General features: G+C 34.4%; 2 protein-coding genes across 2 annotated transcripts; both read left to right on the forward strand.

The window, feature by feature from the left end:
* The first annotated feature begins 792 nt into the window (after positions 1-792).
* On the forward strand, positions 793-19,197 carry LOC129741148 (uncharacterized). Its single transcript, XM_055732856.1, has 7 exons — positions 793-2,061; positions 2,114-2,523; positions 5,709-5,822; positions 7,129-7,259; positions 11,665-11,793; positions 17,479-18,563; positions 18,628-19,197. Exons 1-7 carry the CDS (start codon positions 939-941, stop codon positions 19,047-19,049), a joined length of 3,414 nt encoding a protein of 1,137 aa, XP_055588831.1. The 5' UTR covers positions 793-938; the 3' UTR covers positions 19,050-19,197.
* A 7,356-nt stretch (positions 19,198-26,553) lies between these two features.
* Positions 26,554-46,852, forward strand: LOC129741149 (uncharacterized). The gene is given in 4 exon segments (XM_055732857.1): positions 26,554-27,702; positions 27,762-28,172; positions 45,074-46,204; positions 46,272-46,852. Coding segments are annotated over 4 exon segments (3,039 nt in total). The 5' UTR covers positions 26,554-26,621; the 3' UTR covers positions 46,688-46,852.
* The last annotated feature ends 25,237 nt before the right edge of the window (positions 46,853-72,089 follow it).

Genomic DNA, 72,089 nt, shown 5'->3' on the forward strand with positions numbered 1-72,089 from the left:
AAAATGACAAAAATGACAAAAATGACAAAAATGACAAAAATGACAAAAATGACAAAAATGACAAAAATGACAAAAATGACAAAAATGACAAAAATGACAAAAATGACAAAAATGACAAAAATGACAAAAATGACAAAAATGACAAAAATGACAAAAATGACAAAAATGACAAAAATGACAAAAATGACAAAAATGACAAAAATTACAAAAATTACAAAAATTACAAAAATTACAAAAATTACAAAAATGACAAAAATGACAAAAATGACAAAAATGACAACAATGACAAAAATGACAAAAAGGACTAAAATGACTAAAATGACAAAAATGATAAAAATGACAAAAATGACAAAAATGACAAATTCACAAAAAATGACAAAAATGACATAAAAGACATAAATGGCAAAATGGCAAAAATGACAAAAATGACTCAAACGACGGTTTATTCGATTGGTTTTGGGAGTTGTGATTTTTCAAATTTAATTTTTATTGATTTATTTTAGTTTGTTTTTTGTTCTAGCACGATGAACTTCAAAAAGAATTTTTGTAAATATTTTGCTAAATTTGGACTCTCCGTTCCTAAATAACGATCATTTTTATCTACTTTTAATCGGTTTCAGCTATTCCTCACAAGGTGTCACTGTTTTGTGAGCTGACATCTGTTAGAAAGCAATGAAACTATTCATTTTGACCTACTTTTTTCGAAACATTTCATCTAGTATTAGATAGAGTGAGCTGTTGGCTGATTTGACATCTAGCGGAATGTTGGTAAATTCATCTCGAAAACATTAACGAAATCATAATTCGTCGCGTTTATCAGTGCAGTTTTAAACTGTTGCGTCGATTTAATCGATTATCATCATATCCAGTGATAAAGCATGTGATAACCAGAGGTTAAGTATTTTTCAACCTATTTATTTGGGCTTAAGTCATTCAAAATGAGTGCCCTTGTGCTGTTATTTGTTGTTTTGGTGCTGCTAATTTTTAAATCAATCCATTCGCACTTTCTGCGACGATACACCTTCTGGAAGGAACGCGATGTACCTTTTCTGGAACCCCAATTTCCGGTGGGAAACGTTGGCGATACGTTGAAATCCACCATTCATTTTGCCCACATAACTGATAACCTATACCGGAGGTTGAAACACCACGGGGACTACGCAGGAATTTACTTCTTCCGGGATCCGGTTCTGATGGTTCTGTCCCCTGAGTTTGCGAAAACTGTGTTGGTTAAAGATTTCAACTATTTTGTCGATCGAGGCGTGTATAGCAATGAAAAAGATGATCCATTGTCGGCTAACTTGTTTTTCATGGAAGGTCACCGCTGGCGAAAATTGAGGGCATTGCTAACACCAACGTTCACTTCCGGTAGGCTCAAAGCTATGTTTCACACAATTCTTGCTGTAGGCGAACAGTTCGATCGATATCTGACGGATTATACTGCCGACAAGAGAGAGGTCGAGGTGAAAGACCTTCTAGCAAGGTTTACTACGGACATCATAGGGTCCTGTGCCTTCGGAATTGATTGCAACAGTTTGGAAAATCCTAAATCTCAGTTCCGTGAGATGGGTAAAAGGATGATTAATTTCCCTAAACTGAAAGCTTTGAGGATTTTCTTCGCAATGATGTTTCGGGATAAGGCCCGAAAGTTGGGAATCCGATTCAACGATGCGGACGTTTCCGAATTTTTCATGGGAGTCGTTCGAGATACGATCCGCTATCGGGAGGAGAACAACGTACAGCGCAAAGATTTCATGCAACTTTTAATCGATTTGAAAAACAAAGGTCACATGGAGGGTGACAAACCGGACGAGGAACAAAGTCCATCGGGTTCACCCAGACTAACTTTCGAGGAAATTGCAGCCCAGGCATTCGTGTTTTTCTTTGCCGGGTTTGAAACATCTGCTACGACGATGACTTTCGTGTTGCATCTTTTAGCCTCCCACCAGGATGTACAAGAGAAGGGTCGCAAATGTGTTCTGGAAACGTTGGCTAAACATAATGGCCAGTTTACGTACGATTCTCTGATGGAAATGAACTACATCGATTGTATCATTAACGGTAATTCTCTAGGTTTTTTTTTTATCTTTTAAGTAATTTTTCTTAATTTTAGAAACGTTGAGGATTTACCCACCAGTAGCAACTCTGCACCGCATGACTAACAAACCTTATAAACTTCCCAATGGGGCCATTATTCCGGAGAAAACCGGCATTGTCATACCGAACTTGGCTATCCAAAGAGATCCGGATTACTTTCCAGACCCGTTGGCTTTCCGACCGGAAAGATTCTTCGAAGAATCCAAAGAACAACGCCATCACTTTTGTCACTTGCCGTTTGGAGAGGGGCCTCGCATTTGCATCGGGATGCGCTTTGGATTGTTGCAAACTCGCATGGGCATTGCAATGCTGCTCAGAAGCTATCGGTTTAGCTTTTGTTCGAAATCAATCGATCCTGTTCCGATTGATCCCGTTAATCTGATCCACAGTCCAGCGGGAGAAATTTGGCTCGGGATTGAAAAGATAGCTTAGACAAACTTTGCCCAGTTTTTAAAATTCACCTAATCACCTAATTTCCTTGGTATTACTTTATGAGAAACAAAAATGACATCACCAAATAAAGAGTTTTATTAGACTTTATTATCAATTTTAACGGTTAACATGGACGACCCTTTCTGCCGACCCCTTACACAAATTTTCGCCCATAAAAACTCCTGTATGCCAATTTTCGTTTCAATCCAAAGCATAATAACGTAAATATCGCAAAACAGTAAAATATTAATATGGACGACCATTTCTGCAGAACTCTGAGACCCAGAATTTCATAACTCAAATCGAATTACACGTGTAAAATTTCATCTCAATCTTAAAAACTTACCTCGGCTTCGCCCATGTTTTCCAATGGTTTAACTCATGGTTAAAATTTGTTAAAAATGCGGGATACGCCTTGAGCCAACGTTCCGATTATGTTATTAATTTTGATTTTGTCAATTTGGACAATTTTGTCAGTTTCATAAATTTTGTCAATATTTTTGTCCATTTTGTCAATATGTTTTATCATTTTTGTATTATTATTTTTTTTTCATTTTGTTATTTTTGTAAATTTTGTCATTTGTGTAAATTTTTTTCATTTTGTCGTTTTTTGTAACTTTTATCCTTCTTGTTTGTAATTTTTTTTTTCATTGTCATTTTTTGTCATATATGTAAATTCAGTCAATCTTGTATATTCGTCAATTTTGTCAAATTTTGATATTTTTTCAATATTGACAATTTTGAGAATTTGATTATTTTTTTATAATTTTGTCAAATTTAAATTTTTTCTACTGTTAAAATTGTTATTTTTGTAAATTTTGTCGTTTTTTCCCATTATCACAATTTTGTCGTTTTTACCCATTATCACAATTTTGTCTATTCTCAATTTGAAGGTTTTATCTGGAATCAACGAAGTATGTGAGCTGTTTATTGAAGAGGAAAAAGATTCAAAAATATTTAGAATTTCTATTGATTTATTCGCGAGGCGTTTTCCATTTATGAAAACGTACTTCTGATATGTCTGCTCTTATGTAAGAACTGTTTGCTCATTTTTTAAACATCTTTTTCCGTCGGCTCCTGCTCATACCAGAATATTGCTCAATAATTTATTAAAAACTAATATCAGCAGCTAATTTGCTTTTAATTATATGCATGTTCCCAAATGCTCTAAACTCTACGACAGAGAACTCTACTACGGAGGACTTGGTGGTGGTACTGTTTGGTTATTATCTTTCATTTGTTTCAGCCAAGGTTCCGAAACACGTTCGTTTCACCTAATCGAGTAGCAAGAGATTTCTCCGGCGAAACTTAAGTTTCATTGCTCTTGTTTGCAACATTTCCGTGTGACTGTTTTTAGGCGAGCGGGAATGCCTTTGGCGAATCTTAACTGTTTGTAGCGCTTATGCCGACGAATGCAACAAATATCGGTCGACAAGCGATACATTCGTTGGCGAACTGCGACATTCAAAAAACAACGTGTTGCAGTTCGCTTTCAAACATGAGGGCTTTCGATGGTGTTTTGCGACATTCGAAATACAAGTTGTCGCTCATCCGTGGTGCGTACAATGCCAAGCAATCTTCTGTATTCTGTACTATGTTTTAGCCTCCGTTGAGGGGTGAAATTGTTTGTTGCATTGCAAGTTTCTCGCAACAGCAGAACAGCTATTAACCAATCGACATATAGAGGTAGGTACATATGTGACAAGGATAATACAAAATTATAAAAAAAAGATTTTGATTTTTGAATCTTGATTTTTTACATTGTATTGCGTTTCTTCAATTGACTTAAATTTAAAAAGTGTATAAGAGTTTTAGTTTGAATTAAAATGTATATGAACTTGCTAAATTATGCTGGGTTTGCTGCTCTAGCATTTCATGACAGGCTTTGGTAATCTTGGAATTCAGGAATTTTAGAAGTAAAGAAGTTTAGATAGATTTTTAGGAACTTAGGAAATTAGAATTTGAAATTCATGGATAAAAATGTTCGGAAAAGTTTTTTTTATGGCGTTTAAATAGCTCGGGGAGCTGACGCTGGAAATGAAAATTAGAATAGTTTGGAGAAGAAAATTTAAAGTTTAGAGAAGGCAACGTAGAATAGTAAGCGATCTTGAGACGTTGGTTAGACCATCAAGCACTTCATTATATCCATGGAGTATGTATAAAATGCAGTTCAAGATAATAAACCAACCCCTCCCGATACCAGTTGGAGGAAGGATATGGGCGGGTTCGAGACTGGCCTCTACATACTCCCCACGCATCTATCTACATTGTTTATGAGCGTATTGAAAATATTAAAAATAAACAGGAAGGATCTCACCAAGTTACAGGACACCATCTTCAGCAGCTGATTTATGGTTAGATCCTTGGGCTGGCAACCATGTCATGCGAAAGCCAACGTCTGGGTCCCATGATGTTAGGGGTGTTCGCAGGTCCTACAGTGGAATAGGGGTTTCGGAATCGGATCAGCAGCAGAACTAGAAACGCGTGTTTCTCTTCAGAAAGTCAAACTACAAGTGAAGCATATTTATTCAAGATACATATACAGTGAGCGTCAAATATAGAACTATTTCTCTACACGATGTTGTCTCCACACAGTGGGCCAACACTCCTCCTCAACATCGGGTTACTCCACCTCCTTGACCCCGATGGCTGTTCGAAGCTGTCGAAGTTTCACTGCGCCGAGTGGTTTAGTTAGCAAGTCGGCCTCCATTTGGTCAGTTGGGCAATATTGAATTCTAACCACTCCGCTGGTCACCAGGTCCTTCACGAAGCAGAACTTGGTGTCGATATGCTTCGACTTCCGGCTCGTCCTTTCAGTTGCTGTCAAAGCTATACAGCTCTGATTGTCTTCGTTCACTACCACGGGCAATTGTAATGGTTCGCCGAGGTCAGTCATGAGCATACGTAGCCATTGTAGCTCCTGTAGGCAATCAGCGAGCGCGATATATTCGGCTTCCGTACTCGAAAGTGCCACGCAAGACTGTTTACGACAGCACCAGCCGATTAGACCGCCGTTCAGTTTGAACACGTAGCCGGTATTCGATTTGCGATCAGCCACTTCGCCAGCCCAATCCGCGTCGACAAAACACTCCAGTTTAAGGCCTCCTCCTGAACCGAGATGCAGCTCACAGTTCAAAGTACCTTTCAAGTAACGAAGGATCTTTTTCGCCTCAATCCAGTCGGCCTTCGTTGGTGCGGATACACGTCTTCCCAATATGGATGTGGCGATCGATATATCAGGTCGGGTGTTAACGGCAATGTACAACAGTGCCCCAATCAAACTTTGGTACTGCGTACGATCCAACAGTGTGGCATCCTCCTCCTGCAGCTGTTGTATATAGCCACTAGCCATCGGCACTTTGGATGTATTGGCTTCATCCATGCCGAAACGAACAAGGGTCTTTTCAATATAGGATTTTTGGTTAAGGACTACAAGGACATACCTGTTATCCATACGTCGCACTTGGATCCCGAGAAAACACTTAAGATCTCCAAGTTCAACTGTCTTAAAATTCTTGTTCAGGACTCCCATCAGCGACTGGTATTCTTGTTCGTTGTTGAATAGCGCGATCATGTCATCGACATACAAAAGTACATAGATGCATGCACCTTCGGATTGCTTCGTGTATAAGCAAGGATCCGCTTTCGACCTTTGGAACCCGTCGTCCGCCAAAACACTATCGATCTTCTGGTTCCAAACTCTCGCAGCCTGTTTCAGGCCATAAAGACTGCGCTTAAGACGACATACAGCAGAGGGATCTCCACTCTCGAAACCCGGCGGCTGCCGCATGAAAATCTCTTCTTGCAGCTCGCCGTGGAGATAAGCAGTCTTAGGCTGATGTCATGCTGAAACAACTAGCAACGCAACGCAACGCAACGTTCCAATAAGATTGCGTTGCATTGCATTGGTATGTCATGCTGGCGCGACCTGTCACTTTGAAATTCCCTACAAATCATCACTTCTCTACGTCTGATAATGCTTTGAATCGTCTCCTTTCTTTCCGGAGCCATCAAAAACTCATCAAATCACGACCCGGATTGCAAGAATGCCGAAATTTGAACCGACAAAATTCCTTGTTTTTTTGCCGGAACTAAGAATTCATGAAAATTTTCTCGCCGATTAAGATAGTTTTTAGTTTATTATCACAAGTTCGGACAGATCTTCGTACTATTGTGCTTAAAACCCGGAATCACTGCTCAAAATCGAGAAAAAACAATGTTCCTATTGGATTTCCTACTAGTCGCGCTACTAAACACATTGGCATCAGATTGGTCGCGCTACACAAAGCGACCAGTATGACAGGTCTGCGCGATTTCCATGGAGATCAAATGAGAGCTGGTTAGTCGTGTGAACGTTGCGTTGTAGGTTGCGTTGCTAGTTGCTTCAGCATGACATCAGCCTTAATGTCCACATGTCTTGCCATCATCCGACGTTTCATTGCCACAGTCAGCGCTGCCCGAAATGTGGTTTGCTTTACAACCGGAGCAAATACTTGGTCGTAATCGCAACCGTATTTCTGCAGATAACCCTGCGCCACAAGCCTCGCTTTGAAGCGCACCACCTGACCAGTTTCATCCTCCTTACGTTTGAATACCCAGCGGGAACCAATTGCTTTCCGGCCGGGGGGTAACTGCGTCAGAACCCAGGTGTCGTTCTCTGCTAATGATGCCATTTCTTCAGCCATGGCTGCACGCCACTGCTTACTGTCGGGACTGGCAATCGCTTCTCCGTAAGTCTTCGGTTCCGTTGTCGAATTGGCCACTAATCCAACCAAATCATGGTAACGTTCCGGTGGCACACCTATGTTGGATCTAGTGGATCGTCGAACTTCGACCGGCTCCTCCTCAATGTCGACAAACTCCGAAGATTCGTCAAATCCGAAGAACTCCTGTGATGTTTCACTATCGTTATCACTTTCATTGCAAACGACCGATCGAGTAACACTTTTTTCATTTTCAATGTTCACTTTATCGTTTTGATTGTTCACTTCAACGATCGGACGTTTGATCATAGGCACTGATAGTTCATTTTCTTCATCACTTTTTATGTCCACTTTCTTTTTAAACACTGTTCCGCTTTGCGGGATTTCTTCAGCCTTTTTGGCTAACACTGTTTCCTCCTTCACCGCCTCCGGTTCAGCGTCATACTCTTCGTCGATCTCCATGAAACGCACGTCTCGGCTCAGCACAATTTTGCCGGTAGCAGGGTCGAGGAATCTGTAGGCCTTGTTCTCGGAAGAATATCCGACGAACATCATCTGCACAGATTTTGCTTGGAACTTCTTCCTCTTTTGGGGGGGAATCCACACGAAAGCACTGCAGCCGAACACTTTGAGATGCTTCATATCTGGTTTCAGGCCACTCCAGATTTCAAACGGGGTTTTATCGATGGCAACAGACGGTGTTCTGTTCTGGATGTATGCAGCTGTATTGATCGCTTCAGGCCAAAACTTTCGGGGTAACTTGGCATCCAGCAGCATACACAGGCCCATCTCGTTCAGCGTTCGATTTCTTCTTTCGGCCACTCCATTCTGCTGGGGGGCATAACCAGCAGTAAACTCGACCTTGATCCCCTCTTCGGCATAAAATTTGCGCAAGCTTTTACTTGAGTACTCGCCTCCTCTGTCGGAGCGAATCACTTTCGGCTTTCTTCCCAGCTGATTCTCAACGAATCGCACATACTCACGGATTTTCACTTCTACTTCCGATTTTTCTTTCAAGAAGTAAACGACGGTATATCCAGTGATACCACATTTAAATCGGTATTTTTGAACCCAAAAAAATCTTTTTTCGGTATGGAAATCCGAAAAATCGGTATAAAAATCGGTATTTTAAGATGATTGAAAATTTTTCGGTAGTGATTCTGAAGTCTGTTATTTAATACTTTTTCTAATAAATGCCTTAGGTGGAAGTCGTGACACCATGAAAATAAATTAAAAAGTAGCCTGATATGGTGTTAGAAATATGGTAATCCTATCTGAAAAAGTAAACCAATGATAGGCATTCAAAGCTTTTGCCTAGTAGTACGGAGAGGATCGCCTAAACTTTGCATTTGAATTGTGGTCAGTTTTCTCGACTTGTAAAATTTAAACTCCAGATGAACGACAGCGTCGATTGGTTATATTTCGGCTACAGTAGATATAAGATAAAGAAACGGAAGTTCAAACGAAATATTATGAAAATTAAAAAATATGCGATTTTTCTATGACCGGACACTAAATTGTTGTCTATGACCAGACAAAAAAAATATTCAAAATTATAGATGATTTTAACTTAAATCTTTCAATTTATGTCTATAGCACCCTCAAATGGTTAACAGAAAAGAAGGATTCAATAACGAAACTATGTCGGTCTTTTGAGAAACTTTAAATTTTGCTGTCCGGTCATAGACAATTTTTCTTTAGTTTTTTCAAACAAATGTTTCATTCTGGTTTGTCAAAAAAACTGTTATGACCGGCTTCATATAACGTTCATTATTGGAAAACACACATTCACAAGACCTGTGCAAGTGATTTCAGTCATTTTACTACGTTTTTGTGCCATTGGTGACAACTTTGGTGAAGTAATTCGTAGTGTCCGGTCATAGACAACACTTTTGGAAATGAGTGAAAACTAACATGAAATGATTTCTCTTACCACATGAATATATTGTAAATTTTTATAGTTAACTGATCATAGTATTAATACTCTTCAAATCAGTAGAAGAACCAATATTTACAAAAATCTATTTTTGAAGTTATAGCATAAAAACCTTAAGTGTCCGGTAGTAGACAATTTCCCCCTATAGTATTTTGTGAGCTCGGTTTTTTTTTTGTTTTGATACATTTTTATTCGTTTTTAAGAGTTCTTAGAAGGTTTTTACTGTTCTTCCCTTCTATTATAATTTTTATAATTACTGCATTGATGCCAAAAAAATGTATGAGTGCAAGTGCATAAAAGCGAATTTCGAGAAAAAACGCTTTTAAGCAGTTGTGTTTGGCAATTTTCCATTCGTTTTAAAACATTTTGTATTTTTCTTCCGAACATAAAGGTATGAAAATAAATTTCTAAAAATCTGAAGAAATCACGAAACATAGTTTGAAACATGTAAAATCGTTCTGCATTATTAACTCATGGATCATTTGCACTTATATTCTTTTGGCTCTGTGGACCCTAATAAAAAAATCGCATATTGAAAAGTTTTTGTGGAATTCTTTATCAAAAAAAATCCTGAAGCTTCCTTGTAATATTCTCAATCATAAAATAATTTTCATGTTTTCGATTAACACATGATTCCTTATAGGTGTAATCCTTGGGTGTACAATTTGTTTATGTTTTCAAAATTCTGAAAACTCATACATCTTCAACCTCATTAGATTAATTTCCGCTGGCTATCTTGGCGCAATTATAAATAACTATCATAGAACCTGTTATTGAAAACGACAGTTTCCCAAGATTTTCAATGGAAGAATTACCTCCAAATTCCAAAGGATAGTTAATACTTTCGACCATCAAAAACAAAATGCTTCTTTCCTTTAAAATTTGAGAGTTTTGACTGAAATATTGAAAAACGTGCACTTATCATAAAAGCTTCAAGTGTTTCTTACTTAGCTAACGCCAAATAGTATCATTTGGTCGTCTTCAAATTAACAGAAACCCAATATTTTCGATAGTCTTGCTTATACTGAAATAAATTTTACATTTTGTATCAAAATCTCAAAAATCGGTATGAAATCGGTATGTTTTGCCAAAAATCGGTATTCGGTATATACCGATTCTTGGATAAAAATTTGCCCAAAAATCGGTATGAATACCGAAAAATCGGTAGGTGTGGCATCTATGGGTATATCTACTATGATCATCGATCATGGTCATGTAGTACTTCGTTCCACCCGGCGACTGCACCATCGGACCGCAAACATCACTATGCACTAAGTCGAGTAATTCTCTAGACTTTTTCTCGGATTTGGAGGGGAACGGAGGGCGAGACATTTTTCCCTCAACACAGCACTGGCAAGTAACACGTATGCCGCACGATTTCACTTCCATGCCCGTAGCGAGATTCTTCCGCTGTATTTCACCGAGAACTTCCGGATCTCTGTGGCCTAGCCGCCGGTGCCATGTGTGCACACACTTCGATGTGTGTCGCTTCTCCTTCACGGCCAAGGAACACTCACTTATCAGATTCATTCGATAGAGGCCTCGAATCTTTTCAGCCGTGGCAACCGTTTTGTTGCTGCACACTAACTTGCATTTTCGGTCGTCAAACATTGCTTGGACCCCTTTACTAGCAAGTTTCCCGATAGAAATAAGGCTACTTTCCAACTCCGGAGCGAAAATAACATCCGTCAGGATGATAGGAACACTTTCCCCAAGTTCGTTTACACACACGATTCGGCAATCTCCGATGCCTTCTACACGGAGCGGTTTTCCGTCAGCTGACGCTATTCCCGGACGCACACTTGTGTCCAACTTCACGAACGCGCTCTTACTGTTCGAAACATGCGACGTTGCACCTGAATCTAGGAGCCACGCACCCGCACCGTAATCTCCACAACGAACCATAAACGTAATCGAACCACTTGGTTCGCTTTCGCGCACTGTTTTCGCTCTTTCTTTCCGATTCTTCTTCGCCTTATTTTCTTCGCCTCTATTTTCTGCAAGTTGGGCTTTGCAATTTTGCTTCTTGTGCCCCGGTGCACCACAAGAATAACACACAAGCGATCGGCGCTGCTGATTGGAGCGCACCTTCAGCGCTTGCTCATCCACCCCCGATTTCATCTGCTTTTCGGCCTCATCGATGAGTTTGAGCTTCACCAGCTCCATGGTCAACTCATCATCCTTGCGCGCTTCCAACGCTGTTGTTAGCGAGTTGAAAGATTCCGGCAAATTGCGCAAAATCAAAATCACTTTCAAAAGTTCTGGCAACTCCAGACCCGAACTCTCCAGACGAGCATACTGACGTTCGATGCCCGCGAGAAAACTCTCCATATTATCACCAACTTTATAGCTTTGGTTGGTAATTTGTTTTAGCAGTGCAGCCTTCTGCCCAAACGTCGCTTTGGTATGGTGCTACTTCAGCGCTTCCCATGTTGCTCGCGCCGTCTCTTTCTCGCGAATCAAACTGAACTGGCTCTCTTCCACTAACAACTGCAGAGTAGCCAACGCTCTCTCGTCACCTTCCCGCCAAGCGTCCGTTATGGGGGCTGGTGCTACGCCCGGTTCGATGAATTTCCAAAGTTGGTCTCGCCGAAGCAAAGCTTGTACCGAAAACGACCACGACGGGTAATTCGAATTATTTAGTCTTGCGACACGAGCCCACTCCATTTCGCCGAAAGTTCTCGAAAAACACTTCCGTTTTTAACACACGACTTTCGCGAAAAAATAACAATGCGAACCGACGCACAAAATGACTTCTGGTTTCCGAAAAAACGCAACTGATCCGTCCTCACTTTAACAGGGACCGCAACCTGGGCCCATAACCTGTTCGCAGGTCCTACAGTGGAATAGGGGTTTCGGAATCGGATCAGCAGCAGAACTAGAAACGCGTGTTTCTCTTCAGAAAGTCAAACTACAAGTGAAGCATATTTATTCAAGATACATATACAGTGAGCGTCAAATATAGAACTATTTCTCTACACGATGTTGTCTCCACACAGTGGGCCAACAAGGGGATGGCTTGAAGGTTCGCTCAACGTCATCATGAGACCAAATGATACATGAAAAGAAAACAGAAAAAAAAGAAAGAGAAAAAAAAGAGAAAAAAAAGAAAAAAAAAGAGTTTTAGTTCATATCATCTATCAATATGTAAGAAGAAGCCTAGCTTAAACTTATAATAAACCAAGATCAAATTAATAGTAGAAGTAAGCTACATTGTTCCTGTCATATCATAGAACCATACTATTTTATCAAAATATGGATGTGAGAGCCTGTTTTGCTTTTTGAAGCAAGCCTATTTAAAAACCAATAAAAATTCTAGCTCAAATTAATAGTAGAAGTAAACTACCTTATTCCTATCACAACATCTCAAAATCATGCGAATTCACCAAAATATGGATATAACAGCCTATCTTACCGTTTGAGCATCGCCCTACCCTACTTGCCTCACATAGTTGAATGCCTACTTTGGAATGAGATTTAAAAATTTCCAAGACTGTTTGCTTTGAACTATAATACTATCAAAATAACTCAGGAGGAAGATCCGTTTCACAAACCTTGAACCACAAAATATCATTTCCATTCAATTAGCCCCCAGTGATTGAAAAAAGCTAGATTTAAGAATAAGCCATCGTAATTCATAAACCGCAAATACACATCCACTGGAGCATTGGGGAGGAATATGGTATTTGAATATGTTAACCTACTCCTTTCTAACTTTCCAACTATTTGAATATATCTGAAGAAAAAAAAAATTAAAATAAAAAATAAAAAAATGTAAAAAAAAAATCCACCTCCGGATGATCTAAAAAATAGAAAAGAACATTAAAAAAAATAGAAAAGAACATTAAAATGACAAAGAAAGGTCAAACAATCATTTCTGATCGGACCAGATTGACCATGTGATTGAGCTTTAGTTAAAGCCGTGGGACCGGCATCTAGGGGTACCGTTTCACTTATGGTCGGAAGTGATCCGTTGATGCCTATAACAACGCTGAATTGTGATACTCTCACTATTCTATATTTAATGTTGTTATACGTCAAGGTATACCCATTTATATCAAAGTGATATAAATGAGCACTCAATCACGCCCACGGATGGATAAAAATGTTCGGAAAAGTTGGTTATAAATAATGGTTATAAATAATTTCTTGATTGATTTATAAACTGCACACTTACCTAAATGCCGGATTCTGATCTTCCCATCGTCTGAAATATACTGGGCATTGATTCCGAAAATGCTCCTTTCGTGACGGGTGGCAGAATCTATTTTTAAATGTATAGTTTGCTCCTTGAATTCTTCCCGCATAATAGTTCCGATGTGATCTGCTGCCTTCTTGAGGAATAATTTTACCGAATCCGGTGAAAATCTTAAATTTGCTGCTTCCCAGGTAGGTTTAATTAACAAGACCGTTGCTTCCCACTATACGAAATTAAACGGCATGTTATTTTCGGTAAAATATAACAAGGTTCCTTTGAGGACGTCGTATTTATCAAAATTCACCGAAAATTTAGCTGAAGGAGTTAATTTAACTTTTTTTGCAGTAGGTTGGCAATCGGCCGACTCCAAACCCAGCTCTTAAGCCACACATCTGTGACAGCTCAAAATATGCCGCTTAAAATTATTGGCCATATACTTAGTGGGTGCATATGCGCATAATTTGTCGCCCGATAACCCAACATCGCACAAACACTGGTAGGTACTTTTTTCCACCGTTTTCGTCCTCGATCTCCCGCACGACCCGGCGTATGCGATCCGTAAGCGAACGATTCATTTTGATCCTTCGGAGGCAAATATTTCACTGTCGATAAATGTGTCGATAGATTCGCAAGCGAACAACCCGCCCGAAAAATTGTCCAATGTCAGTTCGTCTAATAGGATGTGTATACAAAAGAGAGTTGTTGCGTAAGCATACCCACGTATTCTGTATGGTCGAGAGAGGCTCCTGCTCTTCCTTGAACAAGCCAATCCTCGGTTCTCTGTGATGATACATGTGATGAAATGTCGCGCAACATATTCTCGCTCACACAGTATTAGAAGGGATTCGTAATACTATCTGAGGGAGCTTTGAAAAAAGCGCATGGAGAGCAGCATTCATGAACGAGTTTCGGAACCTTGGTTTCAGCAAGTGACAGTTCGGATTGCATTCCTTCATCGTCTTTGCTAGACACAACAACCGAACCATCGCACAGGTTTTTCAATGCGAACAAAAAGCTTTTATCGAGAAAAGGGAACGAAAAAACCATCCCGAGAGCTTAAAACTCAAAGCTCGAGAGGATTGAGTAGTAGTTGTCTGGTTTGTTTCAATCAGACCCCTGCAATAAAACACGATTTGTCTATCTGTCGTGTGACCAACATCTATTTGCTAAGTGTTAGTGAATCTCGTTTTTAAGCTTTTTTTCCTCAAGTTTAAGCTTTTTCTGCCTTGATAGCATTGGAGATGAAAGCTTAAATCTGAGAAAAAAAAGCTTAAATCTGAGGAATAAAAGCTTAAATCTGACAAAAAAAAAAGCTTTTTCTCTCCTGTCGTTTCCTGAGCATGGACGCCATGTGAGATGATGAGCCTTTCTCAGAGCAATCTGTGCTTACGTTTCAAGCGTAGACGATGGATGGGATTTTCAATCGCTATCAAAGTATACGATGTGAGAATCAAGTCACCCTGATTGACACATTTAACTTCGGGCTTAGGGAAGAATGCCACAATGTGGTAAATTCCTGGCAAAAAAAAAAAAAAAAAAAAAAAAAAAAAAAAAAAAAAAAAAAAAAAAAAAAATTAACTTCGGGATTGTATCTCTTGATGCAATCCAATTCATTTTTCTATGAAACGGGGCTTTAGCCCCAAATTTTGAATCCGGTTCGGCGAAAAGCTGAACTGGAATACTAACCAAGCCAAACAAACCGTTTCAAAATTGTTCCATGTTAGTTGATTTTGGCAATAATGTATGTCGAAGGCTCTTCCCTCGTTTACTCACGGCATTACGCCTATCGTGCCTATGACGTCATGACAAATATGACGTCAAATTTTTGATTGTCTTGATTAGTGATATTGATATTTTAAAACTTTCTAATTACATTTTAAGAGAAATAAAAAAATGTCTAACTACAAACCAAACTAAGCCTATTTAAAACTCAATTTATAGGCTTCCAAACATAGAAAACAGTTTTCAGATATTTTAACTTCAGACTTAATGATGATTATCTGCAAAAATTTCATGTCGATCAAAGTTACCCCGATATTCAAAGTTCCCACTGTTTGCGAAGACAAAACCAGATGAAATAAAATGAAACAAAATAACACGATGATGACGACAATATGATCGGTACTGCACCGGTCATGAATAACGTTTTCGTTTGCTGTAATTATGTTTCTTAATTTATGTTCTCTTTACACTTTAATCTATTTGCTCGTAAACACCCGTTTCTGTACACGCCTACGTTTGTATAAAGTCTGCTTCATTTAATATTGGAACAAATTCTTTTGCTCATTGTGGCGCTCCTAGTGGACGAATTTCGAAACTTTTTTCACCCACGTGTCGGGAAATTCATTACCTTTCACCATGTATTTATGTCATAACACCAAACGATAGCATTTTGTAAACAACCGCCATGGAAGCCGAACGGAGAGATCAAATTGTGCACAGTTTTCTTGAAAATCCATTGTTGTCGGCATCGAAGCTAGCTAAACAACTTAAAATGCCCAGAAATACCGTATGGCGTGTTATCAAGCAGTAAAAGGAAACATTGACGACGGCTCGGAAGCCGCATTCGAAGCGTCGGAGTGGAACTGTCGACCGGAAACTGCGTGGGAAAGTCATCAAGGCCGTCAAGAGGAATCCCAATCTTTCAGACCGCGATTTGGCCAATAAGTTCCAGGCCGCTCACAGTACGGTGCGACGAATTCGTCTCCGGGAAGGAATAAGGTCATTCCGAGCCAGCAAACAGCCAAATCGGACGCTGAAGCAGAACAATGTGGCCAGAATCCGTGCTCGAAAGCTGTACGACCGAGTGCTGACCAAGTTCGACGGATGTAAAGTCTGCTTCATTTAATATTGGAACACAAACAATTGCGTGTAGTTCAGTCATTTATTAACGAATTCATAATTTGTTTTTCATACAAATGTAGCATTTTCTTTACTCTTTCATAAAAAAAATTAAAAAAATTATTCATTGCTGTTTCGAAGAAATTCTCGTACTCGTACTCGTAAGAAAACTGTGCACAATTTGATCTCTCCGTTGGGCTTCCATGGCGGTTGTTTACAAAATGCCATCGTTTGGTGTTATGACATAAATACATGGTGAAAGGTAATGAATTTCCCGACACGTGGGTGAAAAAAGTTTCCAAATCCGTCCACTAGGAGCGCCACAATGAGCAAAAGAATTTGTTCCAATATTAAATGAAGCAGACTTTATTATTAACTTTCACCTTACATAGCAGACGAAGCAGAGAGAGTACATCGATTCTTTTCGGTCCCCTTTTTTTTTAAATTTAAATAGAAAGTAACTTCAAACCGAACGCACGTCAATTATTTGACTTTTTTTACAAAATCATCTGAAATCGGGTCTAACGTTGGTGCAACACAAGAGCAATCGAATTGTACAATGAATATAGTTCTCATTAACATACACCGAAAATGGTGGGGTTCAGGCAACTAATCCGGCTCAAAGGACCATTTTTTTTAGTTCTGACTCTAAAGGAAGAGGAGCATAATTTTTCTTGTAAGAACTAAACTCACACCTCTATACTCATTAATTGTTTAAGCCGGTCACCACCCACCGGCTGGCTTTGTTGATAAACAAAACCGAAACCATGACCTTGACTGACTAAATGAATTCGCTCGCACACCATTCGCCGACGCGTGAATCTCGAACCGGCCCGATCTCGAAACGAGCACGTGACTGATCGGCTCAGCTTAGCAGCACTCGACCGACGTCGGGAAGCCGAACACAAACACGATCTCAATATATATGTTTGAGCTGCATTTGAACCGAACGCTACGGAAGTTGGTAGTGGTAACTGGACTGGACTGGAATCGTGATTTTTTTTATTGAATGACCCAATCGAGCTAGTTTTTATTGAATCATTATGAATGTAGGTATAGAGAAGCTAAACTCTCAGCCTGAGCTGAGCGTTAATAATGTGGATTCTTTTCAAGAGTCATTATTCGTCATTACCCGGTACTACAAACGGGTAGAAATCGTAGCAGCTTTATTCCGCACTATCAAACTCGGGTCGAAAGTGTAGTCGAGCGAAAAACTAAACTCTGATACCTAGTTAGGATATCATTTCTGGTTGTGATCTGTAACAACGCAGTAAGATGTGGATTTACTTGCTGATAACAGTTATCTCGCTGGCGGTTTGGTTTGTGCGGAATAAGTACGGCTTCTGGAAACGTCATGGAGTGCCCTACATCCAGCCGCGATTCCCGTTTGGAAACATCCAAGGCGTAGGCCGTCGGATGCATTCCTCACAGCTGATGACCAGGTATTACAATCAAATGAAAGGAAAGCACCCGTATGGAGGAATTTTCTTCTTCACTAATCCGGTGGCTCTGGCTTTGGATTTGGAGTTTGTCAAAGACGTTTTGGTACGGGATTTTCAGTACTTTCATGATCGTGGCGTTTACTACAACGAAAAGGACGATCCCATTTCTGGGCACCTGTTTAACATTGAAGGCACCAAGTGGACCAATCTCCGCAGGAAGTTGATTCCGACCTTCTCTTCCGGTAAAATGAAGATGATGTGTCCTACGATCGTGGAGGTGGGGGAACGTTTCGGTGAATGCGTAACCCGATGTATCGCTCAGGACGAGGAAATCGAAATGAAAGATCTGCTGGCCAGATTTACAACCGATGTGATCGGGTCCTGTGCCTTCGGAATCGATTGTAATAGTTTAAACGACCCGGATGTGGAGTTCCGGCGTGTGGGTAAAAAAGTGTTCGAACTTCCCCCGGGTCGTCTGCTGAAGTTTTTTTTCATGGGAACCTTCAAAGATTTCTCGCGACGAATCCACATCAAGGGAACTGCCGATGATGTTTCCGAGTTCTTCTTCAAGGTCGTTCGCGAAACGATCGAATATCGAGAGAAGAACAATGTGCAGCGTAATGATTTCATGAATCTGCTGATGCAGCTGAAGGACAAGGGTGAGCTGGACGACGACTCGGGGGAACTGGTGGGCACCCTCAGCTTCAATGAGGTCGTTGCGCAAGCGTTCGTGTTTTTCTTGGGTGGTTTTGAAACTTCCAGTACGACCATGTCTTACTGCTTGTACGAGCTATCGTTACATGAAGATATTCAAGAACGTGCCAGGCAGTGCGTGCGAGATGCCGTCAAGAAACATGGCGGCATGAACTACGACGCCGTGATGGATATGGATTATATCGAACAGTGTGTCAATGGTGAGTTTTCTTTCTGTGAAATTAAAAAAAAAACTTTTAATAATCCATTCATTTCATTCTACAGAATCCCTGCGCAAATACCCGCCGGGAGCGAATCTGATCCGAAGTGTAACGAAGGATTATCAGGTGCCCAACTCCAAAGTAATCTTCACCAAAGGTATGAGCGTTATGATACCGGTCTACGCCATCCACCACGATCCGGAATACTACCCAGAGCCGGAGAAGTTCGATCCGGACCGATTTTCCCAAGAAAATTGTGCCAATCGGAAGCCGTTCACATTTATGCCATTTGGCGAAGGGCCCAGGATCTGTATTGCGGCCCGGTTTGGACTGCTGGAGACCAAGATTGGGCTGGCAACGTTGCTGATGAATTTTAAGTTTTCGCGGTGCTCAAAATCTGTTGTGCCGCTGGTAATTTCTTCCAAACATGCGGTGCTAACACCTAGTGGAGGCTTGTGGTTGAAGGTGGAAAAGTTGGAACAATAAGTGATATAGTCTGTTTAGGAAGGTAGTTTGATTTATTAACACGAAAGAATGTGATTTTTAAATTATGCAGATATGTTCATACAAACACGGTGTATTTAACTGAAATTTTAAATGAATAAAAATGATTTATCTTCATATAAGAATTTTACATCTATGAGTCGTGGAATTTTTTTTCTGGCATAGGAATGATTTCGTAATTAATTTTGAACTGCGCAAGTAGATTCCTGGATGAGAAACACAGAAAGTAATTGTTTTTCTGAAGTTTGTGTTTCTTTGTATATTTAAAATATGTTGTTTTCTGGGGCCGCATATGAAAAAAAATGAATCATCGGGGCTCCCCGTGAAAAATTAGCCCGGAACCCCCCGCATGGTTTAATCCAGCCATATCTTTAAGATACTCTATGTTCTAACTGCTTCATGGACTCTTAACTTGATTTGTCATTTTCAAGCACTCCAGTTTGAATTTCTTAAATTTATACCATTTAAAAAAAATTTTCCTTAAAACGATTATAGAATTAAAAAATGTTATTTATTAAATTCTGTTTATGTTGTAACTTAAATAATGATTCAATATTATTCTATTTATGTCCTGTTTATCATTTTTTTAAAGTGATTAAATGTTAAAATCTCAATTTTGAAATACATTGTAGAAGCTGGGCTTTGTTTTTGTGTTCCATATTCTAAAACACTAATCTAGAAAAAAGAAATAAACTGTATTCACAATTCTGATTTTACGAATACTGCATTTCGTTCTCGATTTACATATTTTTGACTGTCTTGAATTGATGTTATGAAAGATATAAATTATCAAAAATCACTATACTCAGTACCTACACATTTTTATCATAATCACACTTCAAGTTTTCATTTTATGAACAAAATAAAGTAAAGTCCAATTATGTAACACCAAATTTTCTGATTTGTGTGGCATGTCAAAAACTAGTGAAAAATGTGTCCAAAAATGAAAATCATTAATCGAATAGAATCAGAAGAAGAATGTACATTTAAATCAAAGATTTAAAAGATTCGAGTTCGGAACGCCAAATTGCCTCGTGGAACAAATTTTTATTTTAATAATCATGAAATGATCTTTCTAAAGGACACAAATTTAACCGAGAAGGCTGATAAACTAAAATAAAATTGAATCTTAATTTTCGAATAAATTTACCAAATTGTATTAAATATATTCTTTTGAATTTCAATTAAATTAGAAGAATTTTATATTCGAACTGATAGAAATTCTTGAAATATTTATAATAAATTTGAATTTGTTTTTCAACTCTGAACTCTGTTGAAAAAACAAAATCTTCTTGGGAGCCTATAAATCTAAATTTTTACCAAAAAATACTTTGTTTTTGCTTTTGTCCTGTCCAGAGCCCAATAGCTCAATTGACGCCGAAATAAGGGCTTAAATACGCTTGAAAATTTTAAACGTTTTACTGTTTACAAATTATACATTTTTTTTTTAATCTATGAAAAGTTGACAAAATGATTCGAAGTTGCAACTTTAAAGCTCCATTCCAATGCGCAACTTTAATATAGGTAGGTATTTGCTTTTTGCTTTAAATATTGATATCAAAACTTGGATTTTTTTTTTAAATGTATCAGCTTCGAATCTGACCATTCAAGAGCCACCCATTTCCCAACCACTACTTTCTCGTTAATGACAAATTAAACATGTTTAGCTTCAAATATAAGAAGTTATTATTGTCAACTTAACTCAAAAATTACCTTTTATATTTAAAACTGAAAAAAGTAAATTTAGAAAAGAATTTTATCTCTGATTCTGGTCACTTGCACTGTTGAAATAAAATTAACTGTATTCTTTATTTTATCAAATAAAATTCAGTCATCATCTATGTATTTATTTTGGAAAAATTCTTTTAAAATTCAAACGAATTTTTTTTTTTCCTATCGATAATACACATTTCAAATCGTGAATAATTTTTTATTCAAATTTCAGATTCAACATATGAATTTTCATTCAACCCTGAAATTAAAAATTAAGAAAAGAAATGTCAACTTATGAGATTAATAATAATAACAATTTATATCATTTTGATGTAATCTTAATCTTAATCCTAATTTATTTTTTAATTCAGTTTAATTTTTTTTAAATGGAATTTTATATTTTATGTATTTTATTTCTGTGCACTGATTCTTATGTCCGAAGCTTTAAAATTTGGTTTTAATCGAAATTTTATTTGGCATTTGTTTTCCTGATGTTTTGAAAACATTGACTTTACATTTCTAGTTCAGAATAAAGATCATCAATTTCAATCATTTATTTAAAACATACCAGAAATAACATTGATTTGAAACTTTGATTCTAATTTATTTTTAATTTTATCAGTAATTTTTTTAATTTTTTCGAGTTTGTCTGATGGACATGAGTAAATTTGAATTTCGAAACACCACCCCCCCCCCCCCTCCCCCCTCCCCCAGTGCCGGTTTCTTCGCACGGACTTGCTGAACGTTAGATAAAAAGTATGAAAAACAGGAAATCAATGAAAATGAATCTCTTAACATGAAAATTCTAGTATTATTTAGTTTTTAGTCTTATCTTTTTCCAGATTCAATTTATTGATATTCCTTATCTGACTTTTTTCAATGAAAACTGATTCTGTGTTTTAAACGTTTAATCTTTATTCTGATTTTTTTTTTCAATCGATTTTTGTACTTATACCACTTTGAGAGACTGGAATGAAACATTTGTTACATTTAGATTAACAATTTGATAACAATTTATTCCAATGAGAATCATATTTATATACAGTTCAATTCAGAACTTTCATTTTCGAGCAATTTCTAAACTCTTCCGCAATATGTCTAGTTGAAGACAGTATACTGAACACATCTCCAGTTCTGTTAATTTAAAATGTTTAGCATGCTCTGGGATAGCATTTGAAAAAAAAAATCGAATCCTAGGTGCCCCCGGGGAAAATTGATCCGGGCTTTCCGATAGCTTAATCCCGCCCTGTTTATAACGGACATTATAAACAAAAAGCAATTCTAATTTGGCTTTACCGGTCTTGGATGTAGATCAAACAACGATTGTTTTTAAAAATTCCCGACGTTTCGACCAGTTTTTTTTCCAAGGGAATTTGCTGTCTGTTGGCTAAGTAATCACACCTTGCCGTTGGGCGAAGACAAAATCGACAAAAAATAGACAGCAAATTCCCTTGAAAAAGCCCATCAACGCTGGTTGAAACGTCGAGTGTTTCAAAAATAATCGTTGTTTGATCCAAATTCAAATTGCTATATTTTTTCCGGTCTCCCGCATTTTGCGGGTTGAGAAAATCAAGATCTTGGTCATGAATTTCAAAATTTTCAGCCCAAAATCTGAACAAAAATGGTGAGAACCGATTTCGAAAAAAAATTCGAAAGAAAATAAGAATATGAGACAAAACACCTCAATTTTCTTTTTTTTTAACGAAACAAATCAGTCAGCATATTCTGTAAAGGACAGGTTGAAAATAAGGAAAAACATCTTCTCATTTTCAATACATACAAATGCCTTGCATAAAAATAATGTTTATTATAACGTTAACATTCCAAGTAATGGTTACTGCACTGAAAGAGCAGCTTATTTAGCCAAAACTGGCTCAAAGTGCTAAGAGAGAACAGAGAAGCTTCAGAATTTTACCCGGGAAGTATTCGGGTTAAAACCGGGTATTATTATTACTTTTACTTTTCAATCATTATTATTGAAATTTCCGTTGGTTTATGAATTCTAAACCCTTCTCCTCCCTATTTTTGAAAATAAAATCTTGAAAAAAATTTAGTTGCTAAAATTGGACCAATCGACTGTACAGGATTTCTTTATAAATTTTCCATCCCAATTTCTGTCTTAGACTCGAAATTCGTATTGAAACATTTTCAACTGATTTTATCAAAATTTTATCATCTACTGAAGTAAATATCCTGAATTCAGCATATCATTTTCCAAATTATCATAAAAATCATTTCTCTAATTATCATTAAAATAATCTCAAAGTTGAGTTGCTAATATCATTGAGTGAACTCTTAACATGAATATTTCTAGTCTCATTTAGTTTTGATAACAATTTATCAATCGGATGAGAATCATATTTATCACTAAACATACCGACACTTTGTATATACCTATTCATACCGCGAGCGGTCAAATGACGGCAAACACCGTTTTCGCTAAAACTCCCTTGTTTCTCAACCGATTTCTACTAAATTTATAGTTTTGAAAAGCTTATAACTCGACTCAAATATGTTTCTCAGACAATTTTCAGCTACAATCAATAACTTTAAAGTTATTTACAGTACAAGAAAAAATTTATGAAAAAACATGCTTCAGGAAAAAGGTTGTAAATCAGTTATTAAGTGCTCGAAAAAAATTTCACTTAGTGCCTGAGAAAGCTGAAGTTAGAAGCTTTATGTTGCACATATGGAAAATTTTTTTTAAAATTTTCTAAGATCATGGCCACAAAAAATGTAAAAAAGTTGTGTAAAACCCGTACTTTTCAATCAATCAACTGCCAAAGCTGTTCCTGTTACAGTAGAAAATTTTGAAAAAGTGAATTGAAAAGTAGACGTAATTTGTCACATTTTGGCATCTTTAGATTTTTAAAATACTAAATACATAATTTTTGACGGCTTTTCAAAGGTAGTTATTTTGCGAACTTTTTATGAATCTGGATTTTCTGAGACAATCCCTACACCCAAATTCAGCTTTGCACTGGATTTTGAGTACGTTAATGTATAGTTTAGGCAATAAAACTATATGCAAAAGAAAGCAAATTTCATACCGGTTCTAGTGATGTAACTGCATTGGCGGTGCAATGCTTTACAAAAATATAATAAATATATTTCTGAAAGTAAAACTAGAAAATTTGAGCTAATGCTTGTTTGTTTTTTCGTTTCCTTTCACCCGTCTTCGTGTGCAAAATAGCTTTGAGATATTACCACCCACTGCGCCCGTCTGCCAAGCAAGATTTTGTTCTTTCTTCTCAAAATTCAGAAACTAGTTCACTGTTTTATTTATCATATTTTTGCCAAGCATTGTACCGCCAATGCAGTTACACCACTAGAACCGGTATGAAATAAGCTTTCTTTTGCATATAGTTTCATTGCCTAAACCTTACGTTAACGTACTCAAAATCCAGTGCAAAGCTGAGCTTAGGTGTAGGAATTGTCTTAGAAAATCCAAATTGATAAAAAGTTCGAAAAACAGCTACCTTTGAAAAGTCGTCATAAATTATGTACTTCGTATTTCAAAAAATCTAAAGATGCCAAAATATGAAAAATTACGTCTACTTTTCAATTCACTTTTTCAAAATTTTCTACTGTAACAGGAACAGCTTTGGCGGTTTATTGATTGAAAAGTACGGGTTTTACACAACTTTTTAACATTTTTTGTAGCCATGATCTTAGAAAATTTTCAAAAAAATTTTCCATATGTGTAACATATAGCTTCTAACTTCAGCTTTCTTAGGCACTAAGTGAAATTTTTTTCGAGCACTTAATAACTGATTTACAACCTTTTTCCTGAAGCATGTTTTTTCATAAAATTTTTCTTGTACTGTAAATAACTTTAAAGTTATTGATTGTAGCTGAAAATTGTCTGAGAAACATATTTGAGTCAAGTTATAAGCTTTTCAAAACTATAAATTTAGTAGAAATCGGTTGAGAAACAAGGGAGTTTTAGCGAAAACGGTGTTTGCCGTCATTTGACCGCTCGCGGTATGAATAGGTATACCACATACGTTATTCGAAAACCGTAACACTTAAAAAAAATTTAAAAACGCAAAAATACTTGCATTTCAAAAACAAAAAAAGTCCTGTCGTTAAATTTGCGAAAAAACAATTATATAAGGCGTAATCATCGTTTAAAGTTCAAAAACCGTCATTTGACCGCCTCCGGTACGTTTAGTGTTATATACAGTTCAATTCAGAGCATTCATTTTTGAAAAATTTCTAAACTCTTCCGCAATGTGTCTGTTTGAAGACAGTATACTGAACTTTTCTCCAGTTCCTTTAAACGTTTAAAATGTTTTGTATTCGCTGGGATAGCATTTGAAAAAAAAATCGAATCCTAGATGCCCCAGGGAAAAATTGCCCTGGGCCTCCCGATGGCTTAATCCCGCTCTGTTTATAACGCACATTATAAACAAAAAACAATTCTAATTTGGCTTTACCGGTCTTGTTTTTAAAACTTCCCGACGATTCGACCAGTTTTTTTTTGGTTTTTTTTTCAAGGGAATTTGCTGTCTGTTGGCTAGGTATTCACACCTAGCCGTTGGGCGAAGACAAAATCGACAAAAAATAGACAGCAAATTCCCTTGAAAAAGACCATCAAAACTGATTGAAACGTCGAGTGTTTCAAAAACAATCTTTGTTTGATCCAAATTCAAATTGCTATATCTTCCCCGGTCGAAAACATAGAAAAAGTGTTTAATTTATGTACAACATGATTAAAAATAATAAAAATAACCAAAAGTTGTTAAAATTGACTGACGCTAATGATAATAAAAGTGTTAATCTTATTAACATTAAAAAAGGTTTTAAATCAATCTGTTGATTTAACCTGTTGCTGTTTAGTTTTGATATGGTTTGCCCTTTTTTAACTTCGTCACGATTTCCAAAGCTTGAGGTTTTGAAATGTGAATTTTGAAATAAGTACGATTTTTGTTTCTATACTAATCAGATTGAGGGAGGAGGAGGGGGGCAAAAGCAAAATAACGAACTTAGGGCTGATATTTAGCAGATCAAGACTCATCGCATTTTTTTTACTTTTTGGAAGACCCAAGATCTGTTGATTCACAAAACATAGTAGAAATTCGACTTTTTTCGACCTTGGGAATGTTAAAAAATCAAAAGTAGGAAGTGACATTAACATGACTTCAGAAGTGAAATAAAAATAAGCGTTGTATGATTTTTACACGCTGCAGCAAACGCCCGAGACTTAAACTCGCTACCCCCTGCAAATGTTCCTTCTAGTCCATATTAATTTCCTTTTATGCAAGTCAGTGCTGAAAAGTGAACATTTCGACACTGAAAACAATATCGAAAAGTGTTTCTTTTCGGCACTGAATTCAGTAACGAAAAGTACATTCCACGACCTACTTGATAATAAATTTTCAGTCGTTAGCATGGTCGTCCACATGTTGTTATTTGTTGACATGCGCTTGTTGTAGGATAGTAAATTTTCGAGGAAATTTTTCGATTTTGCATAAAATTATGTATGCAACTCTTTACAAAACTCCATTTTTTCAGCACTCGACGATATTTACGTTAATTTATGACTCGTGTTGAAAAAATCAAGAGTTCTTATTTTTATAATATTGTTTGAATAAAAAAGCAATTCAAAACAGGCAAAAAAGAAGTTGAAAATCAATGACTTTGAGTTTATGCGAAAAATAAGCGATAAAATTATTTCAAGATTAATCTGTCTACCGAAATAATGTCCAGTCATTCAACTACGCGAGACATTTGCCGCCATCGAGTGATTTTAGTATCAATTGAACTACCGTCGTGATCAGACGTTCTAGTTGTAGGAATTATTGAAACAAGCACAACGATATCTCAGAAAATTTGCCGATGGTTTACTTGCTGCTGATAGCGGCGGTGACGCTGTTGTTGATTTTCGTGAAGCAACGCTACAACTACTGGAAGGTGCGTGGCATTTCCTATGCCGTTCCCCAATTTCCATTTGGCAATCTTTGGGGCGTTGGCCGTCGGCAGCATTTGGCCCAAAAGCTGAGAGATGAGTACGAAAAGCTGAAGGGAAGTGGGTTGATTGGGGGAATATTTTTCTTCATCCAACCCGTGGCGATTGTGTTGGATTTGAACCTGGCTAAGAACATTTTGGTGAAGGATTTCAACTACTTCTAAGATCGGGGTTTGTACTACAACGAGAAAGATGACCCGTTGACGGGACATTTGTTCCTATTGGATGGGGAAAAGTGGAAGAATTTACGTAACAAATTGACGCCAACGTTTACCTCCGGCAAGATGAAGATGATGTTTTCGATCGTGAATGAAGTTGGAGATGAGCTGAAAAAATGTATCGGGAGAGAGCTACCACAGAATGGGGAACTGAACATGAAGGAGTATCTGGCAAGGTATACTACGGACGTTATTGGAAACTGTGCCTTTGGGCTGGAATGCAATAGCTTACAAGACCCCAACGCTCTATTCAGAAGCATGGGTCGCAAAATTCTCGATACGAACCCATTCCTGTTTATCAAAATTCTGCTAGCTTCTCAGTTTCGACCTCAAGCTCGCGCTCTGGGAGTGACTGTTATCAATCCAAAAGTTTCAGATTTCTTCCTCAAGTCTGTGAAAGATAACGTCGAATATCGGGAGCGGAACAACATCGAAAGAAACGACTTTATGAGCTTGTTGATCAAGTTAAAAAATGATGAGCCCCTGGAACACGGAGCAATGAATACTTTAGGCAAATTGACTCTGGAAGAAATAGCTGCTCAAGCATTTGTGTTTTTCTTTGCCGGATTCGAAACGTCTTCCACAATGATGTCATTTTGTTTGTACGAACTTGCTCTGAACCAAGACCTTCAAGATCAAGCTAGGGCTGATGTTCGCGACGCCCTCAAACGACATGGATCATTTTCGTATGAAGCTGTTCATGACATGAAATACTTGGAAAATTGCTTAAACGGTTAGTGAAATGTTACAAATTTTCCAAAAAACTAATTAACAATGAACTTTTGCCCTTAGAATCACTCCGTAAGTACCCACCGGCTTCAAATGTGTTCCGGCAAGCCACCAGGGACTATAAAATACCCGGAACCCCAACGGTCATCGAAAAAGGAACCTCGGTTATGATCCCGACCTACGCCATCCAGCATGACCCGCAATACTATCCGGATCCGCAACGGTTCGATCCCGACCGATTTAATCCGGATCAGGTAGCAAAACGGCACCCCTTTGCTTTCCTTCCATTCGGTGAAGGTCCCCGGATATGCATCGGGATGCGGTTCGGGATGATGCAAAGTCGAGTAGCGATGGCCAAGCTGCTGGACAATTTCCGTTTCACACTGGGGCACACCTGCTCTGGGAAGGCGGAAATTGATCCCGCCAGTCCCATTTTCGCCATCAAAGGTGATATGTTGTTAAAAATCGAAAAAATCGGGAAATAAATAAAATTGAAGTTTATTCAAGGTTTTTCTGCTGCAAACTTTAATAACTTTAATTTAAATAATTCAATTTTTCTTTTAGCTGAGCACCCCTTTCCGTCGTCTGATCTGGCCCAAATTAGGCTAGGATTAATTTTAACCTGCAGCGCTTAAAATTTCACAGGTTTTTAATTTCTCATACCAATTTGGGGCACTTTCAACGCATTCAAAATTTTTTGACAGGCCGTTTTGCAGAAAACTTATTGCAGAGCAGTCTGGATTAAGGAAACAACATTCAACAGAAGCTGCTGTGAATTTTATACTTCGAAACTGGAAGATCAATATTGAAAATGGTAGCTACGCAATTGCTGTGTTTTTGGATTTTAAGAGAGCATTTGAAACGATTGATCGGTTATTGCTGATAGATGTACTAGTGAGAGTTGGTATCAATGATACGGTTCTTAACTGGTTTAAGAATTATTTAGATAACAGAATACAAAGAACAAAATTTGGTTCATCTTACTCGCGATACAGAGCAAATAACTTAGGTGTCCCACAAGGAATTGTCTTGGGTCTATCGTTATTTATACTGTACATCAACGACATGAAACAATGCCTACAGTACGGTCGTCTTAAGCTATTTGCTGATGATTCAGTCTCCTACTGGAGTGGAAATGACTTAGAGCTTGTTATTCAAAAAGCAAATGCTGATTTGAAAAATATTGCAGATTTTCTAAAACAGAGAAAGTTGTGTCTGAATCTCAATAAAACCAACTGGATGATCATTGGCAACCGCAAAATTGGAGAGTGTTCAAACTTGTTGATTGATGGTTGTGCAATCGGGGTAAATGTACCCAATCTTGGCCCCTAAGGCATGGTTGACTAGATTTCCCATGATTGTAGTCTTCCTGTAATGTGTACCTTCAAAAGTCCTTCGACAAATATCATTGCTTACTAGCCTGAAATGTAGTAAAAATATGTCCTTGCTTGAAAGCGGTTGATAATTTGAGATAAACCTGATCAAACTATTGATTAAAATGCTCCTTATTGTAGCCCCCGCGCCGAATTTTGGCCCTTTATGAGTACCTTAAATTGGCCGTCTCTGCCTCACTAATACAACAACAGCCCCACCAATTTATTGAAAATATCCCGGAAGGAAGCACAACACTGTTCTGTATTGTTTTCACCAAGTCGGAAGTACGAAATGTCATTCAACTTTGTGTGGGACGCCAATGGATGGATGAAAGCATAAGCACATTCTCTCTGGGTAGGCATAAGAATCTCCCTCATGAAGATACGAGAGTTTGCGCCCGAGCCGTAACACCGCCTCAGTCATGGATCAGCGACCGGTGGGTGATCTAGTGTGGCAATCGAAGTTGCACATTTGGCGACCGACAGGATAGTTTCACAAACTTTTTTCTGTGATATTAATTCTCTTTTTAATGGAAACAATCACAGTTCACGATTTAATTGTTGTATGTAACCGAACCTTCAACAGAGATCACCCACCAAAGCAATAAAGTGAGAAAAGTGATAAAACATAAACAAGAGGAACCAGTGTTGCTGAATTACCTTTTTTTGTTATAACAAAAATCATAGAGCGTTTGAAGAAATGTGAGTATTGTAAATTTGATAAGTTGTGAAAACAATTTAAATGCGAGTTGGGAGGACCGCATAGATGACAAAACAGCCCACGAGGACTGCTGTATTTAGGTAGTGTGTTGGGAGGACCACTATAAAAGCCTAAAACAATAGCGTGTCGGGAGGACAGCTGAAAGCTAAAGTGTGTTGGGAGGACCACAAGAATTGAATGAGATCAAGTAATGCGAGTTGGGAGGACCGCAATTATAGTTAAGAAAAGCGAGTTGGGAGGACCGCAAGAACAGTTTAAGGATTGCGAGTTGGGAGGATTGGAGAGTGTTCAAACTTGTTGATTGATGGTTGTGCAATCGGGGTAAATGTACCCAATCTTGGCCCCTAAGGCATGGTTGACTAGATTTCCCATGATTGTAGTCTTCCTGTAATGTGTACCTTCAAAAGTCCTTCGACAAATATCATTGCTTACTAGCCTGAAATGTAGTAAAAATATGTCCTTGCTTGAAAGCGGTTGATAATTTGAGATAAACCTGATCAAACTATTGATTAAAATGCTCCTTATTGTAGCCCCCGCGCCGAATTTTGGCCCTTTATGAGTACCTTAAATTGGCCGTCTCTGCCTCACTAATACAACAACAGCCCCACCAATTTATTGAAAATATCCCGGAAGGAAGCACAACACTGTTCTGTATTGTTTTCACCAAGTCGGAAGTACGAAATGTCATTCAACTTTGTGTGGGACGCCAATGGATGGATGAAAGCATAAGCACATTCTCTCTGGGTAGGCATAAGAATCTCCCTCATGAAGATACGAGAGTTTGCGCCCGAGCCGTAACACCGCCTCAGTCATGGATCAGCGACCGGTGGGTGATCTAGTGTGGCAATCGAAGTTGCACATTTGGCGACCGACAGGATAGTTTCACAAACTTTTTTCTGTGATATTAATTCTCTTTTTAATGGAAACAATCACAGTTCACGATTTAATTGTTGTATGTAACCGAACCTTCAACAGAGATCACCCACCAAAGCAATAAAGTGAGAAAAGTGATAAAACATAAACAAGAGGAACCAGTGTTGCTGAATTACCTTTTTTTGTTATAACAAAAATCATAGAGCGTTTGAAGAAATGTGAGTATTGTAAATTTGATAAGTTGTGAAAACAATTTAAATGCGAGTTGGGAGGACCGCATAGATGACAAAACAGCCCACGAGGACTGCTGTATTTAGGTAGTGTGTTGGGAGGACCACTATAAAAGCCTAAAACAATAGCGTGTCGGGAGGACAGCTGAAAGCTAAAGTGTGTTGGGAGGACCACAAGAATTGAATGAGATCAAGTAATGCGAGTTGGGAGGACCGCAATTATAGTTAAGAAAAGCGAGTTGGGAGGACCGCAAGAACAGTTTAAGGATTGCGAGTTGGGAGGACCGCAGAAACAAGTTAAGAATTGCGTGTTGGGAGGACCGCAATGCCAGTTGAAGAATTGCGATTTGGAAGAACCCCAAAGACAGTTGAAAGATTGCGAGTTGAGAGGACCGCTATGACAATTCGTGAAAGCTTATCAGTGGACCGAAATAAAATGCATTAACAGTCACGAGATGGTACGACTTCAATAACGAATTTGGAAGAGCTCAAACATGAATACATATAGAAAAAACGAATAATTAAGCTCGAGAAGCAAAAACAAAAAGAAAACTTAAAATCGTACAATTGTGCAAAAAAAAAAAAAAACATAATTATATACAAGAGACAATTAAGATATGATGACAATTAGGCCAAATATATATATTTCTAATGTGCCGAGAACAAATAGCTCAACTTGATAAAATCAAGAGTTCTTTAATAGAAAAAACATAGGATAATAAATAATGAAGCTAACTAGAAATAAAGAATTAACATACAGTGTAATTTCGAGGAAATCAAGGTTTACAATTTGAGAATATTCTGTTTTGGAAATTCCCTAGGAATAAAATGTGCTAAAAATTGTATCTCCAAGAAAAGATCTGCAAAATTCTATTGACATTAAAATAAAAGTTGCAGAGAAGAAAAGGTTGTAAACCTTTTTACTGAATCAAAAATTTGAATAAAAAAAGTGAAAGTGAGTAACAAACAGATGTGCCTAACGAAATGGAATAAAATCGAAAACTGAAGCACTATGGATTATATTTTGTGATGTGAATATTTGGAACTGGAAAATAAATCTAACATGTTTAGCAAAGAACAATAGGCAAAGCATAACCGGAAAAAAATTATCCCAACAGCGATTTTTTACAGATGAGGGTGAAAATGTGATTGGTGCAAAATTATAAGGGAAATATGATCTACAAGTTTAGAATAAAAAAATGGAGGATGTAAGATAGAACTCCCTTTGCCAAACATAAATTCTTCAGTATATAGCGGTAACTATTTAATAAGCAAGCGAAAATTTCAGGAGTTGAATACAGCAATGCCTTTGTTGCAAATTCTGAAATTTATTGAGCGTGAAATTCTTTTTTTGAAAGGATACGTTATCATTCAGGTACATTTATGTGGTACGTGTGTATCATTATTATGGATTGAACGATAGTTCATTCTATTACTATATTATACAATACTATTCTATTATTTATTTTAATGGTAGTCATACAAGGATATGAAGTCAGATATTTTTGATTCTATTGAAGCATCAATAATAAAAATGTGAAAAAAAAATTGAAGCAATTTCAAAAAATTGGTTATAGATTAAAACACGCATTAGAAAAAATAACTGGCAAGCCTGGTTTGTCACCCCGAGACTAGATCAACCTGAGAGCTCCTGAGAGTAAACGGAAAGGTTTTTAGAACGGCTCTTGAATGTGTGTGTGAGATTCATTGAATGCTTTCTTTAGCAAATTGACGCTTGTTGTTAAGAATTTGCCAATGCAGAAAAAACTTGTTGCTTAAAAGCTCAGAATTTATTTTAAGTCCAAATGATAAATGAAAAACAACGATAGCTATTGCGGTAAAGCAAACGACAAACTAAACATCGGTCAGGAAGGGAATAATTTCGAATCAACTTGAACTTGAAAGAATGTGGCTCAATCGGTTATTAAGTCCTACGTTGAATTGAGCAGGTGTTTTTATAAAAAAAAGTCCAGCCATTGAAATCAGACATTGGGGAGATTTAGCTAGCAAAAAACGGAAAGAGAATTAAATATGTTTAAATTATGTTTTGGCGCGGAAGAAAAGTTTTTCTCTATTACAGAGGCAATCTCATGAGAATCGGTATGCAATTCAAGTGTAGTTGTAGTTGTGTGCTATCTAGAGCGAGCCCATCACGAATACAATTATTCTTCTAAAATCATTAATGCTCACCTTGATAAGCACGGAACAAAGCAAAGTAAAAAAAGAGAAGAATGGGTGAAAATAACTCTCTCTACGAGCAAAGGTTGGATCGAGCTGTGAGATCAAGATGAACGAATATACATGGGCGTGGACGCGTTCACTAGCGGTGCACGTGGCTGTAAGGAAAATAACGTGCTGAAAAAAATATTAAAAATCTTAAATCAACAAGTCAATCAACTTTCTTAAAAAATTTGTATAAAGAAGGGACATTTGAGTAAGTCTTCCAAACCTTTCCGTCAACTGGAATGTGGGAAGCCTGAACTCATTGTATTGAGGAATAGAATGCTTGTTACTAGAAACTTAGGACTTCGCTAAAGACTTATTTTAAGTAAATTTGATTATTTGTTCGAATTAAGTTTTGCGCATGCAAGAAGGTGGAATTGAATGTGGAAAAAGGGATCATGCTAAGAGTTAAAATCAAATACAATTTTTTACCACTTTTTACGTATACATTGATAATGATCACACTGAACAGAACTTTTTGTAACTTTTTTTCTTCCGAGAAGAAGGGACATGTGTGGGACGCCAATGGATGGATGAAAGCATAAGCACATTCTCTCTGGGTAGGCATAAGAATCTCCCTCATGAAGATACGAGAGTTTGCGCCCGAGCCGTAACACCGCCTCAGTCATGGATCAGCGACCGGTGGGTGATCTAGTGTGGCAATCGAAGTTGCACAAACTTTTAGAATTGATATTTGCATACAGAAGTATAATCTTACGTAAAAAAGTTTTACTTGTTTATTTCAGTTTTTGTGTGTTTAAAATTTCTATTATAAGAATGATAATCTAAAACAAATAGGTTAGAAACTATTGCATTGGTTAACATAAATATATTTATAAATCAACCAAAAAAAAACCGTTCGCTTAATTTTTAACATGCAATCATGATAGATCTGTTTCAATTGAAGTTAACAGGTTAACATAAGATAGTAAATGTTCATATTTTTTTTTATTCCACTCCCATAAAAGGAGGACCGACATTTTAAAAACCATTATGACCGAGGCATGAAGCAAACTGAAGCTTAGACTAAAGTAAGCGAACGATTCTTTGAATCATAAATGTTTAAAATGTCGCCCTTAGGAATTTTATAGCAACCGTATGCGTACACTCGGATAGCAGAACAAGACAAACTTTTGCTCACTCCAACCAGCCTGATAGAAATAGATTGCATCTCACTCGTTCGTTTGGGAACTATAGGCAACGGAAGCGAAGAGCAAATTCAAAAGCTGTGTGAAAATAGGGCTGCATCTCACTCGCACTCATGCAAAATCATTACCCAAACTAGGCAGCGCTTCCATCGAATATTCCTTTCCTACAGAGAACAAACGTCATCACCTTCTGCTGATGCACAGTGATCTATAATAAAAAACAAACTTTGTCAAAATATTATTTTTGATTTTACATGAAATTGAAAACAATAAAAATTTAAGCTCGTTACAACATAGTGTTTCAACATTGCAGTGCAATTATTTTTATAAATAAATATAATATTTAGAGTGTCATAATGTGAACTTTATAACAATTCCTTTCAAAGTGACACATACGCAGCAAATTCTTCAATACAAATCAAAGATTTTTTTGGGTATGGATATAGTCACTTCAACATTGAGATCCAAGATATCAATTCGGATCCGGATCCGGTAAATTAATTTATTTTACCTCTATTTTATTGATAAGAAAAGTTCTCGCAATTTAGCTCAAATTGTAGCATTATAATTCCAACTAAGATTAAAATTCGTTTGAGTCGGCTTTAGAGATAAATAAATTGATTATAGTCCACAATACATTCATGATATTTTTAAGTTATGAAATCATTCATTTTACTTTCGACCAGCTTTTCAATTTCCAGACCACTGTGCACCATCGGCCGACGAACGGCCACCGGCTGCCGGCTGCCGACTGCCTGCTGATGTCGTTTTCACACATACATGCGTACTTCTATTTGTGGAATTGCATGCCAAGATTAGGCAAAAAAATGTTTATATTTTCTTGAATTCTAGATAGAAAATGTACGTTGTTTGGAATAAGTTATAATTTTATATTTTTTTCCATGTTTTGCTGTAACCAACGGTAATTTTAGTGATTTTTCCATAAGGAAGTATGTTTTAAAAATCAATCCGAAGATGGCAGATGCACTAGCAAGGTACGTTCATTTTAGATTTTTTCCGAAGATCATAATTTTCTTTGCAGTTTGTCATGCGAAAAAAAATTATTATGTAGTCATTTGGATTGAATTGTAGACAAATGCTATGCAGAATGTTGCCATATGCGATTTTCTTTTATGTTTGATTTTTTTTTTCATTTTAAGGCGTATGTTTGGAATGAAAATCACCAAAATGCATTTTGGCATGCCAAGATAAGGAGCATGCCAAAATAAGGCTCACTTACCTACATCAAGTTAAATACTTAGGAGTACAGATAGATGAAAAGTTAAATTTTATAGCCCACATTGACTACACTATTAAGAAGATTGCTATGAAATATGGAATACTTTGTCGGATAAGCAGATATATGACTTTCTGGTCAAAAACTATCTACGTGAAATCTGTTATTATGCCACACTTCGATTATTGCGCTACAATATTGCTTCATGCATCAGACACGCAGACAAAGCGGCTGCAAAGAATACAAAACAAGATAATGCGAGTGGTAATACGATGCAACCGATATACTCCTAGTGCCGGGCTTGTGATATAGCTCAGTTGGCAAGTCTGTTGTCTCCTGAGCCGATGTCCGCGAGTTCGAGCCCAAGAGCAAAACATCGAACACAGTTGTACATACCGGATAAGTTTTTCAATAACGATCCGCCAACTGCAACGTTGATAAAGTCGCGAATGCCATAAAGATGGTAAAACGACTATAATCGAAACAAAAAAAAAACTCCTAGTGCTCTTATGCTTGATATGTTGTAATGGATGTCAGTAAAGCAGAGGATTGCTTACAACAGTATGATTTTTATCTACAAAATGAAAAAAGGAATGTTACCATCCTATTTATTGGAAGGTCTGCAGTACGGAGTTGACATACACGGATACAATACAAGGAGAGCCCGAGATTTCAGACTACCAAATACAAAAAAAGAGATGACCAAACGATCTGTGTTCTACAATGGACTGAAAATGTATAACAGCATCAAAGACAGTTCAAACTTGAATATTTTTAAGAAGCTGACAATAAATTACATAAAACATACAATTTGAAACAAGGACTAATCCTAAAAAGGATCATACAATAGTGATGAAGATCTGACGGAACATTAGATAGAAATTTTTACGGTGATGGACATAGGCGGGAGTAAGATGAACAAGTCGTACAGGTATTGACAACATAAGTAAACAATACATATTATCCTAAGGATAAACTGTCCCTTCTTCTTCAAAAGATACGTATGGGGTGGAGGAAGGACCCAAATGGGCCTGTGGGACCATCACAAAAAAAACCGTTCGTTTTTTGTCCCAGAAAGTCGACTGTTGACCAACATTTTTTTCGTGATAACACCAGATCTCGATGTTTCATGTCATTCCTAGTCATTTGAATTTAAAATAAAAATTTCAATTTTCTTGGTTTCCTTTGGTCCCCCGATCAAAATTATAATTTTGATTTTTCCGAATTCCTTTGGTCCCCCCTTTGGTAATTTTTGAGAGTCAAAAAATTGAAACTTTGAACGCTTTGGGACCATTCAAATATTACGTAACGCTGCTTTTAGGGGGGGAGGGGATATAGCAGATTGTTACGCTTTGTGGATTTTGCTTAGAAATTTTGAGACGAATGTTTTACGTATGGGGGAAGAGGCGGGTTGGTGTTTAAAATGCTCGAAAATTGCGTTATGCAATATTTGAACGACCCCTTTGGGGCACTCCTGAAACAAATCCGATTGAGCTGAAGTTTAGTTCAGGTCAGTTTTTTTAAGCCAATCTTAAAATTGTATGTGGTCGGAATTTCGATCATGAAATTTTTCCCATACATCAATTTCTACCTTAGTAGGCCTAAGAGTTAGGAAAATTAGATCTTTTCAAAGAAACATTAAGTTTTTCTGAGATCCTTTATGCCCAAGGAAAACAATAAAACAAAAAAAAATGCAAAATGTGTTCGTGAAGTTCAAAAAGGTATCTTTTACCTTGTCGTGATGAAAATCACCTCACAACGATGTAAAGTTTACCTGAATCGAGCTGCCAAAAAAGTAAGAATTCACCCAAAAAAAATGGTAAATCTAAGAAAGGTAAAGCTTACGTAGCAAGGTGGAGTTTACCTGAATTGAGCAGAATACAAAGGTACAATTCACCGAGAAAAAAGGTAAATCCAAAAAGTTACTTTCTACCTCTACCACAGGGAAATTGCTGAATTAGTTCGAAATTCGTATGGGACCCCTCCCGAATCTCGGGACGCTTCATTTCTCCTGAAATTGTGGTCAAAATTTTCACGAAAGCACAAGTACCCGAACAATCGTCCTGTATCACGGGAAAACTTCAGCTCTCAACCATTCTCTGTCGCGTTTTTATAGTTCACCCTTTTCTATCTTATGCGCTATGTTTCGTATAGTTTCCGCTCGGGCGGTAAATCAAAGTTGGAAAAGCGGGAGCAGCTGCAAGCCTGGTGGGAGAAGGCGTTTGCGCCAAAGAATCCACGCAGTGATGTTTAAATGAAAATCCAGCAGGTCGCGGAACTGACTGTCGCGTCGCAGCATTCAAAAATCAACCGGATTGCTGGAGCAGAACACCGAGAGAATGACTCCAAATAACCTGAAGAACCAGCGGAACATCAAATTACTGCTGGAATAATTCAAAACGAACTGAAAAAATAGCATCCCATTTTTTTAGGCAAAATGTTGGGAAAATAAACACAAACATCAAACATGGGTGGCCAACATTTGCAGCCAGCGGGCCAAATTTTAGAAATGCGATTTGTCTGCGAGCCAAAAAAAAATTTTTGCATTTTTTTCGTTTCAATTTTATAATTATTTTTTAGTCATTTTTATTTCTTGAAAATTATAAAAACACATTAAAAAGTTGTAAAAATATCACAGATTTTAAAAGCACTAATGGTATTTCTTTTACATTATTCCAATGTATGCATGAGCTAGCAGAATAGATATGAAGAAAAATTAAAAAAAAAAAACAAAACAATTCCTTTTTTCCGAAAAGAAATTTTCTTGGAAAATTGTTATAATTTCTACAGATTTATTAATCTAATAATTAATAATTTAACAACATCTTCCAGCACTCAATGAATTATGTTTAGTTGAATTTTTTTTTCCAATAGTATAGAATCAAATTAGCAATTTCTTAAATGATGTTCCAACTTCAATGAGTTTCGAATTTGTTCATATCGATCCGATTTGAAAGTCGAATCTGATTTGAAAGTCGAAAGAGCATGCTGAAATTCTAGAGCTTTACATCGAAAACGATCGTTCAGTTGTGAAAAATGTGCGTGCTTACAATGAACATCATTGTCTCAAAAAATGGTGGTTTGAGCTGTCCTCCTAGTTCTCAGAATCAACGGTACCAAACTTTTTGAGCATATTTCAAAAGTAAAATTTATGCCAGCACACCAAAAACATTGACGAACTTAAGCCTACGATCTGAAATATCCATTATGAAGCCCGAAATTCTAGCCAATGGCATGCAGAATGCTCGCGAAAGAGCTGCTTTTTGCTTATCAATTGAGGGTGGTCATTTAATCGACGTTGCATTCTAAATCTGATTTGGAATAAATGGCATAAAATATCCTGACAAAAGTTTGATATTTTTATAGAAAACGACTGAAAATTTGCACACATCCTGATGACGCACTCTGTATGTTTTATATAACTCTTCCAGAGAAACCAGATGAGATTTTCCATCAACCCTCTTAAACTCTATCCCACCTTTAGAAGGGGTTGACTAAAATCGACATTAAACCAAACCCAATCATAATTTTAACTTGCGCAAAATATTTCAAAATATGCTATTCTAGCATATTAATGAAAATTTTTTAGCAAGCAGTTTTCAAATGATAAAGCTAAAAAAAAAACCTTTAAAACATGATAAAACTGGAAAAGGAAAAATTTTTCTAAAAATTATCATTTTGGTAGTCTTGGAAAATTTTGGTCCACGTATTTTTTATCTAAAAGAATGAATGGTAAAATGATTTTGATCTAAAAAAATATTGGCATTCTGGATTGGTTTCTCCAGAGAAAAGATTGATTCTAAGTTAGGAAGATAAAATGCAAAATATACCCCGTCTACATGCGGGGTTGGGAAAGAAAGACAAAAAATCGAAAAATATGTACAATATTTACTTTTTAAGTCGTTTAAGTTGAAATATCTCAGTAATTTGTGATATACTTTTCACGAAAATTTCTAAAAATAAAGCTATGAGTCAGTCGTAATATTTTTAAAAATTTATTGCGAACGAAAAAGCACTGATAGTAAAGTTTCTTGCCCCCTTTGGCTGGCTATGCACTTTGTCAAATAAGTCAAAAATGTCCCTCATGTTTGAACAAACAGAACAAAAGTTGTAATTTGTAAGCTGCTCTAAATTTTTCTGCCCAAACAATGTTCGTTTTGTGAATTGTGAAATGTGCTGTAACTGGGTATTACAGCACATTTCACAATGTTCCAATTGTAATGATCCTTCCAATAAGCTTACGTTAAGAGCAAGCTCACTGGTGTTGGGAAAAAGTGGTAGAAATTTTGACATTTTGAAAATTTTACTTTGCAAAAATGTTTCCAAGATCTTTGGGCGTTGTATTTTTTTACAGCACTGTTTCTATTTCAGCCATATGTGATAGAAATATTGCGATTTTTGCACCACAGCAACCGATACTACAACACGTGTTGTTAAAAAAATTGAAGGGCCACAGATCTTGAAAATGTTTTTGCTTGGCAAAATTTTCAAAATGTACAAAAAGTGACAAAATTTCTACCACTTCTTCCCAACACCAGTGAACTTGCTCTAACGGAAAATGGAGTAGTAAGTTATATAAAAAGCAGACGATGTTTCATAAAATCTTGAGAAAGTATTCAGAATTGGAATTCTAGATAGTAGAATTATTCAACCAAGTAGGCTCACAAGTCACAACACATGTTAGAAGCTGGGGGAGGAAGACTGAAATTAGCTGTATCGTTTTCTGTATCGTTTTTTTACTGTTCGGCAAAAAACCAGCAATTGTTGAAAAGATTTGTAATCGTTCAACTTTTAACTTTAGATGATCAGTTTTGTGTAGCGAGTCATGTAACTCAGTTGTTTAGATGCTACATTGAAGTCTTCTGAGTTAATTGCTGCAGATTCAAAAGTAAACATCGAAATCGAATACACCAGCTAGATAATCCAATACCAGTCTGTCAACTTTGTCGTAAATATAAACTTTAAACTATATAAAAATGTTGCTCGGTCCATGGGAAGTACCCAAAATCTAAATCTGTTATTTAAGCTATTTTTAAGAACAACCATTGATCAAACATTTTATTTATCAGCTTCAAAAACCTCAACGAAATTTTAGCGTCTTAATACGCCTGAACATGCAAGAATTTGCCAAAGTGAAACAAAACCTAATTAAATAATTGTAAAATGCAAAACAAGGGGTTTCCAGCATCTAAAAAGTTTTATTTAAAATCTTTAAATAAGAAAGTAAAATTTTGAACCTTCGCACTGGTTGGTAGATTGATGAGAGAAATTTGACGTTTGAAAGATTTTTTTCTTTTTTTATTCAGTCTTCCTCCCCCAGGTTAGAAGGAGTTCACAAATACCTTGCGCTATTTTTTAAGCAGGTATAATTCTCCTTTCATATCATTGTATTTAGCTGATCAAAGCTTCGCGTGCTCCAAATTAGCGTGTTTATCATCCAGAATATTGCTAAAATCACTGCTAAACACAAGTTACACGCACTGAATGATGTAAAAGTTATATTTTTGTATAATTTTTTCATTAACTTAATGAAATATTAGCCATAATTCAAAAAACATTCGAAAAAAGTTTTGGTCACAAATTGGTATGGTGTCGTTCCGAAGATTCCTGTGAAAACCCTGTGTCCTAACCTCAAACAAAACTATTAACCGAACTTCTAATCTTTTTCCTTTGCTTTTTAATATTGTGCAGTAATGTATAATCACAAAACTCATAGTTGCAACTCAACTAAAAGTTGTTTTCCAACTTCACGTTGATAGAGTTGCGTCTCTATAATTTTCAACTTTTAAAATTTAGAAAAAATAAAAAATACATTATAAAAATACACTTTTAGGTATCTCTGAAAAGTTTTAAGCAATTTTTTTTGTTATTAAAATGACTTATTTTGAAAACAAAACGAATAAGCATTGCCTGATATAAAATAATTTTAAAAATTTCAAATTTCTAAATTACCATATTTATATCCACTTGCTTTCAAGTGGCTATACTTATTGTTTAAACTTAAATAAACTGGAAGCTTTGCAATTTTAAAATTTGACTTAAATATCTTTATAATTAATCAACTTTTGAAAATATTTTGGAAGTAAGCATGTCCACGTGGACATGACCCAAACCCCTACCCTCCTATCTGGACAAGCGTGGACATTTACTCTACACCACCCTAAGTAGTCTACGTGGCCTCTAAGTTCAATAGATGTTGAAAATAGTGGATTAATCGTACCGACCACTGGCAAAAATTTTAAGCGGGTGCGGGAGTAGTTATTTTATACCCAGTGATGTCAACATTCCAGATTTTGTCGGGATCATCCAGTCTTTTTGAACTTCTGCCAGACATTTTTTCAGGTTTCCAGACTTTTTACATATCTTTCAGACAATTCCAGACTTTTAGGTCACGACATAAATTGTTCTAAGAAACTAAGAAAACTCAAAATGTTCTAGGTATAATATGACAGGAAATGATAAGAAATTAGGAATTATGAATTCAGAAGTGTTTGAAAGCCATTAATAACGGCAAACTATTTGCAACATTGAGATCTGGCGACCAAAAAAAAGAGGTCACCACTTTGAAAAGTAAGCTATCCAGAATTTCATTTAAATCTTCCAGACTATTTCGAAAAACAGTTGACAACCCTGCTTAAAAAGCGCCCCCTGGAGGAGGAGGAGCTCGAGGAGCTGGAGCAGCTGCATCGTTCCCAAGAAACACGAAAGTTCTATCAGAAACTCAACGCATCCCGCAAAGGCTTCGTGCCGCAAGCCGAAATGTGCTGGGATAAGGACGGGGGTATCCTGACGGACAATCGTGAGGTGATCAAAAGGTGGAAGCAGCACTTCGATGAACACCTGAACGGCGCACATGCAGGAGATCAAGACGGTGGGGGAAGGTACATCGCCGGCGTAGCCAACGACGAAGAGGAGCCACTCCCAATGATGAGTGAAGTTAAGGAAGCCATTCGCCAGTTGAATAGAAACAAGTCGGCTGGGAAGGATGGCATCGCAGCTGAACTCATCAAAATGGGCCCGGACAAGTTGGCCGATTGTCTACACCGGCTGATGATGCGGATCTGGGACATAGAACAGCTACCGGAGCAGTGGAAGGAGGGGGTAATATACCCATTCTACAAGAAGGGCGACAAATTGGACTGTGAGAACTACCGAGCGATCACTGTCCTCAATGCCGCCTACAAAGTGTTGTCCCGAATCCTACTCCGCCGCCTAACGCCGCAAGCAAACAGATTCGTGGGAAGTCATCAGGCCGGCTTCATGGAGGGACGGTCTACGACAGACCAGATATTCACATTACGGCAAATCCTCCAAAAATGCCGTGAACACCAAGTCCCTACGCACCATCTATTCATCGACTTCAAAGCCGCATACGACACGATCGACCGAAAACGAGCTATGGATAATCATGGACGAGAACGGCTTTTCCGGGAAGCTGATTAGACTGATCAAGGCGACGATGAATGGAACGCAGTGCTGTGTGCGGATTTCGGGTGAATTGTCGAGTTCATTCGAATCTCGCAGGGGGCTTCGACAAGGTGATGATCTATCCTGCATGATGTTCAACGTGGCGCTAGAAGGTGTTATTCGACGAGCGGTGGGCGAAATGCGGGACACGATTTTCAACAGATCCAGTCAATTTATCTGCTTTCCCGATGACATTGATATAGTCGGCAGATCATCTGCGGCGGTGGAGGAGATCTACCGCAAACTGAAACGCGAAGCAGGATGGATTGGGTTGATGATTAATACGTCCAAGACAAAGTACATGCTGGCCTGCGGATCCGAGACCGACCGAACCTGCTTGTCCAGTAATAACAAGGCCACGATCGACGGCGACGAGCTGGAGATAGTCGAAGACTTTGTCTATCTCGGCTCATTGGTGACCGCAGACAATGACACCAGCCGTGAGATCCGGAGGCGAATTATCAGCGGAAGTCGTGCCTACTATGGACTCCACAAGCAACTGCGGTCGAGAAGACTTAGCCCTCGCACGAAGTTTAACCTGTATACGACGCTCATAAGACCGGTTGTTCTCTACGGGCACGAGACATGGATATTGCTCGAGGAGGACCTGCGTACACTCGGAGTATTTGAGCGACGAGTGTTAAGAACCATCTTTGGCGGCGTACAGGAGAACGGAGTGTGGAGGCGAAGGATGAACCACGAGCTCGCGCGACTCTACGGCGAACCCAATATCCAGAAGGTGGTGAAAGCTGGCCGGATACGCTGGGCGGGACATGTTGCGAGAATGCCGGACGACTGTCCTGCAAAACAGGTGTTCGCTACGAATCCGGTAGGAACAAGACGAGCGGGGGCGCAACGAGCGAGATGGTTACACCAAGTGGAGCGTGATCTGGCGAACGTGGGATGCCCGAGAAATTGGAGAACGGTTGCCATGGACCGAGTGAATTTTAGGAATTATGTTCGTCAAGGTATGTCGTGAGACGGAATACTATGTAAATAAATAAAATAACCCTGCTTATACCGTCAACTGGGGCATCATGCAACATTTTTCAACTTCAATTGCTTCTAAAAACTTGATGTCCATAGATAATCATACTTAGCTTAGAAAAAGGGTAAGCTGCAACAAACTTTGTTTCAAATGGGAAATCAAATGAAAACGTATGAAAATTTTTAGTTTTTGATATGTTTTGTTGGAATTACATTTTACTTGTTTTCTGTCAAAAATGTTTTTAAAGAAAAGGCCGGAGGGTGCTACATACATTCAGGGGTAAAAAATACTACAAAAATTTCTACTAGCTGAACTGAAATCATAAAAATTAATGATTGGATGAATGAAAATTAGAAATTGACAAACGCGTGATCTACAACAATCATAATCCAGCCCATGGAAATGAATTTAAAAGGTGAATGATTTATTTGCATTTTGATGCTTTTTGCCCAGACTGGTAACTGAATTATAAAAATATTTATTTAATAAAATTTGAAGATTGTCCGAAAAATATTTTAACATCAACAGTTTTGGTATAAAATAATAAAAGGAATATAAAGTTTGTAGGTGATATCATTAAGCTAATCAGTCATACTGGGTAAAGTTTTTTACGGTATCGAAAAATGAAAAAAATTGTTCATCTATTGCTCGATTTTTTGCATTTTCTATGATAATCTACAACTTTAAAAAACTATCTCACTTTGTACGAAACTGTATCACAATCATTTGATTATCATTTGATGATAACTTTATTACATTATATGAAAATAAAAATTGAAAAATTGTTGTGGTACACAAATGTTGCATCTAACACTGCTTTCACACAAAAGTTTGAAATCTAGGAACTGCTTTTAGTTAATGAAACCTTGGACGTCGTCTTATTTATTTTCACTACCATGAAGAATATCATCACCTTACACTCAATATTCAAAACTCTAAATGAAGGCGCAGTTCACTACGAACAAAACTAGTACCAATCCAATCATGGACTTCATCTGCCGGCAACTATAATGATAGACGTTGAATCGCACCCGTCATCCATACACAATAATTACTCCAGGCACAATGGGCTCGGATGGGAAACTTAATTCACCTAACATTCAGTCACAGGTGAGGCGTCGTTCAGATAACGTTAATTCTTAAACCCAGCAAATTGTTAAAAATGTGGATATATTTACTTATCCTCACGCTCACCTTGGCTGCTTTATGGGTGCGCAAAAGATATTCCTACTGGAAGGATCGAGGAGTTCCTTATGTGAAACCGATGTTCCCCGCCGGAAATCTCCGTGGAATGGGACGGAAAGAGCACATTTCCGCACTAATGGAAAGATGCTATCGGCAGCTGAAACGCAGTGGGAAACCCTTTGGAGGAATATTCTTTTTCATTAATCCGGTGGCTTTGGCGCTCGATTTGGATTTTATAAAGCAGGTTCTAGTGAAGGATTTCGAGTACTTTCCTGATCGATCGGTGTATAATAATGTGAAAGACGATCCCCTTTCAGGGCATCTGTTTGCAATGACGGGACGCAAGTGGAAAAATCTCCGAGCGAAACTTACCCCAACATTTACCGGGGGCAAGATGAAGATGATGTTTCCGATCATAACTGGGGTGGCTGATGAGCTCGAAAAACTCATGTTTCAAGAAGTAGCTAGGGGAGAGGATATTGAAATAAAGGAAATTTTGGCACGATTCACCACTGATGTTATTGGCAGCTGCGCCTTTGGATTAGAATGTAACAGTTTGCATGATCCGGATGCTGAATTCAGGCGAATGGGAAAAAAGGTTTTCCAGTTCGGTACCTTGAAACTCTTAAAAATTGTAATAGCTCAGCAATTCCGAACAACTGCCCAAAAATTCCATGTCACGACGACCGATGAAGACGTGTCTCGGTTTTTCATTGGAGCTGTGAAAGACACTGTGGAATATCGGGAAAATAATAATATCCAGCGAAATGATTTCATGAGTTTACTGATCAAACTGAAAAATTCCGAACCAATGGAAGATGGTTCGTCCTATGCGGATCCTCTGTCTATAGAAGAAGTAGCTGCTCAAGCGTTTGTCTTTTTCCTAGCCGGATTTGAAACATCATCCACTACCATGACATTCTGTTTGTACGAGTTAGCACTCAATAGAAGTCTTCAAGACCGGGCTAGAAAGAGCGTTCTGGATTCTCTTCAAAAACACAACGGCTTGATGACTTATGAAGCTGTCCAGGATATGCACTACATCGATCAATGTATATATGGTAATTTTTTTTTCACTTAAAACATGAAGATCCTTAAATTATAATCGAAAATTCTCGAATCACGCAGAATCGCTTCGCAAATACCCACCAGTAACCGTCTTGAGTCGTTACGTGGCCCAGGACTACAGGGTACCGGAATGCAACGTAACGCTGAAGAAAGGTTCCACATTGATTGTTCCGGTGCACGCAATTCATCATGATCCAGAGCTCTATCCCGATCCGGAGAGGTTCGATCCGGAAAGATTCGCGGGACCCGAGTCCGCTCAACGTAATCCGTACAGCTTCCTGCCGTTTGGTCAGGGGCCCCGGATTTGCATCGGAATGCGCTTCGGAATGATGCAGGCACGCGTTGGTTTGGCCACGATACTCCGGGACTTCCGGTTCACTCTGTCCAGCAAAACTCCGGTACCGTTGAAAATGTCGCCGAACGTACCGGTGCTAAGCTCGGAAGGTGGCCTGTGGTTGCACGTGGAAAAGTTGTAAGCTTCACGTGCGCCAAGCGGTAGTTTTGACGCGACTACTCGGTCATTAAATTCTATGTGTGATTCAATGTGTTTGCTGGTTAAATTATCAGGCGCCTTCATATGGCGTTGATTTATGGAGTTGTGTAGAAGCAGAGGGTTAAACGGTAGTGAGTTAAAAAAAAAAACAAAACAAAAAAGATTTATTAAAACATATTTTTTTTATCTAAAACATATTGTTTTTTTATCTACACGCAAAGTAATCTGCACGTGGACTGTGGTAGGATGTGCTCGTTGCCATTTTTGTCATTTATGTCATTTATGACATTTTTGTCATTTTTGTCATTTTTAAAATTTGACATTTTTGTCATTTTTTCATTTTTTCATTTTTGTCATTTTTGTAATTTTTGTCATTTTTGTCAATTTTGTCATTTTTGACATTTTTGGCATTCTTGCCATTCTTGTCATTTTGGTCATTTTTGTCATTTTTGTCATTTTTGTCATTTTTGTCATTTTTGTCATTTTAGTAATTTTTGTCATTTTTGGCATTTTTGTCATTTTTGTTATTTATGTCATTTTTGTCATTTTTGTCATTTTTGTCATTTTTGTCATTTTTGTCATTTTTGTCATTTTTGTCATTTTTGTCATTTTTGTCATTTTTGTCATTTTTGTCATTTTTGTCATTTTTGTAATTTTTGTCATTTTTGTCATTTTTAACAGTTCTGCCATTTTTGATATTTTTGCATAATTTTTTTTTAATTTTTGTCAAATCTTTCAATTCTGGCAATTTTGTCATTTTGGTTATGTTTGTAATTTTTTCCCATTTTTTGTCTTTTTTGTTATTTTTATCTTTCTTTCACTTTTGTCATTTTTGTCATTTTTTTGTCATTTTTGTCATTTTTGTCATTTTTGTCATTTTTGTCATTTTTGTCCTTTTTTGTCATTTTTGTCATTTTTGTCATTTTTGTCATTTTTATCATTTTTGTCATTTTTGTCAGTTTTGTCATTTTTGTCATTTTTGTCATTTTTGTCATTTTTGTCATTTTTGTCATGTTTGCCTTTGATACATTTTTGTCATTTGTGTCATTTTCGTCATTTTCGTCATTTTTGTCATTTTTGTCACATTTGTAATTTCTATCATTTTTGTCACTTTTGTCATTTTTGTCATTTTTGTCATTTGTGTCATTTTTGTAATTTTTGTAATTTTTGTCATTTTTGTCATTTTTGATTTTTTTGTCATTTTTGTCATTTATGTCATTTTTGTCACTTTGGCATTTTTGTTATTTTTGTCATTTTTGTCATTTTTGTCATTTTTGTCATTTTTGTCATTTTTGTCATTTTTGTCATTTTTGTCATTTTTGTCATTTTTGTCATTTTTGTCATTTTTGTCATTTTTGTCATTTTTGTCATTTTTGTCATTTTTGTCATTTTTGTCATTTTTGTCATTTTTGTCATTTTTGTCATTTTTGTCATTTTTGTCATTTTTGTCATTTTTGTCATTTTTGTCATTTTTGTCATTTTTGTCATTTTTGTCATTTTTGTCATTTTTGTCATTTTTGTCATTTTTGTCATTTTTGTCATTTTTGTCATTTTTGTCATTTTTGTCATTTTTGTCATTTTTGTCATTTTTGTCATTTTTGTCATTTTTGTCATTTTTGTCATTTTTGTCATTTTTGTCATTTTTGTCATTTTTGTCATTTTTGTCATTTTTGTCATTTTTGTCATTTTTGTCATTTTTGTCATTTTTGTCATTTTTGTCATTTTTGTCATTTTTGTCATTTTTGTCATTTTTGTCATTTTTGTCATTTTTGTCATTTTTGTCATTTTTGTCATTTTTGTCATTTTTGTCATTTTTGTCATTTTTGTCATTTTTGTCATTTTTGTCATTTTTGTCATTTTTGTCATTTTTGTCATTTTTGTCATTTTTGTCATTTTTGTCATTTTTGTCATTTTTGTATTTTTGTAATTTTTGTCATTTTTGTCATTTTTGTCATTTTTGTCATTTTTGTCATTTTTGTCATTCTTGTCATTTTTGTCATTTTTGTCATTTTTGTCATTTTTGTCATTTTTGTCATTTTTGTCATTTTTGTCATTTTTGTCATTTTTGTCATTTTTGTCATTTTTGTCATTTTTGTCATTTTTGTCATTTTTGTCATGTCAATGACAAAATTTTGTCATTTTTGTCATTTTTGTCATTTTTGTCATTTTTGTCATTTTTGTCATTTTTGTCATTTTTGTCATTTTTGACAGTTCTGCCATTTTTGTCATTTATGACATTTTTGCGTTATTTTTTTTTTTAATTTTTGTCAAATCTTTCAAATCTGCCAATTTAGTCATTTTCGTTATGTTTGTCATTTTTCCCATTTTTGGTCATTTTTGTCGTTTTTGTCATTTTTGACATTTTTGTAATTTTTGTCATTTTCGCCATCTTTTTCATATTTGTCATTTTTGTCACTTTTGTAATTTTTGTCATTTTTGTCATTTTTGTCACTTTTGTCACTTTTGTCATTTTTGTCATTTTTGTCGTTTGTGTTTTTTTTTCATTTGTGTTATTTTTGTCATTTTTGTCATTCTTGTCATTTTTGTCATTTTTGTCATTTTTATCATTTTTGTCATTTTTGTCCTTTTTTCATTTTTGTCATTTTTGTCATTTTTGTCATTTTTGTCATTTTTGTCATTTTTGTCATTTTTGTCATTTTTGTCATTTTTGTCATTTTTGTAATTTTTGTAATTTTTGTCATTTTTGTCATTTTTGTCATTTTTGCCATTTTTGTCATTTTTGTCATTTTTGTCATTTTTGTCATTTTTGTAATTTTTGTAATTTTTGTCATTTTTGTCATTTTTGTCATTTTTGTCATTTTTGTCATTTTTGTCATTTTTGTCATTTTTGTCATTTTGTCATTTTTGTCATTTTTGTCATTTTTGTCATTTTTGTCATTTTTGTCATTTTTGTCATTTTTGTCATTTTTGTCATTTTTGTCATTTTTGTCATTTTTGTCATTTTTGTCATTTTTGTCATTTTTGTCATTTTTGTCATTTTTGTCATTTTTGTCATTTTTGTCATTTTTGTCATTTTTGTCATTTTTGTCATTTTTGTCATTTTTGTCATTTTTGTCATTTTTGTCATTTTTGTCATTTTTGTCATTTTTGTCATTTTTGTCATTTTTGTCATTTTTGTCATTTTTGTCATTTTTGTCATTTTTGTCATTTTTGTCATTTTTGTCATTTTTGTCATTTTTGTCATTTTTGTCATTTTTGTCATTTTTGTCATTTTTGTCATTTTTGTCATTTTTGTCATTTTTGTCATTTTTGTCATTTTTGTCATTTTTGTCATTTTTGTCATTTTTGTCATTTTTGTCATTTTTGTCATTTTTGTCATTTTTGTCATTTTTGTCATTTTTGTCATTTTTGTCATTTTTGTCATTTTTGTCATTTTTGTCATTTTTGTCATTTTTGTCATTTTTGTCATTTTTGTCATTTTTGTCATTTTTGTCATTTTTGTCATTTTTGTCATTTTTGTCATTTTTGTCATTTTTGTCATTTTTGTCATTTTTGTCATTTTTGTCATTTTTGTCATTTTTGTCATTTTTGTCATTTTTGTCATTTTTGTCATTTTTGTCATTTTTGTCATTTTTGTCATTTTTGTCATTTTTGTCATTTTTGTCATTTTTGTCATTTTTGTCATTTTGTTTGTCATTTTTGTCATTTTTGTCATTTTTGTCATTTTTGTCATTTTTGTCATTTTTGTCATTTTTGTCATTTTTGTCATTTTTGTCATTTTTGTCATTTTTGTCATTTTTGTCATTTTTGTCATTTATGTTACTTTTGTTATTTTCATCATTTTTGTCATTTTAGTCATTTTAGTCATTTTTGTCATTTTTGTCATTTTTGTCATTTTTGTCATTTTTGTCATTTTTGTCATTTTTGTCATTTTTGTCATTTTTGTCATTTTTGTCATTTTTGTCATTTTTGTCATTTTTGTCATTTTTGTCATTTTTGTCATTTTTATCATTTTTGTCATTTTTGTCATTTTTGTCATTTTTGTCATTTTTGTCATTTTTGTCATTTTTGTCATTTTTGTCATTTTTGTAATTTTTGTAATTTTTGTCATTTTTGTCATTTTTGTCATTTTTGTCATTTTTGTCATTTTTGTCATTTTTGTCATTTTTGTCATTTTTGTCATTTTTGTCATTTTTGTCATTTTTGTCATTTTTGTCATTTTGTCATTTTTGTCATTTTTGTCATTTTTGTCATTTTTGTCATTTTTGTCATTTTTGTCATTTTTGTCATTTTTGTCATTTTTGTCATTTTTGTCATTTTTGTCATTTTTGTCATTTTTGTCATTTTTGTCATTTTTGTCATTTTTGTCATTTTTGTCATTTTTGTCATTTTTGTCATTTTGTCATTTTTGTCATTTTTGTCATTTTTGTCATTTTTGTCATTTTTGTCATTTTTGTCATTTTTGTCATTTTTGTCATTTTTGTCATTTTTGTCATTTTTGTCATTTTTGTCATTTTTGTCATTTTTGTCATTTTTGTCATTTTTGTCATTTTTGTCATTTTTGTCATTTTTGTCATTTTTGTCATTTTTGTCATTTTTGTCATTTTTGTCATTTTTGTCATTTTTGTCATTTTTGTCATTTTTGTCATTTTTGTCATTTTTGTCATTTTTGTCATTTTTGTCATTTTTGTCATTTTTGTCATTTTTGTCATTTTTGTCATTTTTGTCATTTTTGTCATTTTTGTCATTTTTGTCATTTTTGTCATTTATGTTACTTTTGTTATTTTCATCATTTTTGTCATTTTAGTCATTTTAGTCATTTTTGTCATTTTTGTCATTTTTGTCATTTTTGTCATTTTTGTCATTTTTGTCATTTTTGTCATTTTTGTCATTTATGTCATTTTTGTCATTTTTGTCATTTTTGTCATTTTTGTCATTTTTGTCATTTTTGTCATTTTTGTCATTTTTGTCATTTTTGTCATTTTTGTCATTTTTGTCATTTTTGTCATTTTTGTCATTTTTGTCATTTTTGTCATTTTTGTCATTTTTGTCATTTTTGTCATTTTTGTCATTTTTGTCATTTTTGTCATTTTTGTCATTTTTGTCATTTTTGTCATTTTTGTCATTTTTGTCATTTTTGTCATTTTTGTCATTTTTGTCATTTTTGTCATTTTTGTCATTTTTGTCATTTTTGTCATTTTTGTCATTTTTGTCATTTTTGTCATTTTTGTCATTTTTGTCATTTTTGTCATTTTTGTCATTTTTGTCATTTTTGTCATTTTTGTCATTTTTGTCATTTTTGTCATTTTTGTCATTTTTGTCATTTTTGTCATTTTTGTCATTTTTGTCATTTTTGTCATTTTTGCCATTTTTGTCATTTTTGTCATTTTTGTCATTTTTGTCATTTTTGTCATTTTTGTCATTTTTGTCATTTTTGTCATTTTTGTCATTTTTGTCATTTTTGTCATTTTTGTCATTTTTGTCATTTTTGTCATTTTTGTCATTTTTGTCATTTTTGTCATTTTTGTCATTTTTGTCATTTTTGTCATTTTTGTCATTTTTGTCATTTTTGTCATTTTTGTCATTTTTGTCATTTTTGTCATTTTTGTCATTTTTGTCATTTTTGTCATTTTTGTCATTTTTGTCATTTTTGTCATTTTTGTCATTTTTGTCATTTTTGTCATTTTTGTCATTTTTGTCATTTTTGTCATTTTTGTCATTTTTGTCATTTTTGTCATTTTTGTCATTTTTGTCATTTTTGTCATTTTTGTCATTTTTGTCATTTTTGTCATTTTTGTCATTTTTGTCATTTTTGTCATTTTTGTCATTTTTGTCATTTTTGTCATTTTTGTCATTTTTGTCATTTTTGTCATTTTTGTCATTTTTGTCATTTTTGTCATTTTTGTCATTTTTGTCATTTTTGTCATATTTGTCATTTTTGTCATTTTTGTCATTTTTGTCATTTTTGTCATTTTTGTCATTTTTGTCATTTTTGTCATTTTTGTCATTTTTGTCATTTATGTCATTTTTGTCATTTTTGTCATTTTTGTCATTTTTGTCATTTTTGTCATTTTTGTCATTTTTGTCATTTTTGTCATTTTTGTCATTTTTGTCATTTTTGTCATTTTTGTCATTTTTGTCATTTTTGTCATTTTTGTCATTTTTGTCATTTTTGTCATTTTTGTCATTTTTGTCATTTTTGTCATTTTTGCCATTTTTGTCATTTTTGTCATTTTTGTCATTTTTGTCATTTTTGTCATTTTTGTCATTTTTGTCATTTTTGTCATTTTTGTCATTTTTGTCAATTTTGTCATTTTTGTCATTTTTGTCATTTTTGTCATTTTTGTCATTTTTGTCATATTTGTCATTTTTGTCATTTTTGTCATTTTTGTCATTTTTGTCATTTTTGTCATTTTTGTCATTTTTGTCATTTTTGTCATTTTTGTCATTTTTGTCATTTTTGTCATTTTTGTCATTTTTGTCATTTTTGTCATTTTTGTCATTTTTGTCACTTTTGTCATTTTTGTCATTTTTGTCATTTTTGTCATTTTTGTCATTTTTGTCATTTTTGTCATTTTTGTCATTTTTGTCATTTTTGTCATTTTTGTCATTTTTGTCATTTTTGTCATTTTTGTCATTTTTGTCATTTTTGTCATTTTTGTCATTTTTGTCATTTTTGTAATTTTTGTCATTTTTGTAATTTTTGTCATTTTTGCCATTTTTGCCATTTTTGTCATTTTTGTCATTTTTGTCATTTTTGTCATTTTTGTCATTTTTGTCATTTTTGTCATTTTTGTCATTTTTGTCATTTTTGTCATTTTTGTCATTTTTGTCATTTTTGTCATTTTTGTCATTTTTGACATTTTTGTCATTTTTGTCATTTTTGTCATTTTTGTCATTTTTGTCATTTTTGTCATTTTTGTCAATTTTGTCATTTTTGTCATTTTTGTCATTTTTGTCATTTTTGTCATTTTTGTCATTTTTGTCATTTTTGTCATTTTTGTCATTTTTGTCATTTTTGTCATTTTTGTCATTTTTGTCATTTTTGTCATTTTTGTCATTTTTGTCATTTTTGTCATTTTTGTCATTTTTGTCATTTTTGTCATTTTTGTCATTTTTGTCATTTTTGTCATTTTTGTCATTTTTGTCATTTTTGTCATTTTTGTCATTTTTGTCATTTTTGTCATTTTTGTCATTTTTGTCATTTTTGTCATTTTTGTCATTTTTGTCATTTTTGTCATTTTTGTCATTTTTGTCATTTTTGTCATTTTTGTCATTTTTGTCATTTTTGTCATTTTTGTCATTTTTGTCATTTTTGTCATTTTTGTCATTTTTGTAATTTTTGTAATTTTTGTCATTTTTGTCATTTTTGTCATTTTTGTCATTTTTGTCATTTTTGTCATTTTTGTCATTTTTGTCATTTTTGTCATTTTTGTCATTTTTGTCATTTTTGTCATTTTTGTCATTTTTGTCATTTTTGTCATTTTTGTCATTTTTGTCATTTTTGTCATTTTTGTCATTTTTGTCATTTTTGTCATTTTTGTCATTTTTGTCATTTTTGTCATTTTTGTCATTTTTGTCATTTTTGTCATTTTTGTCATTTTTGTCATTTTTGTCATTTTTGTCATTTTTGTCATTTTTGTCATTTTTGTCATTTTTGTCATTTTTGTCATTTTTGTCATTTTTGTCATTTTTGTCATTTTTGTCATTTTTGTCATTTTTGTCATTTTTGTCATTTTTGTCATTTTTGTCATTTTTGTCATTTTTGTCATTTTTGTCATTTTTGTCATTTTTGTCATTTTTGTCATTTTTGTCATTTTTGTCATTTTTGTCATTTTTGTCATTTTTGTCATTTTTGTCATTTTTGTCATTTTTGTCATTTTTGTCATTTTTGTCATTTTTGTAATTTTTTGTCATTTTTGTCATTTTTGTCATTTTTGTAATTTTTTGTCAATTTTGTCATTTTTGTCATTTTTGTCATTTTTGTCATTTTTGTCATTTTTGTCATTTTTGTCATTTTTGTCATTTTTGTCATTTTTGTCATTTTTGTCATTTTTGTCATTTTTGTCATTTTTGTCATTTTTGTAATTTTTGTAATTTTTGTCATTTTTGTCATTTTTGTCATTTTTGTCATTTTTGTCATTTTTGTCATTTTTGTCATTTTTGTCATTTTTGTCATTTTTGTCATTTTTGTCATTTTTGTCATTTTTGTCATTTTTGTCATTTTTGTCATTTTTGTCATTTTTGTCATTTTTGTCATTTTTGTCATTTTTGTCATTTTTGTCATTTTTGTCATTTTTGTCATTTTTGTCATTTTTGTCATTTTTGTCATTTTTGTCATTTTTGTCATTTTTGTCATTTTTTGTCATTTTTGTCATTTTTGTCATTTTTGTCATTTTTGTAATTTTTTGTCATTTTTGTCATTTTTGTCATTTTTGTCATTTTTGTCATTTTTGTCATTTTTGTCATTTTTGTCATTTTTGTCATTTTTGTCATTTTTGTCATTTTTGTCATTTTTGTCATTTTTGTCATTTTTGTCATTTTTGTCATTTTTGTCATTTTTGTCATTTTTGTAATTTTTTGTCATTTTTGTCATTTTTGTCATTTTTGTCATTTTTGTCATTTTTGTCATTTTTGTCATTTTTGTCATTTTTGTCATTTTTGTCATTTTTGTCATTTTTGTCATTTTTGTCATTTTTGTCATTTTTGTCATTTTTGTCATTTTTGTCATTTTTGTCATTTTTGTCATTTTTGTCATTTTGTCATTTTTGTCATTTTTGCCATTTTTGCCATTTTTGTCATTTTTGTCATTTTTGTCATTTTTGTCATTTTTGTCATTTTTGTCATTTTTGTCATTTTTGTCATTTTTGTCATTTTTGTCATTTTTGTCATTTTTGTCATTTTTGTCATTTTTGTCATTTTTGTCATTTTTGTCATTTTTGTCATTTTTGTCATTTTTGTCATTTTTGTCATTTTTGTCATTTTTGTCATTTTTGTCATTTTTGTCATTTTTGTCATTTTTGTCATTTTTGTCATTTTTGTCATTTTTGTCATTTTTGTCATTTTTGTCATTTTTGTCATTTTTGTCATTTTTGTCATTTTTGTCATTTTTGTCATTTTTGTCATTTTTGTCATTTTTGTCATTTTTGTCATTTTTGTCATTTTTGTCATTTTTGTCATTTTTGTCTTTTTTGTTACTTTTGTTTTTTTTATCATTTTTGTCATTTTTTTCATTTTTGTCATTTTTGCCATTTTCGCCATTTTTGTCATTTTTGTCATTTTTGTCATTTTTGTCATTTTTGTCATTTTTGTCATTTTTGTCATTTTTGTCATTTTTGTCATTTTTGTCATTTTTGTCATTTTTGTCATTTTTGTCATTTTTGTCATTTTTGTCATTTTTGTCATTTTTGTCATTTTTGTCATTTTTGTCATTTTTGTCATTTTTGTCATTTTTGTCATTTTTGTCATTTTTGTCATTTTGTCATTTTTGTCATTTTTGCCATTTTTGCCATTTTTGTCATTTTTGTCATTTTTGTCATTTTTGTCATTTTTGTCATTTTTGTCATTTTTGTCATTTTTGTCATTTTTGTCATTTTTGTCATTTTTGTCATTTTTGTCATTTTTGTCATTTTTGTCATTTTTGTCATTTTTGTCATTTTTGTCATTTTTGTCATTTTTGTCATTTTTGTCATTTTTGTCATTTTTGTCATTTTCGTCATTTTGTCATTTTTGTCATTTTTGCCATTTTTGCCATTTTTGCCATTTTTGTCATTTTTGTCATTTTTGTCATTTTTGTCATTTTTGTCATTTTTGTCATTTTTGTCATTTTTGTCATTTTTGTCATTTTTGTCATTTTTGTCATTTTTGTCATTTTTGTCATTTTTGTCATTTTTGTCATTTTTGTCATTTTTGTCATTTTTGTCATTTTTGTCATTTTTGTCATTTTTGTCATTTTTGTCATTTTTGTCATTTTTGTCATTTTTGTCATTTTTGTCATTTTTGTCATTTTTGTCATTTTTGTCATTTTTGTCATTTTTGTCATTTTTGTCATTTTTGTCATTTTTGTCATTTTTGTCATTTTTGTCATTTTTGTCATTTTTGTCATTTTTGTCATTTTTGTCATTTTTGTCATTTTTGTCATTTTTGTCATTTTTGTCATTTTTGTCATTTTTGTCATTTTTGTCATTTTTGTCATTTTTGTCATTTTTGTCATTTTTGTCATTTTTGTCATTTTTGTCATTTTTGTCATTTTTGTCATTTTTGTCATTTTTGTCATTTTTGTCATTTTTGTCATTTTTGTCATTTTTGTCATTTTTGTCATTTTTGTCATTTTTGTCATTTTTGTCATTTTTGTCATTTTTGTCATTTTTGTCATTTTTGTCATTTTTGTCATTTTTGTAATTTTTTGTCATTTTTGTCATTTTTGTCATTTTTGTCATTTTTGTCATTTTTGTCATTTTTGTCATTTTTGTCATTTTTGTCATTTTTGTCATTTTTGTCATTTTTGTCATTTTTGTCATTTTTGTCATTTTTGTCATTTTTGTCATTTTTGTCATTTTTGTCATTTTTGTCATTTTTGTCATTTTTGTCATTTTTGTCATTTTTGTCATTTTTGTCATTTTTGTCATTTTTGTCATTTTTGTCATTTTTGTCATTTTTGTCATTTTTGTCATTTTTGTCATTTTTGTCATTTTTGTCATTTTTGTCATTTTTGTCATTTTTGTCAATTTTGTCATTTTTGTCATTTTTGTCATTTTTTACATTTTGTGATGTTTTTTTTCTGTTATTTTACTCCTTTTTTTAATGTGTCATATGTCTCAATTTTGTCATTTTTTACAGTTTTACATTTCATCTTTTCTTAATTATTGTCAATTTTGTGATTTTCATCAAATTTTTCTTTTTTGCTGATTCTGCCTATTATCACAATTTTATAAATTTTGTCTGTTTTCAATTAAAAGGTTTGAAAGCTGAACTGGAATATAAAAACATGTAAATTATAAAATCTTCAATCGAAATCACTGATATCGTCTGAACTCGTCGAGCTGAATCGATAGTTATCTACCTATAGAGGTATGTCTAAAACCCATAATCAGATCCCGATAACTATACATTTCTGTAAGAAAAGCAAAAAAAAAACCCGATTTGATACACTTAACAGTGGATCGTAGCCTTTCTTACAGTCTATTAATTATATTTGGATACACATGACACAAAGTAATAAATTAATGATAGATTTAGAAATTCTGAGTAATGATTTGAGTATTTCGAACGTAGTAAATCCTAAATGAATTTAAGAAATTAAGATTCAAAATTTTTTATAGGACAAACGTATTTTTAAATAATTATAACTAATTATAACTCACTTAAATAATAACATAATTGTAAACTAATTGTAAATTTTTGAATGATTGAATTCTGGAATATCTGGTATTATCCCGTTTCTATGACATTATGATCTTATATCTATAAAATAGAAGAGCTCTAAAAATGAAGAGTATAATTTTATAAAAAAGATACCTAACCATGTGTTTCAAATAATTCAACCTCTCAAGTAAAGGAAGCGAATAAGTTATAAAAAAAAGTAGATTTACAACTGCTAGACTAAAATATGATGAATCAACGTAGTTTACAATAATCGATCGAATTAACTATAGATATTTAACATTTCGACAACTTTGAAATGTCAATATTTTCAATTCTGTCATTTTGTCAATTATGTCTATTTTATCATTTTTGTCAATTTTGTCAGTTCTGATAATTTTGTCAATTTTGTCAATTTCGTCAATTTTGACAATTTTGTCAATTTTATAAATTTTGTAAATTTTATAAATTTTGTAAATTTTGTAAATTTTGTAAAATTTTGTAAATTTTGTAAATTTTGTCAATTTAGTAAATTTAGTAAATTTAGTAAATTTTGTAAATTTTGTAAGTTTTGTAAATTTTGTAAATTTTGTAAATTTTGTAAATTTTGTAAATTTTGTAAATTTTGTAAATTTTGTAAATTTTGTAAATTTTGTAAATTTTGTAAATTTTGTTAATTTTGTAAATTTTGTAAATTTTGTAAATTTTGTAAATTTTGTAAATTTTGTAAATTTTGTAAATTTTGTAAATTTTGTAAATTTTGTAAATTTTTTAAATTTTGCATATTTTGTAAATTTTGTAAATTTTGTAAATTTTGTAAATTTTGTTAATTTTGTAAATTTTGTAAATTTTGTAAATTTTGTAAATTTTGTAAATTTTGTAAATTTTGTAAATTTTGTAAATTTTGTAAATTTTGTAAATTTTGTAAATTTTGTAAATTTTGTAAATTTTGTCAATCTTGTCTATTTGGATAGTTTTGTCAATTTTGTGAATTTAGTCAATTTAGGCTATTTTGTCAATTAAGCCTAGGTAGCAGGGATTGAAAATTAAGCTCATTTGAGCGAGCTTCATAGCTCTTTATTTCCATAGCTCCGCTTACAAAGCAATCGACGAAGCTCCTATCGTTTTTGTCTCCGGAGCTTCGTATTGCTAAGCTCTTATTTGGAAGAAACCTTAGCTCTTTTTTTCCCTCGTGAGCCCGTTAGCTCATGCCTCCAGAGGAGCTTGAGCTTGTTGGCTCAACCGATTCAAAATCGTTGAGCTTGTTTTCACTGCTGCTGTTCGAGCCAACGCCTGCTTTTTTGTGCACAAGTGAAGTAACTAATAAAAGGGCTTGTCGCATGGATTTTTAAAATAAATGTTGGACGGTTTTAATAATTAGTAAAAGTTACCAGCACTAGTAACTATGAAATAGTAAAATTTACAATTTTTCGGGAAAAACGCCAAATGAAAGGGCTTTTTGCGAGGATTATTAAAATCAATGTTAGGGAGTTCTAGTTACTAGTAAAAGTTACCAGCACTAGTAACTATGAAATAGTAAAATTTACAATTTTTCGGGAAAAACGCCAAATGAAAGGGCTTTTTGCGAGGATAATTAAAATCAATGTTAGGGAGTTCTAGTTACTAGTAAAAGTTACCAGCACTAGTAACTATGAAATAGTAAAATTTACAATTTTTCGGGAAAAACGCCAAATGAAAGGGCTTTTTGCGAGGATTATTAAAATCAATGTTAGAGAGTTTTAGTAACTAGTTAAAGTTACCAGCACTAGTACATATGAAATAGTAAAATTTACAATTTTTCGGGAAAAACGCCAAATGAAAGGGCTTTTTGGGAGGATTATTAAAATCAATTTTAGAGAGTTCTAGTAACTAGTTAAAGTTACCAGCACTAGTAACTATGAAATAGTAAAATTTACAATATTTCGGGAAAAACGCCAAATGAAAGGGCTTTTTGGGAGGATTATTAAAATCAATGTTAGAGAGTTCTAGTTTCTAGTTAAAGTTACCAGCACTAGTAACTATGAAATAGTAAAATTTACAATTTTTCGGGAAAAACGCCAAATGAAAGGGCTTTTTGGGAGGATTATTAAAATCAATGTTAGAGAGTTCTAGTTACTAGTTAAAGTTACCAGCACTAGTAACTATGAAATAGTAAAATTTACAATTTTTCGGGAAAAACGCCAAATGAAAGGGCTTTTTGCGAGGATAATTAAAATCAATGTTAGGGAGTTCTAGTTACTAGTAAAAGTTACCAGCACTAGTAACTATGAAATAGTAAAATTTACAATTTTTCGGGAAAAACGCGAAATGAAAGGGCTTTTTGGGAGGATTATTAAAATCAATGTTAGAGAGTTCTAGTAACTAGTTAAAGTTACCAGCACTAGTAACTATGAAATAGTAAAATTTACAATTTTTCGGGAAAAACGCCAAATGAAAGGGCTTTTTGGGAGGATTATTAAAATCAATTTTAGAGAGTTCTAGTAACTAGTTAAAGTTACCAGCACTAGTAACTATGAAATAGTAAAATTTACAATTTTTCGGGAAAAACGCCAAATGAAAGGGCTTTTTGAGAGGATTATTAAAATCAATGTTAGAGAGTTCTAGTAACTAGTAAAAGTTACCAGCACTAGTAACTATGAAATAGTAAAATTTACAATTTTTCGGGTAAAACGCGAAATGAAAGGGCTTTTTGGGAGGATAATTATAATCAATTTTAGAGAGTTCTAGTAACTAGTTAAAGTTACCAGCACTAGTAACTATGAAATAGTAAAATTTACAATTTTTCGGGAAAAACGCGAAATGAAAGGGCTTTTTGGGAGGATTATTAAAATCAATGTTAGAGAGTTCTAGTAACTAGTTAAAGTTACCAGCACTAGTAACTATGAAATAGTAAAATTTACAATTTTTCGGGAAAAACGCCAAATGAAAGGGCTTTTTGGGAGGATTATTAAAATCAATGTTAGAGAGTTCTAGTTACTAGTTAAAGTTACCAGCACTAGTAACTATGAAATAGTAAAATTTACAATATTTCGGGAAAAACGCCAAATGAAAGGGCTTTTTGGGAGGATTATTAAAATCAATTTTAGAGAGTTCTAGTAACTAGTTAAAGTTACCAGCACTAGTAACTATGAAATAGTAAAATTTACAATTTTTCGGGAAAAACGCGAAATGAAAGGGCTTTTTGGGAGGATTATTAAAATCAATGTTAGAGAGTTCTAGTAACTAGTTAAAGTTACCAGCACTAGTAACTATGAAATAGTAAAATTTACAATTTTTCGGGAAAAACGCCAAATGAAAGGGCTTTTTGCGAGGATTATTAAAATCAATGTTAGAGAGTTCTAGTAACTAGTTAAAGTTACCAGCACTAGTAACTATGAAATAGTAAAATTTACAATTTTTCGGGAAAAACGCCAAATGAAAGGGCTTTTTGAGAGGATTATTAAAATCAATGTTAGAGAGTTCTAGTAACTAGTAAAAGTTACCAGCACTAGTAACTATGAAATAGTAAAATTTACAATTTTTCGGGAAAAACGCGAAATGAAAGGGCTTTTTGCGAGGATTATTAAAATCAATGTTAGAGAGTTCTAGTAACTAGTTAAAGTTACCAGCACTAGTAACTATAAAATAGTAAAATTTACAATTTTTCGGGAAAAACGCCAAATGAAAGGGCTTTTTGGGAGGATTATTAAAATCAATGTTAGAGAGTTCTAGTAACTAGTTACCAGCACTAGTAACTATGGAATAGTAATGCAGACCCCGTTCGTTTTTGGTAACATTCGATTTTGGCAACATTCGATTTTGGCAACATCCGATTTTGGCATATGTGCCAAAATCGAACGGTTTTTAGAAGCGACATTACCTTTTAGTTTTCTCTATAACAGGACCCATATAATTTAGACAAACATAAAAAAAAACGTTTTTACATTCAGAAATGGTGATAGAATACAACAACAAAAACAAAAGTTTTTTAAAAAACTTGTAAAGTACTCAAAAATTACAAAAACATGAAAATTTTAAAAAAATCAAAAACAAATACAAACAAAAGACTTTAAATGACAAAATCATCTTAAAAATGATAAAGAATGACGAAAACAGCAAAAATGACAAAAAAAAAAAAAAAAGATTATAAACAAAAAAAAGTAGTGTAAAATGCATCAAAAACCTTAGAAACAAACTTTTAAAAAATCTAAAAACGGTCGGAAATTGACTTAAAATAACGTTAATGATAATCAAAATAGTTATTTTAAAAAAATAAGAGAAAAAAGTTTCAGAAAAAAAACCGTTCGATTTTGGCAACACAAAATGTTCGGGCATGTCGGGGTCTGTACTTAAAAAATTTTAACACATTAGCATTGATTTGAATAATCTTCGCAAAAAGCCCTTTCATTTCGCGTTTTTCCCGAAAAAATGTAAATTTTACCACTGATGAACTGATGTACAAGCTAAGCCTTGAAAAGTGTGTAAAGTCCCAACGACTGTTTTGAATCAATTTATGTTTTTTGGTTGAGCCACCAGATGTCTCCAAGGACACCAGAGAGAACTGTCAAGAAGAAAATTAAATGTAAACAAAACAAAATAACAAATTTTTAGTCAATTATGAAAAGGTCGTATCTATTTAACGAGTTTCGAGCAAATTGATTTTGAAGATTTATTACACATTTATGATTTGCGTTATCAAAGTTTTACGCTTAAAGCTGTTTTCCGAATTGCTTCAAACTAGCATGAAGCACTTAATATAAACAGATATGATGCGTGAAAATGCCCGCTCAGAGTAGCTTAGAATCTGCATTTCTTCGTTGGATTGTTAATTTTAAGCTCAACTTAATAAAATAACTGATTCGTCTGGCTTGTTCAAAGTTGTTAGTTAGTCCTTTTTAGTAAAAAGAATCAAGGTAAAATTTGTTTACGACGTTAGTTTATAAATTTTTGAGATCATATACAGTTGCGCGCTTCCAAGAATAAGGTACTTCGAAAGTTGGTTCGGCTTGTTTGAATGATAGCATTTGAAATTTATACGTATCTGGAATTTAATAATTACAGCTTGTATATTTGTCATTTCGTCAGTCTCTCTAGTAACAACATTATAATGATGCTATTTTTCTAAGCTGAAATTGATTCGTAGTTCATCTAATTATGTAGAGCAATTCATGTATTCAAATTTATTTATTAATGAGTTTAAATACCATTGCGCCCTTTCGAAAAATTCTTACTTTCAAAAGAGCTATCTAGAAACAGTGCCATCTATTGCGCCGTTCAAAAGTTACAAATCAAGCAATAGATGGCACTGTTTTTCGTCACTTTTTAACGGCTTCTTTAAAAGAGAGCACTGAAAATTTTACACACGTTTCTGAAGATTTTTTGTTCGAGCTTGTACATCAGTTATCAGTGATTTTACTATCTCATAGTTACTAGTGCTGGTAACTTTTACTAGTTACTAGAACTCTATAACATTGATTTTTATAATCCTCGCAAAAAGCCCTTTAGTTGGCGTTTTTCCCGAAAAATTGTAAATTTTACTATTTCATAGTTACTAGTGCTGGTAACTTTAACTAGTAACTAGAACTCTCTAACATTGATTTTAATAATCCTCGCAAAAAGCCCTTTCATTTGGCGTTTTTCCCGAAAAATTGTAAATTTTACTATTTCATAGTTACTAGTGCTGGTAACTTTAACTAGTTACTAGAACTCTCTAACATTGATTTTAATAATCCTCGCAAAAAGCCCTTTCATTTGGCGTTTTTCCCGAAAAATTGTAAATTTTACTATTTCATAGTTACTAGTGCTGGTAACTTTAACTAGTTACTAGAACTCTCTAACATTGATTTTAATTATCCTCCCAAAAAGCCCTTTCATTTGGCGTTTTTCCCGAAATATTGTAAATTTTACTATTTCATAGTTACTAGTGCTGGTAACTTTAACTAGTTACTAGAACTCTCTAACATTGATTTTGATAATCCTCGCAAAAAGCCCTATCATTTGGCGTTTTTCTCGAAAAATTGTAAATTTTACTATTTCATAGTTACTAGTGCTGGTAACTTTTACTAGTTACTAGAACTCTCTAACATTGATTTTTCTAATCCTCGCAACAAGCCCTTTCATTTGGAGTTTTTTCCGGAAAATTGTAAATTTTACTATTTCATAGTTACTAGTGCTGGTAACTTTAACTAGTTACTAGAACTCTCTAACATTGATTTTGATAATCCTCGCAAAAAGCTCTATCATTTGGCGTTTTTCCCGAAAAATTGTAAATTTTACTATTTCATAGTTACTAGTGCTGGTAACTTTAACTAGTTACTAGAACTCTCTAACATTGATTTTAATAATCCTCGCAAAAAGCCCTTTCATTTGGCGTTTTTCCCGAAAAATTGTAAATTTTACTATTTCATAGTTACTAGTGCTGGTAACTTTAACTAGTTACTAGAACTCTCTAACATTGATTTTAATAATCCTCGCAAAAAGCCCTTTCATTTGGCGTTTTTCCCGAAAAATTGTAAATTTTACTATTTCATAGTTACTAGTGCTGGTAACTTTTACTAGTTACTAGAACTCTCTAACATTGATTTTAATAATCCTCGCAAAAAGCCCTTTCATTTGGCGTTTTTCCCGAAAAATTGTAAATTTTACTATTTCATAGTTACTAGTGCTGGTAACTTTTACTAGTTACTAGAACTCTCTAACATTGATTTTGATAATCCTCGCAAAAAGCCCTATCATTTGGCGTTTTTCTCGAAAAATTGTAAATTTTACTATTTCATAGTTACTAGTGCTGGTAACTTTTACTAGTTACTAGAACTCTCTAACATTGATTTTTCTAATCCTCGCAACAAGCCCTTTCATTTGGAGTTTTTTCCGGAAAATTGTAAATTTTACTATTTCATAGTTACTAGTGCTGGTAACTTTAACTAGTTACTAGAACTCTCTAACATTGATTTTGATAATCCTCGCAAAAAGCTCTATCATTTGGCGTTTTTCCCGAAAAATTGTAAATTTTACTATTTCATAGTTACTAGTGCTGGTAACTTTAACTAGTTACTAGAACTCTCTAACATTGATTTTGATAATCCTCGCAAAAAGCCCTATCATTTGGCGTTTTTCTCGAAAAATTGTAAATTTTACTATTTCATAGTTACTAGTGCTGGTAACTTTAACTAGTTACTAGAACTCTCTAACATTGATTTTTCTAATCCTCGCAACAAGCCCTTTCATTTGGAGTTTTTCCCGAAAAATTGTATTTTTTACTATTTCATAGTTACTAGTGCTGGTAACTTTTACTAGTTACTAGAACTCTCTAATATTGATTTTATAATCCTCACAAAAAGCCCTTTCATTTGGCGTTTTTCCCGAAAAATTGTAAATTTTACTATTTCATAGTTACTAGTGCTGGTAACTTTTACTAGTTACTAGAACTCTCTAACATTGATTTTAATTATCCTCGCAAAAAGCCCTTTCATTTGGCGTTTTTCCCGAAAAATTGTAAATTTTACTATTTCATAGTTACTAGTGCTGGTAACTTTAACTAGTTACTAGAACTCCCTAAATTGATTTTAATTATCCTCGCAAAAAGCCCTTTCATTTGGCGTTTTTCCCGGAATATTGTAAATTTTACTATTTCATAGTTACTAGTGCTGGTAACTTTTACCAGTTACAAGAAATCTTTTACATTCATGTTAATAATCCCAACAACCACTTTCACAGTTTCTGGTGCACAAAAAAACGCCGTTGGCTCACACAGCACCACAATGGCAAAGTCAATACACATCACTAAGCTCAAGTGTTACAATTTTGCTGAGCCAGCAAGCTCAAGAAATTTCGGCTCCTTGAGCTAACAAACTCAAAGCAAAATGCAAAACCTTGTCTCCTAGAGCCCGAAGAGGTATGAGCTTAATTTGAGCATTTATTGTTGGGCTAGAATTGGCTCCAGCTTTCTTCGCTCTCGAGCTTCAAGAGCATTGATGCTCAGCCGCTTGAGCAAGAGCATTTCAATCCCTGCTAGGTAGTCAATTTAGCAAATTTAGTAAACTTAGTCAGTTTAGTCAATTTTGTCCATTGTATAAATTTTAACAATTTTGCAATTTTGTCAAATTCGCATATTGGTCAACATAGATTTTTTTTTTCATTTTTTGTCGTATAGTTAATTTATTCAAGTTTGTCAACTGTTTCCAATTTTGTAAATTTTCAGAATTTGGTCGAAATGGTCGATTTGGACTTTTCTCAATTTTGTTTTTTTTTTGTCTATTTTGTCTATTTTGTAAACTTTTTCATTTTTCTCATTTTTTAATCGATTTTGTCAGTATTAAACTTTATGAGAAATACTATCAAATGAAAGTTATAAATTTATAAACAAATAGATTAATAATTGTAATGATGATGATATTATCCAATTTAATTAAAAAACGATTATATGTCAGTTAATTCATAGGCAAAGAAAATTTGGAACAGCAAGTGAAATTGAATGATAAAAAAACTTGTACTTGTATTTTTTCCAATAAGATTCTATTTTCCCTACCCAGCATGAGAGCAGCAGTGGTATCAATTTTTCAAAAGGGCGTGCGGCCAAATGTTAACAAATCGAATTGTCAGCTGGGTGAAAAAATACCGTTTAAAGACCTACATTTTAAACCTAACTACTTTCAACGCGATTTTCTCGAAACTTCTTTCGCCCTTTACAAAAATTAATCAATAAAGAAATCAAAGTTTTTAGCATACCTATCAGGGGCATTCTTACTGGTATACATTTAAGGGGCAATTGGGTTGAGCTAGCTACCAAAAATTTTTATGTTTGGCTTCTAAAAAATTGTGTAATTTCACTGTTATCGAGCGCACACATAATATATGAATGCATTTTGATGATTATTGATTTACATTTTACATTTTCGTCATTTTTGTCAATTTTGTTTTTTTTCATATTGTTTTTTTCTTTTTTAATTTTTTGCCAATTTTGTTTAATATATTTTTTCAATTTTCTGTTTCATCAATATTGACAATATATTTTATCAATTTTGTTTACTCAACACAGACACATATTTTTCTGTTGCCAATTTGATCTTTTTTTTTTTTTCAATTATCTCAATTTTTTTCAATCATGCCAATTTTTCAATTTTGTCAACTATGTCGATTTATTTCAATTTTGTCAATGAGGTCAAATTGATGAAACAGAAAAATAAACTGTTCAAATTGACCATTTTGGCCACATTGACAAAATTGACAAAACTGAATAAACAAAATTGACAAAATTGATAAAAAAAAATATTGTCAATAATAAATAACGAGAATGTAAAATGTAAATCAATAATCATCAAAATGTATTAAAATATTATATGTGCGCTCGATAACAGTGAATTGCTGTGAATTGCGGATCACTTTTTATGCAAGCCAAACATAAAATTTCTTAATTACTAGCTCAACCCAATTGCCCTTTAAATGTATACTAGTAATAACGCCCCTGACAGGTATGCTAAGAAATTTGATTTCTATGTTGATTCACTTCAGTAAAGGGCTAAAGCTGTTTCAAGAAAATAGCGTTGAAAGTAATTAGGTTTAAAATGTAGGTCTTGAAACGGTACTTTTTCATCCAGCTGACAATTCGATTTGTTAACATTTGGCCGCACGCCCATTTTAAAAAAAAATTATACCACTGCTGCTCTCATGCTGGGTAGGGAAAATAGAATCTTATTGGAAAAAATAATGTGATACTGGGATCACTCATCAAGCAGTAGCAGGTGCTGTAAACGCCATGATTTATGCAACAACAGTACGCAGCTTTTTGGCTTGCCTGCAGTTCATGTTGAAAAAAAAACACCATTTTAATATTATCTTAACCGAAGATTACCATCTGTTAAAAGGGTTTATCTATTTTATAACAGATTTTTTAGATATTCCCATAGTTTAACTACAAATTAGATAAAACTTAAGATGTTTTCATAAAAATGAGAACAATTCAGAGTTTAAAAAAAATTAAAACGGTCTCTCGAAAATCAGGACAAATCCTGATAAATCAGGATACTTGGCACCTCTAAGCACAAGAGAAACAACAACAACAACTGAACAATTATAATGCACGTAGGAGGTGCCAGGTGTCTTGATTTTTCAGAACTTGTCCTGACTTTCAAGAGGTTGTCCTGATTTTTCTAAAACTTTCGAATTGTCCTGATTTTGGAAAATTTGTTTTCAAAATGTACTGAATTGTCCTGGATGTCAAAAAAATCTCAAATCACAATCGAATTTGTAATTGAACTATGAAAATTACGAACAAATCTGTTATGTCCTGATTTGTGACAAAACAATCTGGCACCAGTCTTCACGAAAACATGTACTGAGTTCAACTTGAGTGCGGAAATCCAGGCGCAAGTTTTCTCTGAACTTTATATTTATGAGGCATTGAAAATGAAAAATAAAATTGATGAATCATCGCATGGCGAGTAGAAAACATGTAAAATTTTGCATAATTGGAATGATTAAAAATGAAAAAAAATGATCAAAATGATACAAATGGGAAAACGACCAAAAATTCAAAATGTCAACATTGATTTACATTTTACAAGCCCCTTTTAAAACAAGTACAATAAATTGTTTTTATTATTGTGTTTCGCATCATTTATTTATTTTTTTGATTTTTTACCCAATGTCTTTATAGAAAAATATGTTAATCATACTCAACAGTTCATAACAGGCCGTAGTAGATAATTCGAGTATTTATAGACATGTACGACTAGTACATGAAAAAATGTTTTTATCGTCTTTCAAACTTCGTTTATGTTTTTAATCGTTTAATTTATTATTTGTAAAGAGTTATCACCCAATTAACCAGCAACACTGTACAGCCCTCAACCTAAGTACATCCCTGTTTGTATGCAGGCTTGCAATTTCTCTTACGAGAATCACCCACGTGCTCGGTTTTCGATTCTCGGTGGAGATTCTCTGAAACGCACCGCAGAGATTTTTAGCCGAACCTCTGTAGAGAATCTGTAAATCAACACGACAGAGCTAACACACACTACAGTGAAAAAATGTTTTCACCACGGAGAGCGACAGCGACGGCAGCTGGCTTGGCTTGTTGCGTTTACCAACACATACGAAGCTGAACCACTCGCCCGAAACATTCATCGTTTGTTGATGCTGTTATTATGCACACCGTCGTGTTTGTTTTTGTCTTTGCTTTTTGGTGGCTTCAACTAGTCGGTTCTGTGTTTTCACCGGGGTGCTCTACAGTGACAAATCGTCGCACGCTGGAGCTATTGAACTAAGGTGTGTGTGGCTTTCGAAACCGGGGTGCGAATAATGTGTGGAGAGGATCGAAAAATCTCACCCGGGTGATTTGCAACTATCGCACGGGGGTGTTTTTTTCTCCGTTCTCCGTTTTTCTCGGTAGAGAATGGCATCTCTGTTTGTATGTTGCTCGAGTCAGAACTATATCTGCAGCGTAATTGTACGGACGTAATAAAAATATTCAGTCGCATATTCGAGTTCTCCTTAATTTTCCCATGCTTGTTACATGGTGTCGGAAGTGAGTTTCGTTTGAAAGTTCGCGAAAGCAATAGATTTGCCAAGGATTCGTTCCCCATAACGCGATTCCGGAGTTTTGTTTTGCGGTTTGATTTTTGTGAAAAAAGTTACCGTTGGACGCCATTTTCATATTCTATCAGTGAGCGTGTGTTAGTGAACAGAATGGCAACATCAGACAGTCGTTTACCACCACCACTAGACTGTTCGAATCTCGCCAAAGACTGGCCGAAATGGAAGCAAAACTTCCACATCTATATGATCGCAAACAACAAAAACAATCAACCGGAACAAAACAAAATCGCCACATTCTTGTGGTTGATCGGTGGACGGGGCGTTGAAATTTACAACACACTATACCCGAACAATGGTGATGTTGATATGTTTGGTGCGCCAGCCGGAGGCGGCGTTGAAGCGAATGACGATGGAGGACAGCAGATACAACGTACCTTAGCACAGGTCATCGAGGCGTTCGATGGTTATTGCGTGCCCCAGAGAAATGTCGCAATGGAGGCATTTAAGTTCAACGGAATCACACAAAAGGAGCGGCAGACTTTTACCGATTTTGAAACAGCACTTCGCACTCAAGTAGCTTACTGTGAGTACGAATGTGCGGTATGTCATGCTTCTTATGTTGATCGAATGCTACGAGATCGAATCATCATTGGTATCCATGACAAAATGTTGCAGCTCAAGCTCTTGGATGGCAGAAATGATTCACTGGCAAAGGTGGTGGAGACGTGCAAAATATTCGAAGCTGCAGCAGAGAACAAGCAACTGTTGGACAGCAAAATGCCGCTGAGCGTAGTTCATACTGTTGAGCACCCAAGAGAAACTTCAGAAACAGCAGGGGAGGTGGCTGTCATCACGAGATCCGGACCGAAATGCTACAACTGTGGCCAAGCATTCAACAGAAACCATCGTAGGATTTGCCCAGCAAGGAACATTACGTGTAGGGGATGCAACCGGCAGGGCCACTACCAGGAATTCTGCATATCAACGAGACAGCAAGGAAATGCCAGTGCCGACAGAAGCAGCAGCCGCGGAGGAGCCTTCTCGGTGCGGGGATCCAAGTCAACTGGTAACAAGGGAGTACACAGTGTTAATTGGGTCGATACAGGTAATTTCTTGAATTTTTTAGATTTGAAATCAAACATTAGTAGTCGTAATCTTACTTATAGAGTGAATTCAAATAGCAGCTCGAATGAGAATGAACGCTTGAGGTGGACGAAAGAATACCATGTTCAGGGGTGTCCAATAAGTTTTAAATTAGACACAGGTGCAGACGTTAATTGCATCCCGCTGAAATTTATGAAGAATATGAACATTCCTTTAAATAAAAACAATCTATATCTTGTTACTGATTACAATTCTAACGCAGTACAAATCCATGGAAGAGTGGAACTACCTTGCTATGACCCTCACACTCGTAAAACTAAAACAGCTCCATTTTTGGTAGTTGATAGCGCATGTGAACCCTTGATTGGATTGAAATCGTGTATTGACTTTGGTTTAGTATCTCGTCTCGATAGTATTAAAACTAATATCCCCTGTGATTTAGATACCCTGTTGAAATGTAACAGCGATCTCTTTGAAGGTCTGGGTAAATTTCCGGGTACATGTACCATACAACTAAAAGAAAACTCTATCCCTGTTCTCCATTATAAAAAACGTATTCCCATGAGTCTTCATGAACGTCTTAAGGTTGATTTGAATTCAATGGTTCAAGCTAACATCATAACCCCAGTCGACTACCCAACAGATTGGGTAAACAACATGCAAATTGTTGAGAAACCAAATGGCTCTTTGCGTATTTGTTTAGATCCGAAACCGTTAAACGCTTGCATCAAAAGAGAACATTTCCTGATTCCTAAGGGTGAAGACATTCTATGTCGAATGAGTGGCAAGCAAATATTCACAGTGTTAGATCTGCAAAATGGGTTCTGGCAGATGGAATTAGACCGCAAAAGCTCTGATCTTACAACTTTCATGACACCTTTTGGTCGATTTCGTTGGAACAGGGTTCCATTTGGAATTAGTAGTGCTCCTGAAATGTTCCAAAAAAGAATGGTTCAACTGTTTGGAGACATACCCGGTGTGGAAGTATATTTTGACGATATTCTGATCGCAGGGAGTGATTTTACTGAGCATGATTGCATACTGACAATCGTTTTAGAGCGCGCTAGGGATAACAATATCCGTTTCAATTCGTCCAAAGTACAGTATCGAACGAAAAGAGTCAAGTTTATGGGCCATATAATTACAGCAGGTCAGGTCGAACCAGATCAATCGTATATTCAAGCAATCATCAACATGCCTAAACCACAAAACAAATCTGACGTCCTAAGATTATTGGGACTTTTCAAGTACCTAGGAAAATTTATTCCCAACCTTTCCCAGCGCACTGCTTCTTTACGGAACTTAACCAGAAATGATTCTGTTTGGGAGTGGACAGAACATCACAACTCAGAATATGAAAACTTGTTGTCTTCTATTACTACGACTCCCGTATTGTCTTTATTTGATCCTCGTCTCCCAATAGAAATTCAAACTGATAGCTCGAA

This window comes from Uranotaenia lowii, chromosome 2 (genome assembly GCF_029784155.1).
Source record: "Uranotaenia lowii strain MFRU-FL chromosome 2, ASM2978415v1, whole genome shotgun sequence".
In the NCBI taxonomy this organism is placed as follows: domain Eukaryota; kingdom Metazoa; phylum Arthropoda; class Insecta; order Diptera; family Culicidae; genus Uranotaenia; species Uranotaenia lowii.

Bases quoted from the DNA above. Each gene is read 5' to 3' on its own strand.
- LOC129741148 (XM_055732856.1), top strand. From the start codon at position 939: ATGAGTGCCCTTGTGCTGTTATTTGTTGTTTTGGTGCTGCTAATTTTT. The intron at 7,260-11,664 runs GTAAGTCTTCGG...TAACAACTGCAG, and splicing joins GGACTGGCAATCGCTTCTCC to AGTAGCCAACGCTCTCTCGT. The intron at 18,564-18,627 runs GTGAGTTTTCTT...TTCATTCTACAG, and splicing joins TATCGAACAGTGTGTCAATG to AATCCCTGCGCAAATACCCG.